Genomic DNA, 71,119 nt, shown 5'->3' with positions numbered 1-71,119 from the left:
AGAATGAATAAACATATTCTAGGTGTCCTTCCTAATTAGGAAACCCTTCAGATGTTTTCGCAATACTATTGTGATGCTGGACACCTGCGGGCTAACACTTGCATGCCGACCTACCTATAACGCAGTCTCTAACCTTGGCAAAGCTGGCTGAGGAATTCTGGGAGTTGGAGATCTCCAGGCTTAATAAAGTTGCCAAGGTTGGAGACTTCTGCTATATAAAGTCTCAGAATTTGGAAGGACGAGATCAAGACTCCCCTGAGCATGTGTGTAGTGCAGGAATTGATAAAAACCCATAAAAACTTCGTATTTCCCCACCCCAATCGCATCTTGAGTTATAATTTGGGGCTACAAACTGTTGCTACTGCTATGGCTTTTGGGGATTCAGAAGAGCACATGGAGTCCCTCCGCTGATCATCTTTCAGCTACAGAATCCTTGTTAAAACACTTCCTGCCTTCCCTCTCAGTTTAGTCATTCAAGATGCCTCACCAATACCCAGCTTTGACTCAGGAGCAGAAGAAGGAGCTGTCAGATAATGCTCTCCGCATTGTGGCAACTGGCAAAGGCATCCTAGCAGCTGATGAGTCTACTGGTAAGAGACAAAGGGGAACAATTGGGAGGCCATTGGGCTGGGGTTGGGGAGGAAGTGGGGAAAAATAGGGGGAGGGCAAGAGCAGGGCTTTGGAAAGTCTGCAGGACTCAAGTGCAGCATTTGATCTAAATGTCTCTTTCGTCTTTTACCTCTTAGGCAGCATTGCCAAACGCCTGCAGTCCGTTGGCACCGAAAACACAGAAGAAAACCGCCGCTTCTACAGGCAACTGCTCTTCACCGCAGATGACCGTGTCAACCCTTGCATTGGTGGCGTGATCCTCTTCCACGAGACCATGTACCAAAAAGCTGATGATGGGCGCATCTTCACAAAGGTCATTAAGGACAAAGGTGCCCTGGTTGGCATCAAGGTAAGTGTTTTAATCAGGGGTTTGCAAAACCTAAAATTGGAACGGAATGGCCTGAACAGATATAATAATTTAATAATAATAATTAATAATAATAATTTATTAGATTTGTATGCCGCCCCTCTCCGAAGACTCGGGAACATGATGTGAGGAACAGAACATTTGATTTCACCCATATCTAATTTTCTTGTAGTAAATCGCATAAGTAAAATGATGGATGCTAATATTCATTGTCACTAATTTTTTGGATGGAGCTGTTTAGAGTCATGATCCAAGATATATGAGGCCACTGGATTTGGGAAAATGGGTTTAGAAACATAGAAGATTGATGGCAGAAAAAAGACCTCATGTTCCATCTATTCTGCCCTTAAACTATTTCCTGTATTTTATCTTAGGATGGATATATGTTTATCCCAGGCATGTTTAAATTCAGTTACTGTGGATTTACCAGCTACATCTGCTGGGAGTTTGTTCCAAGCATCTACTACTCTTTCAGTAAAATAATATTTTCCCACGTTGCTTCTGATCTTTCCCCCAACTAACCTCAGATTGTGCCCCCTTGTTCTTGTGTTCACTTTCCTATTAAATAGATAGTTTAGGTAGTCTCTCTCAAAACATGTCCTGATACTGCCTTTGAAGAAGGATTCTGTATAGGAAGGCAGAATACACTGTGTCTTCTGCAATCTTTTATGTTCAACTATACCGAACGTTATTCCCCTTTTCCCCAGTTTAATGATGGGCAGGAGATTTTCTTGCCTAGACATACTGAACACTGGAATCTTTTTAATGTATTAAATGGGGAACCAACAAGGAAGGAGGGATAGAGTGGCTGCAGAGTTTCGCTATTAAATCAGGAGATTAACAACTGTTAACAGATATCCAGAGTGGTACCTTTATAATATTGTCACTTGGACCAGCTGTTGTTCCCTATTTCTACATTTGGTTAATTTGATAGATTAAAATTCCACGGTTATTATATGCTTTCTGAAAGTTAAGTGAACATCTCGTTAAGCAAACCAATGGTCCTCTTGGCATTGTTTTGCTGAAAACCAGAGGTAGGTAAAATGGGCCACATGACTGCAGGATGCTGCAAACAGCTGAAAATATAGCCATAAATATGGCCAAATGTTGCTAAGCACCTTAAGTGTGGTCATATAACTGCAAGGAGAGATACTGTCAGAACTTCAAATTCAGGTAGCAAGCCCTAAGGTAAATTTGAATCGTCATTAAGTCACAAGTTGAGGATTACATATATGAAAAGTTGGACCTGAAGGATGAACCAGTGAGGCTGTGAAAAATAAAGGCCAAAGTAGTTAGAGTGGTGGCAGGAGTACTCTGGACTCTGATTCCTAAACTGGGAGAGCTGCTCCAACAGATTCCAGGAACAACAACATAGTTCTCCATCCAGAAGAGTGAAGTGCTACGACCGGCTAAGTTTCTGTGAAGAACCTTCAAACTCCCAGGGCTCTGGTAGAGGATCCAAGATTGCTCGCTATGCCATTGACCAGACCCACTCATAGGAGTAAGAAGGGAATTTTGATATTTCTGCCCTAATCGCTCTTGGAAACTACCGTAGGGGTCTGTCAGCATTCCACACTGGTCAAATAAGCAATGATGGAAATACCATATTGTAACCAGAGTACATGTGGCAGGGATGGCTTGTTCAGACAATACAAGTCAACAGGACATTAAAGGTATTATTTACAGGATATAGACAGTAATTATAATACAGATGTAATATATTATCTCCTTCACATCTTATTCTCTTTTTACCTTTACATCAGTATAATATATTCTTCACAATATCTTGCACACAGCTCCTAGTATAATCTATACATAATATTGCACACAGCTCAGAGATTAATACTTAACCAACATATATAAATAACATTGCAGCATTACAGCAGACCCAATGCAACAACAGAATGTAATCATAAAATATAACCGTCAGAATGTAACAGAGCAGCACATCTATCTCCCCCACATTACCAAATTGCAGCCTAGCCCATAACCGCCGCCTGGCTCTCAAAGCAATACCACCATTTCCTTCTAACATTCTATGCTGGCTTATCTATAATACAGTGGTACCTTGGTTCTCGACCACAATTCGTTCCAGAAGTGTGGTTGAGAACTGATTTGGTCGAGTACCGGATTAATTTATCCCATAGGAAATAATGGAAATGGATTTAATTGGTTCCCAGCCCCTGTTGACTCACTGGGAACCAATTAAATCTATTTTCTTTATTTCCTATGGGATAAATGTTACCGCTGGGGATGGCTACAATCTCGGCAGCTTCAGGGGGCTGAGGAGCTCTATAAGCGCTCCAAGCTGCAGGAATGGTGGGAGAGGCTGCAATCCCGGCAGCTTCGGGGGGCTCCTTTCCTCAGTGCTTCGTCTTATTACCTGTAAGCAGCTGCACCAACTTTCTTCTTCCCGGCGGCGGCAACGGTGGCAGCTTCCCTTCGAGTAGCAACAGCGCCGGGAATGTCACGTAATGAAGGGAAGCTGCTGGAGCGGCGGCAACTGCTGAGATGACTCCAGCAGCTTCCCTTCATCACGTTACGTTCCCGGCGCTGTTGCTACTCGAAGGGAAGCCACCGCCGTTGCCGGGAAGGAGAAAGTTGGTGCAGCTGCCTACAGGTAATAAGACGAAGCACTGAGGAAAGGAGCCCCCCGAAGCTGCCGGGATTGCAGCCACCCCCACCCTTCCTGCAGCTTGGAGCGCTTATAGAGCTCCTCAGCCCCCTGAAGCTGCTGGGATTGCAGCCGCCCCCGGCGGTAACATTTCGGATAATGAACAAAATTTTCTGTTGCTGTTCGGTATCCAAATTTTTGTTCGGAAACCGGAGGAAATTTTTGCTGAAAATTTTGTTTGGTATCCGAAATGTACGACAACCAAGGCATTCGAGAACCGAGGTACCACTGTATATTGGAAACCCAACCAAAACAGTAGGTGGTACTGATAGGGTTTATTGATGAGAATGGAGTGACCGGTCATCCGTTTGACAGATATTTTTCCTTTCTTCCCTCCATGTAGGTTGACAAAGGTGTTGTGCCTCTTGCAGGAACTAATGGAGAGACCACCACCCAGGGTGAGTAAATATGTGTGAACAGATTGTACGAGGTAGCCGACACAAGGGACTAAACCTGGATTCACTTAGCAATTGAAGGCTCAACTTGAGGCATTCAGAGAAGTTCATTCTTACAATCTCTTTAACTTTGTAGGTCTGGATGGCTTGTCTGAACGCTGTGCCCAGTACAAGAAGGATGGTGCTGACTTTGCCAAGTGGCGCTGTGTCTTGAAGATCACTCCCACCACCCCTTCCCACCTGGCCATCATTGAGAATGCCAATGTGCTTGCTCGCTATGCCAGCATCTGCCAGCAGGTGGGTGCAAAGCAGCATTAGGAGAAGAATCCTGGCTGTCACGTTGGGTAGCGGCCACTTTTTTGCTTCAACGGCAATCAATGCATCCACTTTGGAAAGGGAAGAATAATGGAGCAAATGCAATTCATGGAACAGAGCCCAAGTTTTTATCTCTTTTTAAAAATTCTTGGCTGGCTGGGTTGGTAGACAGGCTGGGTTTCAGTTAGCTCGATACAGCTCTGGAGCAGAGCTACTTAAAGTAATGTCATTTTTTAGCTACTAAGTATGTCTCAAGAGGGTGGTGATGAAATTGCTGTTTTGTGGTTTTCTAAAATGGCTCTGGGCAATTTTGCAAGGACATTCAATGTCCTTATTTTGCCAGTGGCTGGAGTTAGATACATGATTGTAAATTTTCCCTGGGGTCTTCAGTAAAGATCCCCAAACATATTATGCTTCACTACTTAAAATCTCAACAGACAGAATGAACAGATTGGAAAGGAATAAGAGTTTGGGTGGTTGTTTTTTCTCTACAGAAAATAGATGGTTGTCACGGCAGGGTTTAAATTTATAAACCCCCACATTTCAGGTTTTTCCCCAAAACTGCCATCTATCGGCAATTTGAAGAAGGGAACCCAAGGGGAATAACCATATTAATTTTACCTATTTTATTTATATCCTACCTCTTGCTTGTGTAAGAAGTTCGAGGGAGTTTAAAAAATTAAAATTAATTTGAAAAACTGTGATTAAAAGCTAGATAGTCTACGACTTATGACCATAGTAGTCTCCCTCCGTGGTGGTACGGTATGACAGTGGAAAAGGGATTAGTCATGTAACTCAAAGCTCCTCAGCCTTTCTGGAGGGCGGGGATGGTTCTGTGCGAGTGATGGGCCCATTGTCCACTGTGCAGGCAAATGGAACATGTGCATTCATTTGTCCATTGCTCACTCAATGGATGTGCACACCTGCCCGCCACTTCTGTGGCTCAGTTTGAGCAGCTCAAGGACCAGTAGTGGGCTTTGGCCCAGAAGTTGGGGACTCCTGATGTCACTGACTGGATTTTATAGCCTTTTTTGTGATGATTTAAAAAGCTAGTGATTTTCCAAATAACTTTGAGAGGGGCGGGCGAACACGTTTCTGGAGAGCAATGTAGCTGCGGTCTCTCCAACAGAGAGGACACAAAGGAACAGCATGAAGTCCTTAATGGCCAATAGATTTGTGGGAAGAAGGGGGAAGCCCTGCAGATAGTGAAGCGCTCGGCCATTTACGCCAGCACCTTAAAAAGTGCTTAGGAAACGACTGGCAGCTGGTGTAGTGCTGCCCGCTATTTCAAAATTGAACGCAGTTTGTGATTTAAAAAAATGGTTGCATCGGATTCTGAAATGGGATTTTTTAAATTATTATTTTGTGCATTGACAATTGGGGGGTTTAGTTACTGACGGCTTTCCTTTCCCTGAACCACAGAATGGAATTGTTCCTATTGTGGAACCAGAAATCCTTCCCGATGGTGACCATGATCTCAAACGCTGCCAGTATGTGACAGAGAAGGTGAGGAGGGGGAGAGGGTGGGGCAGTCAACTTACCTCCATGGGTCACAGTGGGTTATGGGCAGAAAATCCTTTTGCATGCCATGTTAACGCCATACAGCTGGGAATTCTTTTGACAAAGGAAATCTTACAAATATCTTCCCTTGATTTACTTTACGGGCAGGTTCTGGCTGCTGTGTACAAGGCTTTAAGTGACCATCATATCTACCTGGAGGGGACCCTGCTGAAACCAAACATGGTGACCCCCGGCCACGCCTGCGCCACCAAATACGCAGCTGAGGAAATTGCTTTTGCCACTGTGACGGCCCTACGCCGTACCGTCCCTCCAGCAGTGCCTGGTAAGAAAAAAAAATCAAACTTCCACCCCCACCCCCCCACCCCAATTTTCTGTGTGTTTCTAATCCCAAAGTGGGTTGTGTAGACATATGAAGGTTACTTGTCTGCCTTGTTATTTCTCTGCTGCATTCTATAGTAACAAAAGTTGTTCATGTTAGTTTCTTTATTCTGGGGTTCTTCAGTTGTGTTGGGACTGTGGGGCTGGAACTCTGAGAATTGCAGATCCTCCCCATTCAGAAAACTGATCTGGGACATTATTGATGATATTTTATACCACACAAAGAGTGGAAGTGGTTCGTTTGCTACTGGAGTCCTGTAGTAATATATTCCCACTTTGCAACTTGGGGACTGGAACCATTTTCTTAAAGGTACAGAGCACAATTTCTGAAGATAGATAGTGCGCGAATCTTCAAGGTGTCCAGCAAACCTGGAAAATAGGGAAATTAGGGAATCATCAGGGAAATCGGTGGTTCAGGAAATATCAGGGAATTATCGGGGAATTTGTGAAAAAAACAGAATAAATCAAGGGGGGAAAAACCAAACTATTAAAATGTTTAAAAATCAGGGGGAAATCATGTAGCCCCCCCCCCCCACCAGATTGCGCTGCCTGGCAGAGTCAAACAGAAATGAGCATTAGTGTGGCAACAACTTGCTTCCTCAGCTACCAATATTTCTCCATGGCTTAGCTGTTTGGTATGATGTCATCTACAACCGCGCCTTAACTAGATTGCAAGTTACAGGGAAATGTCAGGGAATTTCAAAATGCTTTCCCCCTGGACATCCTGATCTTTAAATTTCTCCTGGATTTCTCAGTGGTGACAATGTAGCAACAGGAGAGCAGACAATTTCCCCCATAAAAGCAATCCCACTTCTTACAGATACTTTTCATAGACCTTAAATCCATGTTTGTTTCTGCCTGGCTTACTCACATTCTCCTTGTGGTCACAGGAATCACCTTCCTGTCTGGAGGCCAGAGTGAAGAAGAGGCTTCCATCAATCTGAATGCCATCAATAAGTGCCCTCTGCACAAGCCTTGGGCCTTGACCTTCTCTTATGGCCGTGCCCTGCAAGCTTCTGCTCTCAAGGCCTGGAGTGGCAAGAAAGAAAACATGAAGAATGCTCAGGAGGAATACATCAAGCGTGCTTTGGTAAGTTTCATCTAGCAGAGCTTAGCAAAGGGTTGTCTTGACTGCTGAAAAATACCCGGGTAATCCATGAGTGAGAGCTTTAAAATTATTCAATCCCCCCAAAAGTTAAACAATACAGAGTTTTAGATATACTGTTTAATTAGATGGGTCAAGGAGATTAAGTGAAAAAGCAGAATATTGGAACAACTTTAGTGGGAATGATTTGTGATGTGACCATATCATAATAGTCCTGGTGACGCAGTGGTTATAATGTAGCATTGCAGGTAAATTCTGCTCACAGCCTCTGAGTTCGATCCTGATGGGCTCAAGGTTGACTCGGCCTTCCAAATTTGATAAAACGAGGACTCAGATTGTTGGGGAACAATATGGCAATAATCCCAGTGTTGTAAACAGCCCAGAGCGTGCTGCAAAGCATTATTTATTTATTCAGGTTTTTATGCCGCCCTTCTCCTTAGACTCAGGGCGGCTTACAACATGTTAGCAATAGCACTTTTTTTTAACAGAGCCAGCATATTGCCCCCACAATCCTAGTCCTCATTTTACCCACCTCGGAAGGATGGACGGTTGAGTCAACCTTGAGCCGGTGATGAGATTTGAACTAGATCTACAGTCAGCTTCAGTGGCCTGCAGTACAGCACTCTACCTGCTGCGCCACCCCGGCTCATTATGGGGCAGTATATAATGTGCTATGGCTATATTATTCTAGTGGCGGTAAAGAGCAGCCATTCGTGGCCCTACTAGAATGCTCCAGGGGGGTGCGCATGCGTGTGCATCCACCCTTCAACTTGCTGCACATGTGCCTAGTCGTGGCCGGAGGCAGTCCCAGCCGGGAGCCACCAGCAGGAAGAAATCCTGCTGGAAGGGGAGCAGCTCATCGGGGAAATGATGCTCCCCAGTCACCCGCGTTGCCTGCTTGTCGGAGTCTCCGCGACGAGCTGCTCTCCTTCCTGCTGGTGGCTCTGGGACTGACTGCCGCCACACCTCGCAGGATCCAGCCCCACGGCCACCGACTAGCTGCATTGGCAGCAACAGCAGAAGTACCCAACGCCCGCCGACAAGCGCTGCGCTCTCTGGGCCCACCTAGCAGGGGGCGCTGTTGCTTCTGGCTGGGACGGCAAGATTCAGCTGTTGCACGTGTGCAGAAGCCAAATCTCATGTGCACGGCTGGTGGTGATGGAACTGCGTGTGCAGCTCCATTTCCGCCAGTGGAACACCCCATTCCACTTCCTGCCTACCCCTGTCTGGTGGTCACACTTACCCAAGAAAGAGAGTGAAAATGGAAGGAGTGGTCTTGTATTTGCCAGCAATTCTATGTTTCTAATTCTGCCACAAAAGAGGTTTGTGGGAAAGTTTAGATTCCTTGCAATTATCTCCTCTCAGCAAGAGAAAGGACTTTTACTGTTGGCTGCCCATGAGCTCAGAAAGACAGGGAAAGTGAAGCGATGTGCTATTTTCTACCTTTTGACCCGGGACGAGTCCTGCTTGTCTTTCAATGACTTCTCCTCCCTTACAGGCCAACAACCTTGCCTGCCAAGGCAAATACGTTTCCACCGGCCAGACGGGAGGAGCTGCCAGCGAGTCTCTCTTCATTTCCAACCATGCTTATTAAAAATCAGAGGCTTGATTACATTGTCGGCTCTCTTGTTGCAATATTGTGCCTGGGCTACTGTGATGTCTGCTGACTGTTTTTTAACCTGTTCCCCCCCCCCTCCCCTCGCCCGTCCCTTTTGCCAGCTTCTCTTGTAAGAGAAAGGTGTAAATCTTTTGTCTTGAAGTGAAAAACCTAGAAGTTCTGGTGTATTCCTTCCTCTCACACCATCCCCATCTTTGTATGTGAATCCCAGCTTCTTCTGGTGAACGACACTCCCGGTCTGCGGCCAAAACATCAATGTCTCCGGAGCCAGGGATGTCTGACTTGCAGACCTCTTGAAATAAAAATCTTATTTAAACATTGGAAGTGCCTCTCTCTCTTTTTTCCTTGCCCTTCTGCAGAATTTCAGCAAAGTATCTGCTTTCTCCACTCACCCCAATGAGGAGGATGCCTTTTTCTTCCAATGAACAAAAAATATCTCCCATCATTAGGTGAAAAGACGACTTAGAAACATTTGATTCATGACAATTTGAAATTGCAACAGCACTGAATAAAGCAGTGGTGGCGAACCTTTGTTTCCTTGGGTGCCAAAAGAGCATGGACGCACTCTTATCGCGCATGCCCGAGTGCCCACACTCGTAATTCAATGCCTAGGGAGGGCAAAGACAGCTTCTCCTGCCTCCTCTGGAGGCTGTAAATTGCCTGTTTCCCAACTTCTGGTGGGCCCAGTAGGCTCGTGTTTCGCCCTCCCCAGGCTCCAAAGGCTTCCTTGGAGCTAGGGGAGGGTAAAAATGCCCCCCCCCCGAGGTGCTCTGGAAGCAAAAAATGCCCTCCAGGGCCTCCGTGAGCTAAAAATCAGATGGCAAGCAGACACATGCACACTGGAGCTGAACGAGGGCAACAGCTCGCGTGCCAGCAGATATGGCTCCGCGTGCAACCTGTGGCACCCGTGCCATAAGTTCGCCATCACTGGAATAAAGCAAATTGCAATCTGTCCTCGCCTTACGACCATCATAGTATCCCACAGTGTCACGTGACCAAAATTTGAGTGGCTTGACAACTGGCATGTATTTACCAGGCTGCAGTAATCTTGGGTCACATGTTTGCTATTTTGTGATCTTCCCAGCTGTCTTCAAACACTCAAAGACAATACAGTATTCCTAAGAGTTCCAGGTTCCTAAGAGGCCAGTAAGGGGCATACATAAGTGCACTGGTGTGCCTTTCGTCCCCTGTCCAATTGTCTTTCCTTTCTCTCACTTATCATATATATTTTCTTTCATATATCCTCTCCTCTAAGTTCACTTTACCCTTATATATATTACTACATGTCTATTTTTCTTCCTATGTATTTGTGTATTGGACAAATGAAAAAATAAATAAAATAGAGGAATCTGGATTCGCTCAACAACTGCACAATTTAGTTAACAAGATGCAATGATTCACATAGCAACCATGACAAAAAAAAGAAGATAAAATTGGGTGCAACTTATGTAAGTGGCCCAAATCATAGTTACAAGTTGAGCACTAATTGCAGGCTCTGGTTCTCTATTTCTTCATTCAATTGTTTGCAGTAATGATTTCTCTGTCCCTCGACCCCTTGAATTTAATCTCAGCTTCTGAAGAGAAGAGAAGAATTTTATAATAATAATAATTTATTAGATTTGTATGCTGTCCCTCTCCGAAGACTCGGGGTGGCTCGAATAGAATAGAATAGAATAGAATAGAATTCTTTATTGGCCAAGTGTGATTGGACACCCAAGGAATTTGTCTTGGGCGCATATGCTCTCAGTGTACATAAAGGAAAAAGATACATTTGTCAAGAATCATGAGGTACAACACTTAATGATTATCATAAGGGTCAAATAAGCAACGAGGAAACAATATTAATAAAAATCTTAAGAATACAAGCAACAGGTTATAGTCATACAGTCATAAGTGGGAGGAAATGGGTGATAGGGAATGATGAGAAAAAACTAGTAGTGATAGTAGTGCAGACTTAGTAAACAGTTTGACAATGTTGAGTGAATTATTTAGCAGAGTGATGGCATTCAGGAAAAAACTGTTCTTGTGTCTAGTTGTCTTGGTGTGCAGTGCTCTTTAGCAGCGTTTTGAGGTTAGGAGTTAAAACAATTTATGCCAAGGATGCGAGGGGTCAGTAAATATTTCCACAGCCTCTTGTTTAGGCTCCAAGGCCCAACTCATTCCAAATAGCCTACCATTCTCTATAATTTCATTACTCCAATGGACTCTTAGGCCCATGTGGATTGGCCCTGTCTCAGTGAGTGATGGGTAGTGCTGTAGACACAGGCTCACATGGGAATGGCAGATCCTTCAGTTTCAGTGATTAGTTATTTTGGCCATCTGCTAATAGGTCAGCTTCAATCTTAATAAATCAGGGCATCCTGGATTTAGATTAGATTAGATTAGATTTATTGGATTTATATGCCGCCCCTCTCCGAAAACTCGGGGCGGCTCACAACAATAATAAAAAACAGTACACAATAACAAATCCAATGCCCCCCAATCTAATTACAATTTAAAATTAGTAATTTCATAAAACAATCCCAATATATATAAAAAACAGGCACACAGTCGATCAACAAAACAGCATGGGCAAGGGGGAGGTGTTTTAGTTCCCCCATGCCTGACGGCAGAGGTGGGTCTTAAGGACTTTACGAAAGGCAGAGAGGGTGGGGGCAATCCTAATCTCAGGGGGGAGCTGGTTCCAGAGGGTCGGGCCCCCCACAGAGAAGGCTCTTCCCCTGGGTCCCGCCAGACGACATTGTTTAGTCGACGGGACCCGGAGAAGGCCGACTCTGTGGGACCTAACCGGTCGCTGGGATTCGTGCGGCAGGAGGCGGTCCTGAAGATATTCTGGACCTCATGGAACCATAGGGCTGGCAGGGAGGTCTTTTAATCCAACCCCCTACCCTGAACAAGAGTCCTTAGACAAATGGTTGTCCAATTGTTTCCTGAAAACCTCCAGCGATGGAGAGCCCATAACTCCTCCTGGGAGGAAGCAAGCTGTTCATTGATTAATTGTTCTCACTGTCAGGAAATACCTCATTTCTCAACCAGCAAGGTGGTAATTTATAGTCCTAACTTTAAAATTAGGGGAAAACTAATTCTACATCTGCCTTTAGTGTAAATCAGTTGTTAGTTCATCCCTAACCCCTTATGACCCAACATCTAGGTGGGTTTGATTTTCTTTTCCCTGTTGTGTGAAAGTTTCCAAGATATGTTTTGATATTCTAAAATTCTAACACTCATAAAGGAGTTCTGAAGAGCCGGTTCAAATAACAGTTCGAGGAGAACATTTACTTTGTAGATTAAAGTAGGAGGAACTGATATTCCTTTAAACTTGAAATTTCTTCTGCTCTAGACCAAAACCAATAGAGAAGAATTTTGAATTATTCAAATTTCATTTGTGCTATTTTTTTTTCTTTACAAATGGCAAGGTTGCAGCAAAATCTGCTCTGTGAATTCATGCTGTTGCTCGTGGTGTGCAGTAATTTCGCCTTGTCTCCTTTCATTTTGCGTGGGGTGCAAGAATCCTGACCTCTGTCCCATCATTTCCTGCTTAAGCATTCTGGCAAAAAAAAGAAAAAAGATGGGGCAGATAAGAGACCAGAATTTTGTTTTTCAAAACTGGTGACAGACATAGCATGACATCAAAGAGCTTAATGGTTGTTTTTTTTTAATTGAGAAAGATACCATATCTACATTTCATTAACTGACTAGTTTGAAGATGCTCTGGCTCCAAAATAGCTTATTTAGATTTTTTTGACCTCTTGGAAATGTCCACTATTTATTATTTATTTATTTATTTATTTATTGGACTTTTATGCCGACCCTCTGCGAGAACTCGGGGCGGCTTACAATAAAACAATGTATAACATCTTAAATCCAATTAATTAAATATAATATCTAAAGAATCAAAAACCATAAAAATCAGTAATTCCCATTTGATCAACTTTCTCTCAATACGTTCATCGGCCAGGGGGCAAGAATCTAATGGCCCCAAGCCTGGCAGCATAAATGAGTCTTAAGACTCTTGCGAAAGGAGGGGGGGCAGTACAAATCTCCAGGGGGGAGCTGATTCCAGATGGCCGAGGCCCCCACAGAGAAGGCTCTTCCCCTAGGCCCTGCCTATATGATAGTAGTTATATAAGTATCACAAAATCTCTGGGAAGCCTGCTGATGATCATTATGCTCTAGAAATAACTTTAAAACAATCCTCTTGTATTAACCTGGGAAATGCATACCGGTAATAGCAAGAATTCCATAATGACAGAGTACAGAATAAAAAAGCTGGAAGGGACCTTAATACAGTGGTACCTCTACTTAAGAACTTAATTCGACCAGGTTCTTAAGTAGAAGCAATTTTTTTTCCATAGGAATCAATGTAAAAGCAAATAATGCGTGCAAACCCACTAGGAAAGAAATAAAAGCTCGGAATTTGGGTGGGAGGAGGAGGAGGCAGAGGAAGAGGAGGAGAGTCGCTGCTGAAGGACCCCAGAAAAGCCCGAGATGGCTGGGATTAAAGGAGGAATGGCAGGAAACTGGCTGGGCCTTCATGCCGCTCTCAAATTTCCTGGGAAATTTTTCTGGGCTTGGGTTCTTAAGTAGAAAATGGTTAAGAAGAGACAAAAAAAAATCTTGAACACCCAGTTCTTATCTAGAAAAGTTCTTAAGTAGAGGCGTTCTTAAGTAGAGGTACCACCACTGGAATTATTTTTCCTGCCCTACCAAAAGGAATGACTAGATTTGGAGGTGAAGATGGAGGCACCAAAAGCAGTAAGGATTGTACAACCACCAGCTTGGAACTAGTACATACCCACCCCCAACCTCTTACTTTCAATTGTGTCCCAACTCTCAGACTGGACAGTCCCTGCAGTTTTCTTAACAAGGTTTTTCAGAAGTGGTTTGTCATTGCCTACTTTCTAGGGCTGAGACTGAGTGGCCCACCGTTATCTAGCTCAGTGATTTTCAACCTTTTTTGAGCTGCGGCACATTTTTTACATTTACAAAATCCTGGGGCACACCACCAACCAAAATGATACTCTAAGACATTCTCCTCCCTTTTCCCATCCCTCTCCCCCGCCCATGGTAATGGACAGACAGATGGAATTGTCCTTGGGAGGCAAAACCCACAGCCACTCCGTCTTGTCAGTGTTGAGTTTGAGCTTGTTGACACCCATCCAGACCCCAAATGGCACATCACATCCACTGCTTCACTGACTGGACATGGGGTGGAGATGTATAACTGGGTATCATCAGCATACGGATGATACGTCACCCCATGCCCGTGGATGATCTCACCCAGCGGTTTCATGTAGATATTAAATAGCAGGGGGGAGAGGACCGACCCTGAGGCACCCCTCAAGGGATAGACCTACATAAAAGGTGCCAGGTTTTGACCTTCCTCATCAGCATTGTCAATTTTGAACAAGATCCGTACCTATCATGGTGTCTGCCAGGACTCATTGTTTAAGTGGCGTCTTATCTCCAAACCTAAGTATGACTGTGGTGCTCCTCGACAAAATATGCAACATATTGTGTCCAAATGTCCATCAAGAGCTTACACGGGCCCAATGTCTAATTTCTTTGAATATATAATGTCCTTGAATGGCTTGGTGGCCTGGATATTAACATTTGAACTACTGTAAGTCCATATAGTTGCTATATACCAGTGATGGCGAGCCTATGGCATGGGTGCCTTAACTCAGGTCCAACATGCATGTGTGTGCTGGCCAGCTGATTTTTGGCTTGCACAGAGGCTCTGGGAGGGCGTTTTTACTTTTTCCTGGCTCCAAGGAAGCCTCTAGAGCAGCAGTTCTCAACCTGGGGGTCGGGACCCTTTTGGGGGTCGAATGACCGTTTCACAGGGGTCACATAAGACCACGGGAAAAGACAAATTTTCCATGATGTTAGCAACTAACGCTTGTAGCCTTGGAACATTTATCCACGATTGACCTCTCCAGATTCCTAAGAGGTCAGTAAGGGGCGTGCATAAGTACACCAGCGTGCCTTCCGTCCCCTCTCCAATTGTCTCTCCTATATCTCCTATATCTTTTCTTCCATTCCTATATTTTTTCCTCTATCCTTCATTGACATATTTTATTCTTATATCTTCTATTCTTTCTGTGATATATTCTACTACGAGTACCGTATATTCTCTATAACTTTCATTGTGTATTGGACAATAAATAAACAAATAAATAAAATAAAATATTTTTACAATATGTGTTTACAGTGGGGATGTCCCTCTGACCTTCCTGCCAATCAGCTTAAAGCTCTCTTGGGAGAATTGGCGCTAGACTTATGGTTGGGGTTCACCACAACATGAGGAACTGTATTAAGGGGTCACGGCATTAGAAAGGTTGAGAACCACTGCTCTATAGCCTGGGGAAGGCAAAACACGAGCCTACTGGGCCCACCAGAAGTTGGGAAACAGGCCGTTTCCGGCCTCCAGAGGGCCTCCAGGGTATGGGGGAAGCTGTTTTCATCCTCCCCAGGCATTGAATTATTGGTAGGCACTTGCACATGCACGATAGTGCGCCCTCACACTCTTTCGGCACCCGAGGAAAAAAAGGTTCGCCGTCACTGCTATATACTAAATAAAATATAAAATTAGACAGTGTTAATATTTATTATTTAATGATTAGAATCGGAAATTAAGATGTCTTAATTGTTCCTGTTTACCAGTTGTGACTGATCTATAGGAAAATCTAAATTTCTCACCTTTCTGAGACTATAGATGAAATTTAAAAGCCTCTGATCACCTTTTAGATTGGCAGATTGGATATAGGGATATGATAATTACACTAGAGAGGATTTGGCCTATCTTCAGCTACATCAAAGGGTTTCTTTTCTCTGGCAGTTGAGAAACAATTAGTTATGTGAATATGACTGATAACAATGAGCTGTCACTGTTATCAAGTTTTTAAGGAATTAACCTTTGAGAATTGCTGCTTTACTCTTCAGGTTTTTGGTTTTTAAAAAAAATCAAAAGTAATACAGTGTTCCCTCACTTTTCGCGGGGCATGCGTTCCGAGACCGCCCGCGAAAGTCGAATTTCCGCGAAGTAGAGATGCGGAAGTAAATACACTATTTTTGGCTATGAACAGTATCCCAAGCCTTCCCTTAACACTTTAAACCCCTAAATTGCGATTTCCCGTTCCCTTAGCAACCATTTAGATTATTACTCACCATGTTTATTTATTAAAATTTATTAAAAAAATATTTATTAAAGGCGGACAAAAGTTTGGCGATGACATATGATGTCATCGGGCAGAAAAAACCGTGGTATAGGGCAGTGTTCCCTCTAATTTTTTGGGGGGGTGGGCGGAAAAGTATAGTGTCTGAGCGGCAGTCCCTTCGGGACTGGGCGGCACAGAAATATTAAATAAATAAATAAATGAATAAACAAACAAAGAAACAAACAAATAAATAAAAAACCCACCCTGTTTTGCCTCAGAGAATTTCAAAATAAAATACTGTACTGTGTGTCTAGAACAGTGAGCTCATAATAGGGCAACTCTATCAATATCAAAATGCCACTTAAATAGTTGAGCTAGTTTTAAACTAGATTTTGATTTTCTTTCTCTCTTCCTTACTCCCATTCTTTTTCTTTTTCTTTTCCTTCCTCTCTTTTTTCTCTCTGTTTCTCTCTCTTCCTCTCTCTCTCCTTCCCTCTCACTCTTTCCCTCTCGGCTTCTGGGCAGGTTTGAAAAACTCTGAGTTGATGATGATTTTTAAGTGAGCGATTGCTCACTGCTCAGCTTAGAGGGAACTATGGTATAGGGGGGGAAACCGCGAAGTACTTTTTAATTAATATTTTTGAAAAACCGTGGTATAGACTTTCCGCGACGTTTGAACCCGCGAAAATTGAGGGAACACTGTATTGTCAAACTAGCCCAATTTGGTGGGGGAAGGGGGAATCCATGTATTTTTAACGAAGTAGCCAAAAGTATAGATCATACTGATCTATCAAATTGCAATCTTTCTAGTCCCACCTCAACCAAACTGAAACAAAACAGATGCATTCATAAAACTGTTCTTACTCACACTTGAAACTCTGCACTTAGAACTTGGACTCAGTTCCCAAGCGGCTGCATTTTGATTATGTGACTAATGGGATGCGGCAATGACTGTGCTTTAAAAAAAAAAAAAAAAACTTCCCAAAGCATAGAAAGATTATTTTTAATGACAGCAGAGTAGGATGCTGTTTTCTTTTCAGCTCAGAAATTACCACCGGGAAAAAACAGATACTGGCAAATTTCAGTTAGAAAAAAACACACCTGTGCACCGTAAATTAGTTTCTGTTCAAAAAAAGAAATGGGAACATTTAATTCAGTAATGCAACGTACTATAGCTGACTTACAATTTCTCATTTTCTGTATTTTACATGCAAATTTATGTTTTGCATTTTTCTCCTCTATAAGGCCAGTTATTTATTTAGAATAGAATAGAATAGAATAGAATAGAATTTTTATTTGCCAAGTGTGATTGGACACACAAGGAATTTGTCTTGGTGCATATGCTCTCAACGTACATAAAATAAAATATACATTTGTCAAGAATCATGTGGCACAACACTCAATGATTGTCACAGGGGTCAAATAAGCAATGAAGAAGCAATATTAATAAAAATCTTAGGATATACGCAACAAGTTATTTGTTTGTTTGTTTGTTTGTTTGTTCGTTCGTTCATTCATTCATTCATTCATTCATTTATTTAAGCATGTATTAGAAGACAATAGGACAGTAGGACAGGGACGGTGGGTATAATGGTGTGCTTATGCGTGGCCTTTACAGACCTCTTAGAAAAGGGGAGAGGTCCACTGTAGACAATCTAAGATTGAAGTTTTTGGGGTTTGGGGTAGAAACCACAGAGTCAGGTAGTGCATTCCAGGCGTTGATCTCTTTATTGCTGAAGTCCTATTTTCTGCCCTCTAGTTTGGAGTGGTTTTGATTTAGTTTGTATCTATGATGTGCTTGTGTGTTGTTGTTTTTGACCCACACTGATAAAAATAAAAACAGGAAATAGAAATTATTACAAATCCAGCATACCAAATGCAGCAATGTGCATATTTGTCAATTTTTTAAAGGGCTCATTCCTCTAAGCCAGTGTTTTTCAACCAGTGTGCCATGGCACACTAGTGTGCCGCGAGACATGGTCAGGTGTGCCGCGAAGCTCAGAGAGAAAGAAAGCAAGAGAGAGAAAGAGCGAGAGAGAGAGAGAGAACAAGACAGAGAGAAAGAAAGCAAGAGAGAGAGAAAGAGAACAAGAGAAAGAAAGCAAGAGAGCGAGAGCAAGAGAGAGAAAGAAAGCAAGAGAGAGAGAAAGACATAGAGAGAGGTAGGGAGGGAGAGAGAAAGAGAGCAAAAAAGAGAGGAGGGAATGAAGAGAAAGAAAGAGGGATGAAGAGAGAGAAAGAAAGAGGAAGGAAGGGAGAGAAAGAGGGAGAGAGAAATAGAGCGAAAGGAAGATATTTTTTTTTGTCCAAACTTTTTTTAGCCCCCCCCCCCCGCCCCCGCCCCCCGCTCAATGTGCCCCAGGGTTTCGTAAATGTAAAAAATGTGCCGCGGCTCAAAAAAGATTGAAAATCACTGCTCTAAGCCAGTGTTTCCCAACCTTGGTATTTTGAAGACATCTGGACTTCCACTTCCAGAATTCCCCAGCCAGCAAATGCTTCTTCAAATCTTCAAGTTGCCAGCATTAGGAAACACTGCTCTAAGTGGACATAGGCCTTTTCAGTCTGCAATTTCCATTGCAGTACCACCAGTGCTCAATTTACAATCACAATTGAGACCCAAACTCATCTGGTTACGCGAAACATTTGTTAAGCCAATCACTGAAGCTGTTAAATTAGTAACAGGGTTGTGAAGTGAATCTGGCTTCCTCATTGAGTTTGCATGTCACAAGGTTGCGAAAGGGGATAACATGAATCCAGGACATTACAACCCATCATAAATATGACTCAGTTCCCAAGCATCTGGATTTCGATCATGTGACCATGGGAATACTGCAATATTTGTTAAGTGTGAAGAACTTTTGGGGGCCCTTGTAACTTTGAATGATTGCTAAATGAACTATTGTAAGTAGAGGACTACCTGTACTAATGGAAGTGGTGGTGGTGGTGGTTTTCTTTCATTAATGTTATTAATAACTACAATAGGAATTTCTTTATTAAGGCTACTATATATTAAGATAGAAACATAGAAACATAGAAGATTCATGGCAGAAAAAGACCTCATGGTCCATCTAGTCTGCCCTTATACTATTTCCTGTATTTTATCTTAGGATGGATATATGTTTATCACAGGCATGTTTAAATTCAGTTACTGTGGATTTACCAACCACATCTGCTGGAAGTTTGTTCCAAGCATCTACTACTCTTTCAGTACAATAATATTTTCTCATGTTGCTTTTGATCTTTCCCCCAACTAACTTCAGATTGTGTCCCCTTGTTCTTGTGTTCACTTTCCTTTTAAAAACACTTCCATTCTGAACCTTATTTAACCCTTTAACATATTTAAATGTTTCCATCATGTCCCCCCTTTTCCTTCTGTCCTCCAGACTATACAGATTGAGTTCATTAAGTCTTTCCTGATATGTTTTGTGCTTAAGACCTTCCACCATTCTTGTAGCCCGTTTTTGGACCCGTTCAATTTTGTCAATATCTTTTTGTAGGTGAGGTCTCCAGAACTGAACACAGTATTCCAAATGTAGTCTCACCAGAGCTCTATATAGCCGGATCACAATCTCTCTCTTCCTGCTTATTATACCTCTAGCTATGCAGCCAAGCATCCTACTTGCTTTTCCTATCACCCAACCACACTGTTCACCCATTTTGAGTGTCAGAAATCACTACCCCTAAATCCTTCTCTTCTGAAGTTTGTGCTAACACAGAACTGCCAATACAATACTCAGATTGATGATTCCTTTTCCCCAAGTGCATTATTTTACATTTGGAAACATTAAACTGCAGTTTCCATTGCTTTGACCATTCATCTAGTAAAGCTAAATCATTTACTATATTACAGACGCCTCCAGGAATATCAACCCTATTGCACACTTTAGAGTCATCGGCAAATAGGCAAACCTTCCCTACCAAACCTTCCCCTATGTCACTCACAAAGATATTAAAAAGAATAGGACCCAGAACAGACCCTTGTGGCACACCGCTTACAACCAGGCTCTGCTCAGAATACTCGCCATTAACAACAACTCTCTGATGTCTACGCTTCAGACAGCAGCAAATCCACTGAACTATCGAGGGATTAAGTCCAATCTTCACTAACTTATCTATCAGCTCTTTATGTGGAACCGTATCAAAGGCTTTGCTGAAGTCCAGATAAGCAATATCCACGGCACCACCTTGATCCAACACCTTTGTGACATAGTCAAAGAAATCAATGAGATTAGTCTGACATGATTTGCCTTCAATAAAGCCATGCTGATTTGGGTCCAATAAGTTATTGTTTTTTAGGTGCTGACCTATCCTCTTTTTGAGTAGAGTCTCCATCATTTTAATTACAACTGATGTCAAGCTAACTGGCCTGTAGTTACCAGCTTCTTCTCTACTGCCCTTCTTGTGGACAGGCACAACACTGGTCATTCTCCAATCCTCAGGAACATCTCCTGTTAACAGGGATTGGTTAAACAAATCAGTCAGGGGGGTAGCAAGGACAAATCTGAGTTCTTTAAGAACTCTGGGGTGGATGCCATCTGGACCCATTGCCTTATTTATCTTTAATCGTTCAAGTTCTTCTAAGAAATCGGCTTCTAAGATCACTGGAGCTGAATCTGTAAAGCTGGAAGCAATGCTATATCCATCTATAGTATTATATTGTAAGGTTTCTTTTGAGAAAACTAAACAGAAGTAGCTATTGAAATGGTCAGCAACCTCCTTATTCCCATCAATGTATGTTATTCCCGGTATTAAGCTTCGTGATGCTGCAGTTTTTCTTCTTCCTATCACTAATATATCTGAAGGTTTTATCCCCCTTCTTTACAGATTTGGCAATTTCTTCCTCTTTTGAAGCTTTAGCAGCATATATTATCTGTTTCGCCTCCTTCAGTCTCATTTTATTTACCTCTCTATCAGCTATACTTCCAGACTCTTTATACCTCTTATAGGCAGTTTTTTTTTCATTGACTATAGCCCTTACATCATTGCTAAACCATAGCGGTTTCTTCTTCCTTTTACCTTTAGCTATTTGCCTTAAATACAGTCCAGTGGCTTTTAAGGTGGCCTTTTTTTAATACAGTCCACTGGGTGCTCGCTCCTGCCATTTTATCCCTCCCTTTAATTCATTATTTAAATATTCCCCCATTGCATTAAAATTTGTTTATCTGAAATCCAATACTTTGGTTGCAGGATAGCATTGCTCACAGTGTTTACATCACATGTCTTTGAAGTAACACAGCAAGCTGCTCATGAGGAATGTAGAGTCTGGTTCAAAATTGCCAAGACAAGGATCCTATTAAGAATATTATGGGATGCTATGGAATATTACATGTTACATTCCAAAGTTACTGTGCATGTATGTACATTTGAGATGTGTCAAATGATATTAACCAATGAAAGAACCCAAATCCAACATGTTTGAACTATATAGAACAGTGATGACAAACCTTTTTGGTTCACATGCCAAAAGGGTGTATGTGCGTGTGCTAGCACATGCACACGTGCCCAAACCAATTCTCCCCCCTCACATATGCACCCTCCCTGCACTGTCCCTGCCCATGTGCACAATCCACCCCATCCCAGCGCATGTGCACAGGCCTTGCTGAAGCCTGGGATGGTAAAAAACGGCCAAACAGGCAAACCAGAAGTTAGGAAAAGCGGATATATAAGTCTAAGTACTGTTAATAAGAGCTTCCAGACAATGTTTTCATTCTTTATTATCATGGCTTCAAAATATAAAAATACAGGTCAATTTTAAAATTCTGGCAAAATAAGAGACCAAAGGCTGTGGTTGTTCTGATTTCTGGAATGATGGGAAAATGCAGAGAGAGTGGTAGGGAAGCTGAATTCTCCCCATAGGAAAGTCCCAGACCCACAGCTTCAGGGTTGACTCAGCAAGATGGGTCTACAGGGATGTCAAACCCAAGGCCCAAGGCCCATGGACCGGATCCATCTTGGGGGGGGGGGGGGGTTTAGAACTGGCTGGCAGGACCGGCCTGGAAATAGCAAAAGACTGGACCTCGGTACCTCTGGTAGAGAAAATAAGGAGTGGGGGTGGCCGCAGCCCTCTGTAACCCTTTTTCACCCTGGACATCTCTTGCAGCACTCTGGCAGCCAAGAGATGTCCAGTAGGCTGTCCAGGCAGAAAGCAGGGCACTGGGAGGGAGTCGTGCCCCATTTTGATTGCCAGAGGGCTTTCAAAACTAAAAACAAAACAAAAGGAAATTTTTTTTCCCTTTTGCATTTGAGTATGCAACAAGGGATAGGAAAGGAGAAAGGGAAAGACAAAGAAAAAGAAGAAAAGAAAGCAAGGAAGGAAAAGTAAGGAAAGGAGGGAAGGAAGAAAAATTAAAATGGAGGAAAGGAAAAAGAAGAAAAGGAAGGATATAATGAGTGAGTGAGGATCTCAGGTTAGTTGCTGCCTTAGCACTTGGCAACCACAAGTGCCCCTCTCCACAAGTCCAATATCACACCCACCATTACCACATGCACCCCAGACCAGTGTTCCCTCTAATTTTTTTGGGGGGTGGGCAGAAAGGTATAGTGTCTGAGCGGCAGTCCCTTTGGGACTGGGCGGCACAGAAATAATAAATAAATAAATAAATAAATAAATAAATAAATAAATAAATACTGTGTGTCTATAACAGTGAGTTCATAATAGGGCAACTCTATCAATATCAAAATGCCACTTAAATAGTTGAGCTAGTTTCAAACTAGATTTTGATTTTCTTTCTCTCTTCCTTCCTCTCTTTTTTCTATCTGTTTCTCTCTCTTCCTCTCTTTCTCCTTCCCTCTCACTCTTTCCCTCTCGGCTTCTGGGCAGGTTTGGAAAACTCTGAGTTGATGATGATTTTTAAGTGAGCGATTGCTCACTGCTCAGCTTAGAGGGAACTATGCCCCAGACCCTCCGAGCACAATCCTGATACAGTCCTCAATGAAATTGAGTCCGATGCCCCTGGTCTAGCATTATTTCAACTATTAAACCAGTTCAGTTTAAACAAATAGATAAACTTAAATAAAGTTTAAATAGAAATAGCTAGTTTGGTCCAGTTCTTAAAAATGCTAATCTAGAAACCAATAAATGGTGAGCCCTAGTTCCTCCTTAGGAATGAAAAACCACTTACCAGTAGATGGACTAATCACATTTTTTCAGCCTCACAGTGTTGTTTTCGGGAGAAGGAAGATTAGGTATGTTTACTGACTGATTTATAAAAATAATAAATGTGGGATTAAAAAATTCTAATAATAAATACAATGTAGTTGTACTGTCTTTTTCCATTCTTCTAACAAAGGTCTTGATCATTTTCAAATTCAAGTTTTGAGACATATATGCACAGCAAAGAACTTGCTGTGGCACACTATCATCCTATCCAGGCTATGCCAATCCTCTCCAATCTTGTTAAAAATGTATAGTTTTGTTTTTCTTCAATATGAGCATCGGTGCTCCCATATACAGCCTGCAAAACTCCAGATGAACTCCAGAAAAGCAACAACAAATTAATTTTTATATAGGGTGACCTCTGGGTGGCAGCCAAGGACTGTTTTTTAAAAAAATATACTGTGTACAGTACAGTATTTCCTTCTTGCTGCTCCCTAGTGGAACTCTGGAGCATTGCAGACAAAAAATGATTGCCCTCTTGTGACCATTCAATATTCTTGACTAAGTAATGAATAGATTAGAATCAAAGAAATTTCCATACTACTGCCAAGAAACTATGTCAATCTATGATTTATCAAAAGAAGTCAAACTCAACTGGAAGACTTTACTTCCCCCTGAGAGGTATAAGCAGTTTTAGTATTTTAGTAAAGAGAAGGACCAGGGGAGACATGATACCAGTTTTCCACTATTTGAGCAGTCAAGCTATTTTCCAAAGCACCCGACGTCAGACAAGGAGTAATGGATGAAAAGTTTGAAGGAGAGATTCAATCTAAAAATAAGGATACGTTTTCTGAGTGATAGCAATCAACTAATGAAATAGCTTGCCTTCAGAAGTTGTGAGCGCTTCACCATTGGAAGCTTTCAAGAGGAGAATGGACAGCCATCTGTCAGAAATGGTCTCTTACTTGGATGGAGGGTTGGATTAGATGACCTACAAGATCCCTTCCAACTCTTGTGTATGATGTTATCTCACCGGATGATATGAGGAAGTTGGAGGGGGAAGGATAAGGAACGGAAAGCACATAACAGAAGAAGCACCCGGACGCTTTTTTGTGTTACACATACAGTTTTTTTTAAAGTGTAATTAAAAACTCCTCACGATGCTCTTTCATTTCTTCCGTTTCCTCATTTCCGGCACTGTGTCGCCTTCTTTGGAAGGAAGACATCTTATTTTCCCACGCTACCTTACAGTATTAAGCCACCGGCTATAAATAAACATCTAAGCGTATGTGAACACACGTGCAGTTCCTCCTGGGGCGGAGATTTCCCCCCAACAGACATACACTCTTTAAAGAGCCGAGGTCGCTCCGCCTCCCCCACTTGCGTCTAAGAAGGAAGCGGAAGTGACGTCCTGTATTTTAGTACTTAGTGGAGAGCCGGAAAGAGGGAGGGTTAAAGGCTCGGGCCCGGGAGCCGGAGGGAGCCGCAGAGCAGCTGCTACTGTCTCCGCCGTCGCTGCCCGGACCCTCCAGGTACGTGATGGAGTTTTTATTAATATAAAAAAAGTTGCGCGCATGCGCGAGAAGCCCCCCTTCTCCCTTTCTCCCCTCGTGACGGGGCCGTTGGTTGCTATAGAGACAGGAGTTCGGTGCGGGGGGGGGAAGGAGCGTGGAGAGCCGGCCGCCGTCGCCGCCGCCGAGGAAAGGTGGGAGTGCGGCCGTTCCGCGCCCGCGAAGAGATGCGAAGCTGCGGAGCGCCGCAGCTGGCGGTCCAACGGGGCTGCCATGCCGAAGAGGGGCAAGGTCTTCTCCCGCGGGTGCGAGGGAAGGGCAGAGTTTGTCCCGGCGGCTTGCCTGTCCGAAACACGGACTCGGGTGAGGAGCGCGGGCGGCTTGCCCTGCTTGTGGCCTGGGACTCGGAGGAAGAGGGAGGTCCGTTTTCACTGCGCACGATGGTCGCGGGGGAGGGGAGTTTCTCCCATGGGTGTCGCCTGGGGAAGTTAGAGAGGAGGGGATGGGTATTTTGGGGGTGGGGGTTGCAAAGAAGGGGAGGGGTAGCAGATTAACAAAGTCGGAAGGGACCTTGTAGGTCTAGTCCAACACCCTCTCCCTGCCAAGCAGAAGATCCTACATTTGCCTCTACCTAGGATCGAACTCACACCCTCCTGATTTGCAAGGCAAGAGCTCCACCTCTAAGTCACAGTAGCTGGGTCTTTCCTTATGCTGCTTCCTCCACCCCCCATCCCCCATTTTATATTGTACACTTTATGTTGCTTATACAGTGGTACCTCTACTTAAGAACTTTTCTAGATAAGAACCAGGTGTTCAAGATTTTTTTGCCTCTTCTCAAGAACCATTTTCTACTTAAGAACCCGAGACTGGAAACATTTCCCCAGAAATTTGAGAGTGGCAGGAAGGCCTGGCCAGTTTCCTGTCATTCCCCCTTTAATCCCAGCCATCTCCGGCTTAGATAGATAGATAGTAAATGGGCTGCCAGAGGAGCCTTTCGGTGGCACTTAAGGAGGCTTTGGCAGTCCAGAGTGAACGGAGCGTTTTGTTTTATCTGGGTGATTGGAGAGGGAATAAACCACTTTGCTGTGGTGACTCCCTCACACTGCCTCCCATACATCTGGCAAGAGATTACCTCCCTGAGCATTATTTGCTTTTACATTGATTCCTATGGGAAAATTTGCTTCTACTTAAGAACTTTTGTACTTAAGGACCTGGTCACAGAACAAATTAAGTTCTTAAGTAGAGGTACCACTGTATACTGTTTTTATTGTTGTACGCCACCCAGAGTCCATTCTGGAGATGGGCGGCTTATAAAATCCAGGAAAATTGAATTGAAATTGAATTGAATTGAATTATTTGTTCTTTTAAAATTCGGGTGAAGCAGCAGCCTGGCCCCAGTGGGGTGGTGAGTTGAAGTGCCTTCTGACACCTGGGTTGGTTGATCAATCGATTGACCTACCAGCTTCACTGGTGGTGGTGAGAAAGTCTTGGGTATGTCATACCCCAAAATTCTCTTTTCTTGCCTTCCTTTTGATAAGACACCTTATAAATGTTCATGTGACATTTCTCCACCAAGAATGAATGGGCTTTGCAGTGAGGTTCGCCTCCTCCTCCTCTCTTAATTTCTGCTGCTGTCTTTTAATCAAATTGCTGTTTTTTGTTTTGTGGCAGGGTTAGGAATGGATGGCAGTTGCATGTTTGTCTTGAGAGCACCAGGTTGAGGAAGGCGGTGAACTGAAAGAGAGCTTGGATACAGCAGTATTGCACAAAGGGCAAAATGAAGAGGTGGTGCAGTTTGCAGGAACCTGTTTGAATATTCTATGAGCTGCTTTTCCATTTAGTACAGTGATTTGCATCCCAGATACTGCTTACCTTGACTCTAAATGGCGTATTTCCATCTCTTTCCCAATAGTGTAGAAGATTTTTCAGTAGTCCCTCCAGAAGATTTGAAAAAAATATTGTTCTTTCATTTTATTAGTTGTTTATATGGGCTACCTGAATCGTTTGGTTGAAGTGTGAGAGAGTCTGCCTAGCTATGCTTCAACACAATTTCATTCTTCCTCCCTTGGTGTTTCTTTCTATCTTGTTTTTTTTTTTGTTAGTTTCCAGTCATGAGATCATGAGGTAAAAAGATACCCAAAATTGAGATTATTCTTATAGTTTAATAAAAGTTTGTTTTTTGGGGTGGGGAATTTTTGTAGCTTCCCTTTGCTTTCATCAATATTACAGTCTTTATTAAGAATATACAGGTAGTCCTTGGCTTACAACCTTTTGTTTACTGACTGGAAGTTACACAAGCACTGAAAAAAGTGATTTATGACCATTTTTCACACTTAGAAGCATTGCAGCATCCCCATGGTCACATGATCAACCTTCAGATGCTAGGCAACTGACTCACATTTATGAGGGTTGCAGTATCCAGGGATCATGTGATCACCTTTTGCAACCTTCTGACAAGTAAAGTCAATTGGGAAGCCAGATTCACTTAACAATTGTATCACTAATTTAAGAACTGTAGTAATTCACTTAATATGGGAAGAAAGATCATAAAATGGACAAAACCTAACTGTCTCACTTAGCAGCAGAAAGTTTGGGCTCAGTTGTGGTCATAAATTGATGACTACTTATATTTTTAACATTGGTTGTGGTTTGCTCTGGTCTGGAATCCTTTTGAAGAATCTGTGTGCTCATAGAAAATCTGTGTGCAAACATACGTACCCATGTGTTTGTGGACACATGTAACAGTCAACATTTCGTATTTTTTGCAGGGTGGGAGAGATGGCAGAAATCAGTGACCTTGACCGCCAGATTGAACAACTGCGGCGCTGTGAACTCATCAAGGAGAGTGAGGTCAAAGCCCTCTGTGCAAAAGCCAGGCAAGTGTTTGTACACTTTGGAACAGTAACTGCATTTATATGACAGCATGCAGCTGATGATGTGAAAGGCAATTCCATATGACCCGTCTCCCTTTTCCTTCCAACAGAGAGATCTTGGTGGAAGAAAGTAATGTCCAGAGAGTAGATTCCCCAGTGACAGTGAGTAAGGGTTTGTGGGTAGAGGATGCTTCATTATACCTTAGATTGGTGTGATGACATCAGCAGTCAGGCAAACTTTAATTTTTTTTCATCCTTGATGCATTTTACCTAGGTTTGCGGGGATATCCATGGGCAGTTTTATGACCTTAAGGAGCTGTTCAGGGTAAGTGCTGAAACCCACTCGTTCCATGCTGCCTTCTGCTGTTTTTTGCTTTCGTTCTGTACATTCCTTAATTTTATGTGTAACCTTTTCTTGTGCTCTGTGTCTTCATGCATCAGGTGGGTGGTGATGTACCTGAGACCAACTATCTTTTCATGGGAGACTTCGTTGACCGAGGCTTCTACAGTGTGGAAACATTCTTGCTACTGCTTGCACTCAAAGTAAGGAAAGCACTGATAAGTCATCATTGATCCCCCCCCCCCCGTCTTTCCTATTTAAAAGTCAGCATGTGCTGTCAGTGATGCCAGTTTGACTAATACTTTTTGAAATCTGAAGGCTAAGCTAAATAAATCCCCCTTTTTTTACAGGTCCGTTACCCGGACAGAATCACCCTTATCCGTGGCAATCACGAAAGCAGGCAGATCACCCAGGTATATGGGTTTTATGATGAGTGCTTGAGAAAATATGGCTCTGTCACTGTGTGGCGCTATTGCACTGAGATTTTTGACTACCTCAGCCTCTCTGCCATTATTGATGGCAAGGTGAGTATGCAAGTATAATTCTTAACTCATTATGAATTATGGATCCGAAGGAGATTGGATTCTGATTTGAAGGACTGTCTGAAAAATTGGGCGGGAGGGGGGGGGCACGGTCAGACGACAACAGATAGATAGATAGAGAGAGAGAGAGAGAGAGAAAGAAAGAGAAAGAAAGAAAGAAAGAATTCTTTAATGGCCAAGTGTGATTGGACACAGAAGAAATTTGTTTGGTGCATATGCTCTCAATGTACATAAAGGAAAAGATATGGATCATTTGTCAAGAATCATTTATTGAATTTATATGCTGATTAAAACGTATTATTTTACTTTCCAAAACATGTATTTATGGGATAATCACTGGTGGCATGGGCCCAATTCAAAATAAATGTTTTCTCTTAATTCAAATCCAGCACTTGATTGTTTTTAATCAAATGCATAACTGAATATCAGAGACTATAAAGGGGTGGGAGGCACATAGTGATTATGTCTTTAGCACAGTGGTTCTCAACCTTTCTAATGTTGTGACCCCTTAATACAGTTCTTCATGTTGTGGTAACCCACAACCATAAGTCTAGCCCCAATCGTCCCAACAGAGCTTTAAGCTGATTGGCAGGAAGGTCAGAGAGACACCCCCACTATAAATGCCTGATTGGTTGGATTGTTAAAATACGTTCTAAGGTGCCAGAATAGAAGGTTTAGTTCCTAACACCTTAGGCGACCCCTGTGAAACGGTCGTTCGACCCCCAAAGTGGTCCAGACCCCCAGGTTGAAAGGATGTTTTAAGATAAGGTGATCACAGAAAAACACTGTTTAAAGATGGAGGGAGTTTCATGATGTATATTGTTTAAGTGTTGTCTTTTCTATTCAGATTTTCTGTGTCCATGGTGGCTTATCCCCATCTATCCAGACGTTGGATCAGATCCGAACAATAGATCGCAAACAAGAGGTTCCTCATGACGGCCCCATGTGTGATCTTCTATGGTCTGACCCTGAAGGTACAACTATGAGTCTCCCTTTTTCTGTGTGCCTGAGTATTATCTTGACAGTAGATAGTAGTAGCTGACGTTGCCTACAGGTTTGGTGGAATCTGATAGGAATAGGACATGCCAAAAGTAGTGTTGAAGAGTATTGTGCCTGTAATTCTTGACTCAAAATTACACTAGGAGCAAAAGAGCTAGTTGGTGTTACTGCAGACCCTGATGAGGCTGAAATACCTGTTCTTTACAAGAAGTTGAAGAGAGACCGCAGTAGATTATATTCCAAGCACATTGCAATGAAGGTAAATCATGCCCAAATCCTGTCCAACTCTAGGGTCCAGTGGTTGTCACCGTTTCTTGGTCAAGGAAACCACTGTTGCTTTAAGACAGTTTCTGTGGTCATGGGGCCAGCATGACTATATGCCGAGATGCACAAAACTCCGTTAGCTTCCCACCAAAAGGGAAGCATTTGAAGGCTTTCAAACTGCTAGGTTTGCAGGAGTTGGGGCAGGAATGGGAGTTCACCCCATCACGTGTGCTCAGGGCCCAAACCCGGGCTGTCAGCTTTCCAGCTGACAAGCTCAGCATCTATAACTGCTGAGCCATTGTGCCCTTACATTGCGGAAGACATGTATAATAAACCTTGCATGGATTTGCAGTCATCAGCAAATCAGATAAATGGTAAAACTCTTTTTAAAGTCTTCCACTAAAGATAGATTATTTTCATATTCCATTTCTTTCCTACTCATAGAATTACTGTTTCAGAAGATTTTTAAAAGGAAAAAGATACTATCTTTTATGGTGGAATTTACGGGTGATGGTGTGAGGGGTTCTACAGTGTCTCTTTCTTAGCTGTTTGGCTTTCTTCAAGCCCAGATGTTTCCTTTTCCTAGCATTTGCCTGCCATTTGGTTTCCCTTGTGTTGACATTCTCCTCTTTTGCTATTCTAGACACCACAGGCTGGGGGGTCAGTCCTCGAGGTGCTGGCTATTTATTTGGCAGCGACGTGGTGGCACAGTTCAACGCAGCAAATGATATTGACATGATTTGCCGGGCACATCAGCTGGTCATGGAGGGATACAAATGGCATTTCAACGAGACAGTTCTTACAGTGTGGTCAGCCCCCAACTATTGCTACCGGTGAGAAACTGCAAGGATATGCCTGGGAATAGGAAGAACTGTGGGATGGGGAGATGGAAATCAGCCGAGGGTATTGTCCAGGGATGTGTGGAATTGATGATCCCTGAAGCACACAAATTTGACCCCTTTTCTCTCTTCCAACCACAGCTGTGGGAATGTTGCAGCCATCTTGGAACTGGATGAACACCTTCAAAAGGAATTTATCATCTTTGAGGCAGCCCCTCAAGAAACCCGCGGCATCCCATCTAAGAAGCCTGTTGCGGACTACTTCCTGTGAATGCTGCTCCTCCCAATTCCCCCTTGTGCACCTTCTGTTTCCTACTCTGGATGGAGTGGTCAGCTTCTCTTTCAGCCTTGGCAGGGGTTCAGCTCTCTTCTTTCTTTCTCTCCCTTATCCTGGCCCTTGTCCAATAAATCCTCAGTTCTGGACCCCTTAGACTGAATTAGCCATCTTTTCCCAACATTGCTGATTCATGGGCAATCCCTAAGATTGCCATATATTTTTCCTCCCTGAGAAAAACAACAACAACAATGCTTTTTAGGATTTCTGCCTGTGGAAAACCCTGGAACTTTGTCAGCTCTTTCCATGAAAAGAAATATCAGCCCAGGAACAAGTTGTAGTTCTTTTAAAGATCTCCAGTTTTGTAGAAGTCACTGAGTGATTTCTTGAGCAACTCTTGGTGGGGCTTTTCTACTCATGAAGCAGCATTGTCCAAGCTGGTGCCCTCCAAATGTATTTGCCTAAGGCTCCTATCATCCTAGCCAACTTCCGCCATTCAGAATTAGGTGGTGGGAATTGTAGGATAATCAAGTCTGGAGGACACTAATTTAGAGAAGGCTGTTCTAGAAGAACTGGAAATTATTGCTTAGAGAATATATATGTTACAAAGAACTGGATTCAGAAGGAGAAGCCAGATTGATCAAAGAAGATCTGATCTTGTTAGGGGAGCTAATTATCTGGACTAATTCCACCCAATCCCGCTGTGTTGCTTAGATGATGCTTTTTTTCTTTTTTCTCTTGTCAGCTCATTTTGGAACTCTATGGTTTTGGTGCCACGCTGAAAGATTTAAGCAAAGAACAGGAAGTGCTTCAAATTTTTCCTTTTTTTAGGTTGCTGGAAGACCTACAGTGTTGAGGGTTTTTGGCACTTCAGTCTGTAATTTGCTTCAGTTATATGGAATTGATTGAGCTAACACGAAGTCTGTGTGCCATCGTTCCCGATTCCCACTCTGCTCCGTAAAAAACTATATGGCCAGTGGAAGACAAGACTGTCCCCAGCGTACTATACCAAAAAATCCTGATCTTGCAAAAAAAAATAATATTTTTTTTGTAGTCATGGGGGTGGTTGGGTGTTCCAAATGCCCTCTGGAATACATTCAGCTTTGGATTTATTACATCTTTTGTTGGCAGATCTGGTTCTGTTACTTCTTTTCCTCCCTGACTATGGAGATTGGGACCACATCATGCTAATGAATATGACCAATGGGACGTGTTTTCTCTTTTCTCTCTCTCTCTCTCTCATCTTCTGCCCCTGTGGGGATGAGGTAGCTACACCTTTAATTCCCCAGGCTGACATCTTCCCCTTCCCTTTATTCCTGTGAAGGAATGTGCAGTCCAGGTATCTATTTAGAGTTAGAAGGGGGAAATCCTGCCGTCTCCCATGATCTGTCTCTTGCTCTAATTTTGTTTCAATTTTGTTTTAACTATTTACAACTTTTTAGATAAAAAAATATAATAAAAGTTTAAGAAAAATTGAGTATTTTGTATATTGTTTATTTGTATTGCCACATCATTTGTGAAAGAGTGCTACAGAAATATTTGCAAAATATGTCTTTTCTTATTGATAGTCAATTTTCTAATTAATTTGGTAGTGGCATAGAAAGGGAGATTATTTTAATACATTACTGTAGTTTCAGATCAAAATAAGAGAATTTGCATCATCTCATCAAGTCAAATGAGCTCTGCCAGTTATGGGATTTGGTTTTTAACATCCAATAAAAATACATTAAAGAAACCCGAACAAGTTACTAGTTTCCACACCATATGTACCATTTCAATATCAACGCTAAGGTGATATGTTATGCAGACATGTAAAAAACATGTACGTATGTTAGTCTGTAAGGTGTTTCATAAGGAATAGCTGAAACATAGCTATCACTTAGGATGCTGAATATAAATTTTCTACCAGGGAAATAATTGGAAAAGAAAGTTTGAATGTGAGCATCTTGGCTTCCTTATATTCATGTGGGGGTGGGAGTGGGAGTGTTGTGTCAGTTGCAGCCTTTGGGGATTTAACTATAAACTTTGTTGATATAATAAAACTCTACTCCCTTAAATGAAAGAGGAAAACATGAAATTTTGCAAGTAGAAGCAAATCTAATGAAGGTATCCAGGTTGTGCAGGGGTTAAAGCATTGACGGCTGTGAACCAGGATAGCCAGAAGGAGATCCGTAGACACGAGGTGAAGGCGGGTATGGTGCAAAACTGAATTTGAAAGGAGAGTACGAGGAAGCTTCTGGTGGCTCTGCACTTGCAAGGAAAGGAACCATATCCAGGTTGGCCCAGCTCACTGGGAGCATTGCTCTGAAATCCGTTTGCTCAGATGGAGGCTTGATAGGGAGAGAAGATGGAGGAGCTGCTATTTCTTCGCTTGAGCTGTGAAAAAGCATAGCATAAATCAGCACCTAAGAATTCGTAGGTCATTGACTGATCTTGCCTAGCCTCCTATTGGGGTTCACATAATTTCCCATGTATAGTTCTGAGGATTTTCCATTCTGATTTCCCTACATAAGGTACTGTATTTCTAAACTTCCTTAATCCTTTCTTATTCCACTGAAAATCCCAAAGGTGCTTTTTGGAGAGGCAACTGGACTTAAATCTGTTTTTTTCTTGCAAAAGAAAAGAATGCAAATGTCCTGCTGCCTTCAAGGAGTATAAATCCTTCCATTCCCCACCATCCAGTCAGAACTGAAGAAGCTTCTCAGATGAGAAGTGAAATTCCTTCCAAGAAAACCAGAATGTCCAGTTGCACCTTTGGGAGAACCATGACCTGGGTGACTGAGAATCTCCATAGACATTTACTGAAAACATTCCTTTTTCTTTTCTTCTTTTCTTGTAACACCTTATTTGATTTAAATTAAGAGTGTCCAACCTTGGCAAATTTAAGACTTGTGGATTTCAACTCCCAGAATTCCCCAGCCAGACTTCTGGAAGTTGGAAAAATCCACAATTTTTAAAAGTTGCCATGGTTGGATATTGCTGGTACAAACAACAACAGCATGGATTTTGACTTTCTTACGGGATTGAGTTGAAAGGATGATTGCAAATCTGCCTGATATTATTCTTTTAAAATATTTTTGCATTGCCCTGAAAGCAATGATGGAATGCAGGATGATATTAACCAATCGGTTATTGCCTCTGGCAACACAGCTGATATTAAAAGATAAGCTTGAGGAAAATCTTTTACATGATTGGAACAGTTGGCCAATAAAGATGCTGGCTTGGCTCATTTTGATCATACCCAGTTATACATCTCCACCCCATGTCAAGTCAACAAAGCAGAGGAAGTGATGTGCCGGTGCCTGGAGGCTGTTGGGGCCTGGATGGGTGTCAACAAACTCAAACTCAACCCAGACAAGACGGAGTGGCTGTGGGTCTTGCCTCCCAAGGACAATTCTGTCTGTCCACTACCCTGGGGGGGGGATTATTGACCTCCTCAGAGAGGGTTCATAACTTGAGCATCCTCCTTGATCCACAGCTGACATTGGAACATCATCTTTCGGCTGTGGTGAGGAGGACGTTTGCCCAGGTTCGCTTAGTGCACCAGTTGCGGCCCAATTTGAACAGGGAGTCATTGCTCACAGTCGCTGATGCCTTCATCACCTCGAGGTTCGATTACTGCAACACTCTCTACATAGAGCTACCTTTGAAAAGTGTTCGGAAACTTCAGATCGTGCAGAACGCAGGCGCGAGAGCCATCGTGAGGGTTCCAAGATTCGCCCACGTTTCTACAACACTCCGTGGCTTGCATTGGCTGCCGATCAGTTTCCAGCCACAATTCAAAGTGTTGGTTATGACCTTTAAAGCCCTACATGGCATTGGACCAGAGTACCTCCGGAACCTCCGGCTACCGCACAAATCCCAGCGACCGATAAGGTCCCACAGAGTTGGCCTTCTCCGGGTCCCGTCGACTAAACAATGTCGTTTGGCGGGACCCAGGGGAAGAGCCTTCTCTGTGGCGGCCCCGGCCCTCTGGAATCAACTCCCCCTGGAGATTAGAACTGCCCCCACCCTCCCTGTCTTTCGTAAACTACTCAAGACTCACTTATACCGCCAGGCATGGGGGAGTTGAGACACCTTTCCCCCAGGCTCTTTTATATTTTGTTTTATGTTTGGTATGAATGTGTTGTTTGGTTTAATATAGGGTTTTATATGTTGTTTAATATTAGATTTGTTCTACTATAATATTGTTTTTATTATTGTTGTGAGCCGCCCCGAATCTTTGGAGAGGGGCGGCATACAAATCTAATAAATTATTATTATTAATTATTATTATTATATGATCAGTGAAGCAAACTGTTAATGTACTGAAACATTTGTAGAAGGCCTCCATCTCTCATCACACCAAAATATTATTTTACATATAATCAGTAATGGGCAGCCAAACTTTTTACTGCCACACTGTGCATGTAGCTTATTTTGTGGGTGTGGCTTAATGATCCTGTGACTGTAGGAGTGGCTTGCCAGCTATGTGAACAGTGGGAGTGACTTGAACCATCATCATCATCTTCAAATCCCAGAATTCCCCTGAAAGCCATATTTTAGTTATGCATTGTTTTAAATACTGCAAGACCCCTGGCGTTTTTCTGGAGTTGGGCAGGTTTAAAACCAAATAAATAAATATTCTGTTACCTGCCATAGGGTGATCCTGGCCCCCTTAAACCATGGAAAGCAGCTGGATGTTGTACATAAGCCTCAGCCCCATTGAGATTAATTCCTGCAGGGGGGTAGAAGGAGCAGGAAGGCTGTGGAAGGGCAGGGGGTGGCTGTTGTTCCAGAGGCCCCTCTTCTGTCAGGGTGGAGTCGCAAGGGCCTTTCTTGCTCTCTATGGGAAGGAATGGGCAGAGACCGACCGGAAGAAAAGACAAAATTATCAGTTAAACAACTACATACTGGGAACATACTGTATTTGGCAGAGACACAGAGAGCCTTATGAAAGAGGTGACACAAAAGAAGTGAAATGACTGTAGACTTAATTGAGGGGGGAAAATCTTAACATAGAAACATAGAAGACTGACAGCAGAAAAAGACCTCCTGATCCATCTGGTCTGCCCTTATACTATTTTTTGTATTTTATCTTAGGATGGATATATGTTTATCCCAGGCATGTTTAAATTCAGTTACTGGGGATTTGCCAACCACGTCTGCTGGAAGTTTGTTCCAAGCATCTACTACTCTTTCAGTAAAATAATATTTTCTCACGTTGCTTTTGATCTTTCCCCCAACTAATTTCAGATTGTGTTCCCTTGTTCTTGTGTTCCCTTTCCTATTAAAAACACTTCCCTCCTGGACCTTATTTAACCCTTTGACATATTTAAATGCTTCGATCATGTCCCCCTTTTTCCTTCTGTCCTCCAGACTATACAGATTGAGTTCATTAAGTCTTTCCTGATACGTTTTATGCTTAAGACCTTCCACCATTCTTGTAGCCCGTCTTTGGATCCGTTCAATTTTGTCCATATCTTTTTGTAGGTGAGGTCTCCAGAACAATTTGTCCAGCCTATTGGAAATCAAATGAGGGGATTCTATAATTAACTGATTCTTGGAGTTGTTTCTAATTTGAGCAGGCTGTAAGCTCTGTAAACAAACAAACCAAACTAATCTGTATAAGTGAGGTTCTTCTGGGATGCTCATTTCAGTTCAAATTAATAAGAGTACTTTCAAGGAAAAAGGAGGGGATAATTGCAAATGAAGGAGAAGAATATGGGGAAAGGGGCTTTGGGAAGAATTAGGGAGGAGTATTAGAAAAGCAAGCAAGAAGGGATTATTCTCAAATGTGTGCATTGGGTAAATGACGGGTATCTAGGAAAAAGATGGAAATGTAGACATTTGGTCAATTGTAGACATTTGGTCAATTGGTGAGACCACATTTGGAGTACTGTGTTCAGTTCTGGAGACCTCACCTAAAAAAAGATATTGACAAAATTGAACGGGTCCAAAGACGGGCTGTAAGAATGGTGGAAGGTCTTAAGCATAAAACGTATCAGGAAAGACTTAATGAACTCAGTCTGTATAGTCTGGAGGACAGAAGGAAAAGGGGGGACATGATCGAAACATTTAAATATGTTAAAGGGTTAAATAAGGTTCAGGAGGGAAGTTTATTTATTTATTTATTTATTTATTTATTTATTTATTATTTAGATTTGTATACGCCCCTCTCTGCAGACTCGGGGCGGCTCACAACAAAGTGAAACAATTTACAACAAATCTAAATTACAGTTTAAAAATATTTTTAAAACCCCATTTTCTAAAGAAACATACATACAGACATACCATTCATAAATTGTATATGCCCGGGGGAGATGTCTCAGTTTCCCCATGCCTGACGACAAAGGTGGGTCTTAAGGAGCTTACGAAAGGCAAGCAGAGTAGGGGCAGTTCTAATCTCCGGGGGGAGTTGGTTCCAGAGGGTCGGAGCCGCCACAGAGAAGGCTCTTCCCCTGGGGCCCGCCAACCGACATTGTTTAGTTGACGGGACCCGGAGAAGGCCCACTCTGTGGGACCTAATCGGTCACTGGGATTCGTGCGGCAGCAGGCGGTCTCGGAGATATTCTGGTCCAGTGCCATAAAGGGCTTTAAAGGTCATAACCAACACTTTGAATTGTGACCGGAAATTGATCGGCAACCAAAGTGTTTTTAATAGGAAAGTGAACACAAGAACAAGGGGACACAATCTGAAGTTAGTTGGGGGAAAGATCAAAAGTAACATGAGAAAATATTATTTTACTGAAAGAGTAGTAGATCCTTGGAACAAACTTCCAGCAGACGTGGTTGGTAAATCCATAGTAACTGAATTTAAACATGCCTTGGATAAACATATATCCATCCTAAGATAAAATACAGGAAATAGTATAAGGGCGGACTAGATGGACCATGAGGCCTTTTTCTGCCGTCAGTCTTCTATGTTTCTATGTTTTTAATTATGTAGAACGGGTGGGGAACTATGGCACTTTTATGATTTGTGGACTTTAACTGCCAGAATTCCTGATCCAGCCATGCCAGGAATTCTGGGAGTTGAAGTTTACAAGTCATAGTTCTCCACCCCTGATCTAGAATCATGGTTATAAGTGATACAGGAGAACCTGCAAGTGAAGGAGATCAGAGTGATGAAAACATCAGGCATTACAAAGCAAGCTTCACCCATGTTCTATATGCATTGCAACATTGCATATACAGTACTATGCCCAAAGGGATAACGCTCATCATTTTGACATAGTGTGATCCTAAAGATGCCATTGGGATTCTCTCATTTAATGTTGATTAATCACATAATTTCAGCTAGTCCTGAATGAAGAATCACATATGAATTACATGTAATCCACCTAAAAACAGGTGCGGCTGAAATTGCATCATAACTACAGTTTTGACTTTTTGGCCCACAGTTTGCAAACACAGAAGAGAGAGAAGATCAAAACATTTAAATATGTCAAAGGGTTAAATAAGGTTCAGGAGGGAAGTGTTTTTAATAGGAAAGTGAACACAAGGACAAGGGGACACAATCTGAAGTTAGTTGGGGGAAAGATCAAAAGCAACATGAGAAAATATTATTTCACTGAAAGAGTAGTAGATCCTTGGAACAAACTTCCAGCAGACGTGGTTGGTAAATCCCCAGTAACTGAATTTAAACATGCCTGGGATAAACATATATCCATTGTAAGATAAAATACAGGAAATAGTATAAGGGCAGACTAGATGGACCATGAGGTCTTTTTCTGCCGTCAGTCTTCTATGTTTCTATGTTTCTAAGTTAGGAGTAGCATTTAAGAAGTTAGACAGAATAAGATACCCATGTTGTTCTCACCGCTTTCGCCCTGGTTTGCTTCGCATTCATTGACCTTCAGCTTCCTTTTGATTCGGGCTTCACGCTCCCTGTATTTTGTAATGGACCATAATAAGATCTGATAAAACAGCAGTCAGGGCTTAAAACACCTTTCAGGATTATGCAGTTGCAAGTTGTTGGTCTAGCAAAGTCCATCCCACCAGCTTTCTAGAGTCTTAGCATTTTGATTCTGACAATTCAGCTTGTTGGAATGAAATCTCTGATCCAGATAATCTGGAGGCCCCAACCCATACAGCTGTCCGTAAAGGGATTACAATACCATTCAGCCTCAGCCATATTTTGCAGTGGGGAAACATCAGGAGACCCACACCAATGTTTCTGGGCGTTTGGTTTCTTCCTGCTCACCTTTTGCTGTTCATGCCATTTTCTCGGAAGCCCTTTGCAAAAGGATTGCTTTCTATCTTCATCTGGGTGATCTGGATGGATGATGAGGAATGACAGAAATAACAAATGTATTTATTTTTAATTTTTTTAATTTTTATTTATTCGATTTCCCCCCCCCCAATAAATTTTATTAATTTTCATAAAATAGACAAAACTGACAAACATACATTTAACATAAAAATGGGGCTGCAACTTCCCCGCTTATTCTAGAAGTAAAATTTCAATACAGAAAAAAGAATACATTATAAACACTTTAAATCTACTTATTACTTTAAATGAAAAGAAGAAATTTGTTTAACCTTGTATAGTAAGTCTTCTTCCAACATAAAATTTAAATCATATCTATACTTCTACAATTCTCCTATTCTTTTTACTTTTACTTTTTCTTCTTATTTATCCATATATACACTTTGTTCCAGATCTCATAAAATTCCGTTTCCTCTTGGTCTTTTAACCGTCTTGTCATCTATTCGATTTTTTAATGCCGCCCTTCTCCTTAGACTCAGGGCGGCTTACCGCATGTTAGCAATAGCACTTTTTAACAGAGACAGCCTATTGCCCCCACAATCCGGGTCCTCATTTTACCCACCTCGGAAGGATGGAAGGCTGAGTCAACCTTGAGCCGGTGATGAGATTTGAACCGCTGACCTACAGATCTAAAGTCAGCTTCAGTGGCCTGCAGTACAGCACTCTACCTGCTGCGCCACCCCGGCTCTTATATATACTTTAGAGTTAAAGTAATAAAAGTTGTCATACATATTTCTATTAATAAATACATTCTGCTTTATATATTTCTGGGTTATTTCTAAAAAAAGTGTAAAATTATATTGAAGTTACTTCCAGAATTTTTGGTGTAGTAGGATTTTAAGTTTTATTCTTGTTTGCAAAATGTATAGATGTATACATTCCTGGAGGCCAGATATAGCATAATAAGAGAAGATGACAATGATGAAAAAGAGAAGATGACAAAAATGGGAGGCATCCCAGCTAAGCTGAAAACAAGAGGGACAAGAGAGAATAATGTATGTTTAGAATAGCAGACATTGTAGAAAACTATAACGTTGTCAATGGCTTTTGCCCACAGTAGATTTAGGTACCAATTAGAGGTTTGGGGAAGATTTCCTAAAGAGGTCTAGAGCCAGTTTGATGTGGTGCTTAAGATGCTGGCCGAGAAACCAGGAGACTGTGAGTTCTAGTCCTGCATTAGACATCAAAGCTGGTAGGATAACTTTGGGTCAATCACCAGGATACCATGAATTCTAGCCCTGTGTTAGGCATGAAAGCTGTCTGGGTGACTTTGGACCAGTTGCTCTCTTTCAGCCCAACCCACTTCACAGGGCTGCTGTGATGGGGGAAAATAAGAGGCAGAAGATATGTTAGATATGCTTATCACCTTGAGTATAAAAACAATAAAGCTGAGGGTACAAATAAAGATATAAAGTTCTTAATCATTTCTCCATCCTTTTGACAATATCTATTTTTTCCTGGCTCTCTAGGTAGCTGCAGCCAGCAAAGGAATTCTTCAGCTGCAGGTAAAACATATATTGTTCTTTTTAAAATATGGAGATGGCTTATTTGAAGCTTTCCTTTTGAGCACTTCACTTTTTAGCTACATTGATGATTGATACTGAGGTAAGTATTCACATTACAGAGACATTTTCTGTGTGTTTCTTTTCTTTTCTGTGTTTTGGGGAAATTAAGTTTCTGAAGTGGCTTTGTATATTAAGGTGAGATCAGAAGCAGTGTTCCCTCTAATTTTTTTTTGGGGTGGGCGGAAAAGTATAGTGTCTGAGCGGCAGTCCCTTCGGGACTGGGCGGCACAGAAATAATAAACAAACAAACAAACAAACAAACAAACAAATAAAAAACCCACCCTGTTTTGCCTCAGAGAATTTCAAAATAAAATACTGTACTGTGTGTCTATAACAGTGAGCTCATAATAGGGCAACTCTATCAATATCAAAATGCCACTTAAATAGTTGAGCTAGTTTCAAACTAGATTTTGATTTTCTTTCTCTCTTCCTTACTCCCATTCTTTTTCTTTCTCTTTTCCTTCCTCTCTTTTTTCTATCTGTTTCTCTCTCTTCCTCTCTTCCTCTCTCTCTCCTTCCCTCTCACTCTTTCCCTCTCAGCTTCTGGGCAGGTTTGGAAAACTCTGAGTTGATGATGATTTTTAAGTGAGCGATTGCTCACTGCTCAGCTTAGAGGGAACTATGATCAGAAGTGGTATTCAGCAGGAAGCTATGATCAGTCCTGGTGAACTAGTTGGAGACATTTTTAGTAGTTCAGAGAACCGGTAGGTACCACCTCTGACTGGCCTCATCCCCATTTATTCTCTGCCTCCCTACAGTATCCTTTCCCTGGAGTGGGGAGGGAATTGAGATTTTACAGCATCCTTCCCCTGCTAGACCACCAAATCGTGCCCACCAAGCCATGTCCACAAAACCAGTAGCAAATTTTTTTGAACCCTACTACAGGGTGAGATGGTTATTTCTGTCCCTCCAAGCAACCAATTCTCAGCATCTTTTACAAATTTATTTTTCTATTAATACCATTCGGTAATGGATAATAGCTCCCATAGTCCTTAGCCAGTATGGCCATTGGCTGAGATCTGCTGGAGTTATAGTTCAACACACAGTTTCCTAATTGACAAACTTAAGATGTGTGTCCCATGGGTGTTTTTTCAAGAGGAAACTGGACTTTTTAGTTAACAAGTTGTCTCTGGAAAAAGCACCACTGGACAACCATGACTAGGATGACTAAGAATCTCCATAGACTTAAGATGTGTGGACTTCAACTCTCAGAATTCCTCAGCCAGCCTGAGAAACATTGGCTCAATATTTGTGGGTGACACTAGTGGAGGAATTTCTGTTTAGATTCGATTAGTAGTAGTATTAAAGATCACGTACCCAGTTAAGTTTAGCCTTTCTAGACCCACTAAAATGAACAAAATAAGGCTTATAAACTCTTCATAGTGTGAAAGACTATAATGATGTAACTTCAGCTCCCAGAATTCTCCAGTCACCATAGCTGACTGGAGAATTTGTTTGTTTGTTTGTCAAACAAGTATAGAATTATAGTTTGTATTAACATAATATAAGTAGAAAGTAGTGATAGAAAGGATAAAAAGAGAGTAGGACAGGGACGGTAGGCACAATAGTGCGCTTATGCACACCCCTTACAGACCTCTTAGAAAACGGGAGAGGTCCACTGTAGATAATGTAAGGTTAAAGGTTTGTGGGTTTGGGGAAGAAACAACAGAGTCAGGTAGTGCATTCCAGCCATTGACCACTCTATTGCTGAAATCGTCTTTTCTGCAGTCTAGTTTGGAGCGATTTACATTTTTTACTTTGTATCTATTAGGTGCTCTTGTGTTGTTGCTAAAGGTAAAGTAGTCACTAACAGGGAGGACATTGTGATATATGATTTTATGGACAACAGTTAAATCAGTTCGGAGGCGACGTAGTTGTAAATTGCCTAAACATAGTATTTGAAGTCTAGAGGAGTAAGGTCATTTGTTGTGAGAGGAGTGAAGGACTCTTCTTGTGAAGTATTTCTGGACTCTTTCAATTGTATTAATATATGTTACGCAGTGTGGGTTCCATACAGGTGAGCTGTATTCAAGAATTGGTCTGACGAATGTTTTGTATGCTCTGGTGAGCAGTTCAGTGTTTCTAGAGAAGAAGCTACATAAGCTTAGATTTACAACTCTTAATGCTTTTTGGCAATGCTGTTACAGTGGGCTCTAGCACCTAGGTCATTGGATATGAGTACAACAAGGTATTTGACTGAGTGAGGGACATCTACGAGTTTAGTTCTTCCAAGCATGCATTTAGTATTCTGATTCTTTTTACCAATGTGTAAGACAGAGCATTTGTTGGTTGAGATTTGAAATTGCCAGTTTTTAGATCATTCAGCTACATGATCAAGGTCATTTTGAAAGGTAGTAGCATTGTCGGTGGTATTAAATGGTTTAACATAATCAGCAAAGAGAACACAGTTGCTTGTAATATTGTCACAGATTGTTTATGTAGAGTATAAAGAGAGTAGGTCCTAAAACACTGCTTTGAGGGACACCACTGTTAACTGGAACAGGATTAGATATGGCACTACCTATTTTGACCATCTGTTGTCTGTTAGACAGGAATGCTGTTATCCAATCATGCCGTGGTCCAGAGATGCCATTGGATTTTAGTTTTAGAATAAGGTTTGTCATGAACTACTGAATCAAAAGCTTTACAAAAGTCTATGTAGATTGCATCTATTGATTTACCCTGATCAACTTGAGTAGTCCATATGTTTTTGCAGTGTAAGAGTTGCAGATTTCAGGATAATTTTTTTCTGAAACCAAATTTTGTTGGAAAGTAGGTTATTATTTTCAAGGTGTTGATGTCCACAAGTCTTAAAGTTGCCCAGTTTGGGGACCTCTGATGTAAAGCATCATTTCTCAACTCAGCAAGATGTATGAACTTTAACTCCAAGAATTCCCTAGCCAAGTATGCTATACAAGTTGAAATCCATATATCTTAAAGTTGGTGACAATGAGAAACACTGGTGAAAAGTATTGAAAAGAGATACTCTGAAAAGTTATTGGGAGTGGGGATTAGATTTTGCTAGAGACATGTTTATATTAAATAATACATTGTTGTGAATAATAGAAGGAGCCAAAGTGCTGCAATCTGAAATTGTTAGAGAAATAAATTTTGAAGGCAGGAAAGAGGCATATTTAAGGCTATAAGACTGCCAGGACAGATTTAATTCTGAAATTGGCTTGGATGAGTGTTCTGTCGGCGTGTCTCAACCACCCGTAATTACAGGGTAATTAGTCCAGAAAGACACACACCACACGATAGAAGGAAAACCCAAAAGTCTTTATCAGCAGAAAACAGAAACAGCTCCCTTTTTAAATGTCAAAGGGTTTTTCCTGGTACACACAAGGCACAGGTTAAATGCAATTCAAATTCTCACCCAATAACTTGGAAACTGAGTCGAATTCTAAAATCCAGAAAGTCAACACACAATCTTGAACAGCAAAAACCATGATCTTGACGAAACTATGAATCAGATAAACTGCCATGAGGCTAAAACAGCAGGCGGCTCCTTTATCTGTAGCACTAATTACAGCAGCCCCACCCAACCACAGGTGGCCTCATTTATCTCCTGTAATAATCCTTCAGTTGTTGTCCCCTATGCATCACTCTACGCCTGCGTGGATGTGTCATAAATTCTTGTTCAGAATCCAAGGATGATACAGATGATTGGTCTCCTGTGCTGTCTGCCAAACTCCCCTCTTCCCTGTCACTCACGGGATTGGATACTGTAACCTAGAGGTTATTTCTCTGCCTTACAAGGCAAAGGTTGCAGGTTCAAGTCCCCATCCATCCATCCATCCATCCATCAATCATTATTTGATGGATAGATACCTGTGGTGGGAGGATGGGTGGGAGGATGGGTGGGCGGGTGGGTGGATGGACGGACGGACGGACAGATAGACAGACAGACAGACAGACAGTATGGGTAGGTATGTAGGTAGATATGTAGGATGGGTTGGTATGTAGTAGGATGGGTAGGTATGTAAGTTGAGACTCTAGAAAAAGTGCAGAGAAGAGCGACAAAGATGATTAGGGGACTGGAGGCTAAAACATATGAAGAACAGTTGCAAGAATTGGGCATGGGTAGTTTAATGAAAAGAAGGACCTGGGGGACGACGGGACATGATAGCAATGTTCCAATATCTCAGGGGTTGCCACAAAGAAGAAGGAGTCAACCTATTCTCCAAAGCACCTGGGGTAGAACAAGAAGCAATGAGTAGAAACTAAACAAGGAGAGAAGCAACTTAGAACTAAGGAGAAATTTCCTGAAAGTTAGAACAAAGGGGTGTGCATAAGTGCACCAGAGTGCCTTCCATCCCCTATCCTAATGTTTCTCTTTTACTAGTATCATGAATATAAATATTATTATATCTTTGTATACCACCAATACGTACTTGACAAAACAAACAAATAAATAAATAAAATAAAAGCAATTAATTAGTGGAACAGCTTGCCCCCAAAAGTTGTGAATGCTCCAACACTGAAAGTTTTTAAGATGATGCTGGATAATCATCTGTTCAGAGATGGGCTCCTACGGGTACGGTCAGGAACGCAGTACCGGTAGTAAAATTTGGAGCTCCACCCCAGAGCACCCAATTTGCATGATAAATGTTAAAACAAAATGCATAAGCCACGCCCACAGTGGGGTAGTAAAAATTTTGGTAGCCTATCACTGCTTCTGTCTGAAGTAATGCAGAGTCTCCTGCCTAAACAGGGGGTTGGACTAAAAGACCTCCAAGGTCCCTTCCAACTCTGTTGTTGTTAGAATGTTCTACCTGTCAATGACTACTTCAGCTTCAATCGCAACAACACAAGAGCACGCAACAGATTCAAACTTAATATTAACCGCTCCAAACTTGACTGTAAAAAATATGACTTCAGCAACCGAGTTGTCGAAGCGTGTCCTTACCTGACTCAGTAGTGTCAACCCCTAACCCCAAACAATTTTCCCTTAGACTATCCACAATTGACCTCTCCAGGTTCCTTAGAGGTCAGTAAGGGGCGTGCATAAGTGCACCAGTGTGCCTTCTGTCCCCTGTCCAATTGTCTCTCCTTCTCTCATTTATCTTTTCTTCCTTTCAAATATGTTCATCTTTATATCTTTTCTTCTATTATTTCCTTTACTTATATTATTACATATCTTTCTCTTCAATGTGTATTATGTATTGGACAAAATAAATAAATAAACAAACAAACAAACAAACAAATAAATAAAATAGATGGATAGATAGAAGACAATGAGGGACAAGAAGTCTGGAGATATCATGGACTCTACAAATGAGAATGAGTCTACAGTATTAAAAACAAACAAACCATTTAAAAAAAAACAACCCTGTTCTTATTCTCTCACCTGTGGGTTCTGGTAGGCTGTGACAGTCAGGAACTGTGTCTCGGGAAAGGTGAAGGAGCCACAGCCACCTCCTGCTCCACGGCGCCCTCCAGCACCCACCACATGCATCCTGGGCTGGTAACAGTGCATGGAATGAACGATCAACTAACAACAGAAGAACCAATAGTGAGTATTATTTTACATGTCCATCTAATGTTCCTCCACTTTCCAACTCCATTTTAGTTCTCTGCAAAACCGAACTGTCCATGCATGCTGTCATTTTGGGCAAAGCATAAAATTGCATGATTCATTATCCTTATACACGAGTTCATTTTGTATTTAAAAGGAAGATTAAGAATCTAGGCATTTAAACCTGCAAAAAAATATAAACCCAAGTCATTTCTGTAGGGGGATCTTGGTGAGCTAATTCAGTGCTTCCCAACCTTGGCAACTTGAAGAGATCAGGACTTCAACTCCCAGAATTCCCCAGCCAGCATTTGCTGGCTGGGGAATTCTGGGAGTTGAAGTCTTGATCTCTTCAAGTTGCCAAGTTAGGAAACACTGAGCTAATTTATTTTTTTGCTGTACATCCATGAACAATTTTTTAATAATAATCTAACACATTATCAACAAAATCAAAGTTTAAATATTGTGGTTGCTATAGTTTTTCTTTTTTAAAAAGAATTTCAGAATGTAATATTCTGGGGAAGATTTTGCTTCATTTTTGGCATTAGATTCACAAAATCCTGGAGCTCGAATGGTTTCCTCCCCCCCCCCCCATTTTTTTCTATAACCCCTTAAAAGATCTTCCAACATGTGTCCCATTTCTAAATCGTTTTATTGGGCTATTAGTGTATTGTATCAATTATTGTCTCCTGGATGTACTGTATATCTCCTCTTCCCCATCTGTCTTTTTCCCCTTCCCAGTTCCCAATCATACATGTCCATGAGGATCCAGGGTATTGTTGGTGAGCTTGAGCCGATGGAAAGATACAGGTTGGCGCATCCAGTGAGCACCTGATGCAGGTGAGTCGGGATGGATGTAAACCCGGTCCGGAAGTGGTAATTCTGCCTTGCCACTGGCTTCCCACTTTTTGCCATGCCACTTGTAGCGGGAGCCTCCTACAGGGATGACATCCACCAGAAGTAGGTACTTAGCTTCAGGGTCCAGGCCTATGACTGAAACTTTTAGCTGTGGAAACATTCGCCTGGAAAGTGATTAAAACATGGATTAGAAAATTCAGTCTAATTGAGGAATGGGATGTGACACAGAAGAAGAAAACATAGAAACATAGAAGACTGACGGCAGAAAAAGACCTCATGGTCCATCTAGTCTGCCCTTATACTATTTCCTGTATTTTATCTTACATTGGATATATGTTTATCCCAGGCATGTTTAAATTCAGTTCCTGTGGATTTACCAACCACCTCTGCTGGAAGTTTGTTCCAAGCATCTACTACTCTTTCAGTAAAATAATATTTTCTCATGTTGCTTTTGATCTTTCCCCCAACTAACTTCAGATTGTGTCCCCTTGTTTTTGTGTTCACTTTTCTATTAAAAACACTTCCCTCCTGAACCTTATTTAACCCTTTGACATATTTAAATGTTTCGATCATGTCCCCCCTTTTCTTTCTGTCCTCCAGACTATACAGATTGAGTTCATTAAGTCTTTCCTGATACGTTTTATGCTTAAGACCTCCCACCATTCTTGTAGCCCGTCTTTGGACCTGTTCAATTTTGTCAATATCTTTTTGTAGGTGAGGTCTCCAGAACTGAACACAGTATTCCAAATGTGGTTTCACCAGCGCTCTATATAATTCATCTTAACTCAAGGCTAGTGGTAGCTAATTCTAGTCACGCACCCACCATGCTATCGCTGATTTCTAGAAAGTTCTAATAATACAGGATGAATGGGCAGGGTCCAAATCATATTATTTGGCTCCATTTATTAATACAAGCATAGAAACATAGAAGATTGATGGCAGAAAAAGACCTCCTGGTCCATCTAGTCTGCCCTTATACTATTTCCTGTATTTTATCTTAGGATGGATATATGTTTATCCCAGGCATGTTTAAATTCAGTTACTGTGGATTTGTTCCAAACATCTACTACTCTTTCAGTCAAATAATATTTTCTCACGTGGCTTCTGATCTTTCCCCCAACTAACTTCAGATTGTATCCCCTTGTTCTTGTGTTCACTTTCCTATTAAAAACACTTCCCTCCTGAACCTTATTTAACCCTTTAACATATTTAAATGCTTTAATCATGTCCCCCCCTTCCCCAACCGCCTTCTGCTGCACAAATCCCAGCGACCAGTCAGGTCCCACAGAGTGGGTCTTCTCCGGGTCCCATCAACCAAACAATGTCGCTTGGCGGGACCCAGAGGAAGAGCCTTCTCTGTGGCGGCCCCGGCCCTCTGGAACCAACTCCCCCCAGAGATTAGAATTGCCCCCACCCTCCTTGCCTTTCGAAACCTGCTTAAAACCCACCTCTGCCGCCAGGCATGGGGGAACTGAGATACACTTCCCCCTAGGCCTTTACAATTTTATGCATGGTATGTCTGTATGTATGATTGGTTTTTATATAATGGGTTTTTAACTGTTTTTAGTATTGGATTTTGTTACTGTATACTGTTTTATTGTTGTTGTTAGCCGCCCCGAGTCTGTGGAGAGGGGCGGCATACAAATCCAATAAATAAATAAATAAATGAATAAATGAATAAATAAATACATAAATACATAAATACATAAATACATAAATACATAAATACATAAATACATACATAAACAACCAACCAACCAACCAACCAACCAACCAACCAACCAACCAACCAACCAACCAACCAACCAGCAGTCCCTCATTTAGCCCTTAAAATATCAGCACTGATTTACTTGACGTATCCTTGACTCATAACCAAACTGGGTTCTTTTATCCTCTGCACATGTACAAAGCCTTCTGTGCATGCACAGAGGTAAAAGAACTAAAAGGCGGCATTCAGGCAGTTGGGTGAAGCCTCTGGGACCAGTTCTCCTATGATTGAAAGGCACAAGTGAACAGGGAGCATTTGACCCCTGCTCTATACCATTTCAGATAGGTGGCTGTCCAGTCTTTTCTTAAAAACCTCCAGTGATGAAGTCCCTACAATGTGTGATGGCAAGCTGTTCCACTGGTTAATTGTCCTTATGAGGAAGTTTCTCCTTAATTCTAAGTTACAGTGACTTAAAATGGTTCAACTACTGAAGACCCAAGGTTAGAAAACATTTTTACACTAGAAATTAAAGATAAAAGTGGATTTTCACAGTATTCATTTTAGGTACCTTGTTATTCTCTGGTACCCAGAAGCTACATCTGTTTCTCAAAATCTTGCTTTTATTATAATAACTCAGGAAAAAAATAAATAGGGACAGAGGAACATTTTTTGACCTAAGTGCTAATGCCCACTGCAACAATATCGCTTCTGCTCAGGCAATCTCACACTACTCACAAGAGCCTACAAAACTTTTGCCAGACCCATCCTAGACTACTGCTCATCTGTCTGGAACCCATACCACATCTCAGACATCAATACCCTTGAAAATGTCCAAAGATATTTCACCAGAAGAGCCCTTCACTCCTCCACTCGAAGCAGAATATCCTACGAAAATAGACTAACAATCCTGGGCCTAGAAAGCCTAGAACTACGGCACCTAAAACATGACTTGAGTATTGCCCACAAGATCATATGCTGCAACGTCCTACCGGTCAATGACTACTTCAGCTTCAACCGCAACAACACAAGAGCACGCAACAGATTCAAACTTAATACGAACCGCTCCAAACTTGACTGTAAAAAATATGATTTCAGCAATCGAGTTATCGAAGCATGGAACTCATTACCGGACTCAATTGTGTCAACCCCTAACCCCCAACATTTCTCCCTTACACTCTCCACGATTGATCTCTCCAGGTTCCTAAGAGGCCAGTAAGGGGCGTACATAAGTGCACTGGTGTGCCTTTCGTCCCCTGTCCAATTGTCTTTCCTTTCTCTCACTTATCATATATATTTTCTTTCTTTCATATATCCTGTCCTCTAAGTTCACTTTACCCTTATATATATTACTACATGTCTATTTTTCTTCCTATGTATTTGTGTATTGGACAAATAAATAAATACTGTAAATAAACAAACAAACAAACAAATAAATTTATGTTTTTTAATGCATTAAGAGCCTTCCTAGATTAAATTAACAATATAACCAAGTAAATTATTTTCTATCGGTATCCTAAGTAGAGTTTACAAAATGAGCAAAATGCAGATATACTGCCTTTGAACATGGAGGCTTCGTGGAAGCTGACCAAAGAGAGATTTAACCTGGAAACAAGGAAGAACTTTCTAACGTTGGGAGCAATCAACCAGTGGAATGGCTTGCCGGTGGAGGTTGTGAACGCTCCAACACTTGAGATTTTCACATAGAGATTGGACTGACATTTTTCTGGGGTGGTGTAGGGTTCCAGCTCGAGCAGGGGGTTGGACTAGATGACCTACAAGGTCCCTTCCAACTCTAGTAAATAAATACATTAAAAAAAACATTAGAAATGGAGAATTAGAAGGGACCATTCAAGCCTCTTAAGACTAGCCAGCCCTCGGTTCAGTATCAGATTGCTTATCTTTGGTGCATTTGTCAAAATCCCATTTGCAAAGTATTTAAACTATTATTCATCTATATGTGTTATAGCCATAGATCCTTACACTTGTGAATTATATAAACAAAGCCTCCCCCACTGTTGTGTCCAGAGGACAGTTAGGCCTTGTACCCGCCCCATATTCCTTGGGTGGGAAAATACTACAAGGTGATTGGTTGGCTGAGCCTGGCAGCCCGGGGTATATATAGCTGCCAGGCACGGCCATGTTTGTTGTCTTGTTTCGTTCCTTAAACCGTTACCTTCTGCTCTGAATAAAAAGAACCATTACTTACACTAAGTCTGCAGTCCTTCATTCCTGCAAGGATCCAACACCCACCCCATTATTCCAATCTTATTCCCTGCCAGCTTCTAGCGAGAAGGGGGAATAACATTGTGCAAAGCTAAGAACATAAGAAGAGCCATGCTGAATCAGGCCAAAGCCCATCGAGTCCAGCATTCTGTGTCACACAGTGGCCCACAGCTAGCGTGTTAAAAATGATTCAGGTTGCAGTCATAATCATTTAGTTAAAAAATCAAGACCCACTGGACTTCAGACGGCATAGAGAAAGATAAGATTACAGTGTCAGGTCTATTGGGGAGATGTTTTGATTTTAGGACAGAAGAAAAGCCATCGGAAGCTCTGATTTGCATGTTCCGAGGCTGATCCCTGCCACTTCAAAAGAGAGAGAGAGAAAGTGTTTGGGTGTGTGAGGGAGATGATGGACCGGTATCTCACCTGCCTGCTTTGGTGATGATCATCTCGGTGCCAATGTCGCTGAACCGCTTCCAGAGCTCGCTGTTCTCCAGGCTCATCCGTACTCCAGGGGGTAGCTGTGCAGTTGCTGGGGGGCCTGTTGGGAGTGTCTGAGATGACCCATAAGGGAGGCCGGGGGGTGGGGGCAGGAGGCGCCCAGCGGGGTCCAAACCTGAGAAGAAACCTTCCAATTTGGGAGCAGCTTCCAGCTCTGGTGACAAAGGAGAAAAGAGACTCGAGAGGAGAGTTAAGAGATTTGAGGGGGCATCATCGGCTGCTGAGCCATGTGGAGTAAGGAGAAGGAGGGGGTTGGAGGGGTACCATCAAGGAATTTGTCACTCTCCTGCTGGTTTCCGCCCGTTTTCTTCTCTCCCCCCCTCTCCACCTCTTCCCTGACCAGTTGGTCTTGGGTGCTAAATATCCAGCTGATGGGGGTGGGTGGATAGGAGCCAAGAATTTATGGGAATTCTCCATCTTTCTAATCTCCCCAGCCCTGACCTTCCACTGGCCTGTCTAAATCACAAGCTGCTTTCCTTTCTAATGCTTGTTTACTACCTACTGCATCCCGTATTGGTTGCCACGATGTAAAAAATGATGTAGGGACTCTAGAAAGGGTGCAGAGAAGAGCAACAAAGACGATTAGGGGATTGGAGGCTAAAATATGAAGAACAGTTGCAGGATCTGGGCATGTCTAGTTTAATGAGAAGGATTAGGGGAGAGAATAAAATAGAATAGAATATAGAGTAGAGTAGAGTAGAGTAGAGTAGACTAGAGAATTAGAATAGAGAAATAGAACAGAACAGAACAGAACAGAACAGGAATTCTTTATTGGCCCGGTGTGATTGGACACACAAGAAATTTGTCTTTGGTGCAGATGCTCTCAGTGTACATAAAGAAAAATAAAATACCTTCTTCAAGAATCATAAGATACAACACAGTGATAGTCATAGGTTACTAACAAGCAATCAAATAGTACTAGGAAACAAAACAATATAAATTGTAAAGATACAAGCAAAAGATACAAGCATACAGTCATAAGAGGGAAGAGATAGGTACTAGGAAGAATGAGAAGAATAATAGCAATAGTAAATAATTTGATGGTGTTGAATGATAGCAGTGTTCTAATATCACACAGAGGCAGTCTAGCTATTCTCCAAAGCACCTGAAGGCAGAAAAAGAAGCAATAGATGGAAACTAATCAAGGAGAGAAGCAACTTACAACTAAGAAGAAATTTCCTGACAGAACAATTAATCTAAGGAACAAGTTACTTCCAGAAATTGTGAATGCTCCAACACTGGAATTTTTAAAGAAGAGATTGAACAACCATTTGTCTGAAGTGGTGTAAGGTTTCCTGCATAGGACTAGAAGACCTCCAAGGTCCCTTCCAACTCTGTTATTCTATCCTGTTCATCTGAGGATCATTCTCATCCTCTTGGGTGCCTGGTGGACTTCCCTTACTTTTGTTTTTTTTAATATACGTCCCACTTTACCCACAGATGTAATAGCCTGACCTCCTAATTCTCATTATCTGGTTTCAGCTCACAATTGATTTTATTTATTTATGAAATTTATTCGTATCTAACAACTCGGTAGCTTTAAACATAAACGTTTTTGGTCCACTATTTCCACACTAATACAGTTGCATCATGAAATCAGCTTGTTAACCCTCTTAGCTTAAACATCCTGGCTACCACTGTCTTTCTTGAATTCAGAGCCCCCAAAACATTGCAGATTCTACAGTACTTCGGTTTCTTATACAAGAAGAAAGTTTTTGCATGTCAGCTTTCTGCTTCTTAATCTTCTCTGAATCTCCTTCAGAAAGTCTTAATTCTCATCTGCTTCTTTAAATGCCTGTCACAGTCAGACCGTATCCACCGCAAGAGCTACTCCCAGGAAGTAGCTATTCTATCCCGCTCCCTTTCACATAAAAAATGCCCTGAGGTAGAGAGTCTGAATAATAGCGCCTGGCTCTGCAACAGGATGCCATGGAACCTAATGTTCTTAAGTTCACCATCCTCACCAGGATTTGGGGTTTTACCAGTTTTTCCTCCCCCCCCCCCCACTTTGCCACCTCCTCTCCCAATTTCTCACCTGAGTATCTGAAGGCTTCATATTGGGGTGCCTGACTCTGGGGGTAAGCCGCTCCAGGAGGGGGGGGGTGGTCGCAGAGCGTAGGAGCTCCCATACGGGGAAAATATCTCTGACGGGTGGTACATGAGTGATGGACAGAAACCTGGAGGCCAGGACTGGCTTCTCTGGGCAGAGAGTGGGGGTCACTGGCTCCTCTGGGCAGGGAGTGGGGGTCTTGTGGATGGGGACAGGTGAGGCTGGAAGCCAGGGCTCCTGCCTTGAGGGTGGGGGGTAGAGGAGAAGGCCTAGAGGCTGGAAGGTTGGCTTGGGGAGCAAAGTCGAAGGTGATTTGGAGGGAGAAAGAAGGGAGGGAGGGTCCGGAGGCAGAAAAGTAGGAGCCGTTTAAGGAGCTGGGAGCCAGGTTCCCCTTGGCTTGGTCTCTTGCAGCAAGTCTGGGATGTGTCCACCTCCAAATCCTCTCTTTCCCTGAAGTGCCCCTGGTTGGGGGCTTGTATTTATGATTCCACCAGGGCTCTTTGAAGTGAGACCCCAAATGGCACATTCACACCTCAAGGGGGGAGGGGTTTGGGGCTGGTAGCAGGGGAGCTTCAAGAAAGTAGCAGCAGACATGTAGCCTCAGCCATGGGATGTCCCATCTCTACACACCTTCCAGCTATTTCTGCCAAGACCCCTCTACTTCCCAGAAGGTCTGTTTTCTCCTTCTGCCTCCGCTTCTGTTCAAGCCCCCTGCCTTCCTTTACTAGGCTGGGCTCCCCTCCCCAGTCTCTCCCTGCCCCTAATTCACAGCTAGAGCTGCCCAGCCAAACCTTCTCCCACCTACGTCCTCTTCCCAACTCCATCTCAGACTTCATTAAGAGTGTTGGCCCGAATCTCTTTCTGCCTTCCACCTCTTGAATCCTCCTAATTGCCTAATTAACACCTTGACTCCAAAGTTTCCTGATTGATCCTGGCCTATGGGATTCTGGGTTTACAAGTGAGTGGAGGGAGGGGGAGTTGCCAGAGTCATTTATCATCCAGATGTTTTCACAGCTGGGCAGGACAGCTGCAAAAGACTTACCAGATGCTGGGAGAGGCAAGCGAGAGCTTCCTAACCATAGATAGGGTGAAAGAACCATACTTCAGATTCTTGAAGGCCCATCTGATGATAACTTTTTTGAAATGTAGTTCTAATGGGTCATCGGAATTGCTACCCAGAGTTATTTTAAAGAAAACCACAAAAAGTTATCTTCTGCCAAAGTATGGTGAGAATAAACTTCCATAATCTAAACCCAGATTGAAGCATGCTGGCTTAATTTTTTATGTTGCAGGGAAACAACAGAACCTTCCAGTATCTTAAGATCATTATTACTATATGTGCTTTTCCTGGTATGTATAAAGAAAGAAGAGAGTAGAAAGAAGAGAGATAATTAAAGGAGCATTCAGAGACATATGAAATATAAGAGGTGAAGACAGTGATAATAAGCTGAAAGTTATGTCGGTACCCAGGTAGCTTTGACTGATCTCAGAAATGAAGCAGGATTCAACTTGGATGCAGTTAAGGTACATTGGGAAGTTGAACAAAAAGAAAAGACAAGTTGCAAACCACCTATTGCCGCAAAAGTACAGTGATATTTATTTGTTTAGGAAATTCATTGGCCACTCTTCTTGTATCTGACGATTCTGGACAGCTGTTTCCAGAAGTTTGATTGAAAAGAAAACTTATACACAAAAATGGGTTTCAGGTGTGAGATAGAAAGTTTTGCACATCGTCTGATCAGAAGGTTAGTTTGTGGGACCACAAAATTTTTGCCAAATTGTCCCGTTTTAAAATATGGTGATTGAACACTGCAGAGTCAGTGGCAATTGATCAGAGACAGAGAAATCTTGGGAAGAAATATCTCCGGGACCGCCTTCTGCCACACGAATCCCAGCGACCGGTTCGGTCCCACAGAGTTGGCCTTCTCCGGGTCCTGTCAACTAAACAATGCCGTCTGGCGGGACCCAGGGGAAGAGCCTTCTCTGTGGCGGCTCCGACCCTCTGGAACCAGCTCCCCCCTGAGATTAGGATTGCCCCCACCCTCCTTGCCTTTCGCAAACTCCTTAAAACCCACCTCTGCCGTCAGGCATGGGGGAACTGAAACATCTCCCCCTTGCCCATGTTGTTTTGGTGTTAGATTGATTGTGTGCTTGTTTTTTTAATATTCTGGGGTTGTTTTTTTATGAATTTTTTAGCTTAAATTGTAATTGGATTGGTGGGTATTGGATTTGTTATTATGTATTGTTTTTACCTTGTTGTGAGCCGCCCCAAGTTTGTGGAGAGGGGCGGCATATAAATCCAATCAATCAATCAATCAAGAAATTTTTCCCAATTTCTCCAGTTTTTTGTGGGGAGGAGATATATTTAACTCTTACATTAGATCTGCGCCCATTTATCGGGGTCCTCACATTTTTTAAACCGGGGGTGGGGGCTAATTCATGGTCCCTCATACTGTTGGGTGTGTGGGTGCGTGTGTGTGGACCGGTGGGTGGGCGTGGCTAGGTGGTCATTTGACTTGGTGGACATGGCCAATTTAACAGTCCATTAAACAATAAACCCAAATTAAACTTTAATTTGCTTTGCTTTTGTTTGCGTGTTGGTTGACTTTTCTTTTTACCAGAGATGAGGAATTAAGAGACTGGCCTGCCTTCTCAGAAAGAGCTGCCCCACCTCTCTCTCTCCCTCCCGCTCCCCAACCCCAATTTGGCTATTGAAATTAAGGCTGGCTTCATCTCAGCCAGAGAAGAGCAACACTTGTATGTTGCATCCCGGTAGAAATTTCCAGGATGCGTGTGCAGCTGGCCGCCCCTGACGCGCCCCTGCATGAGTTCTATAGTTTTAGATATTATATTCGACTTCTTCTATTGTTTGTTTGTTTGTTTATTTAGTTATTTATTTAGTTATTTAGTTATTTAGTTATTTAGTTATTTAGTTATTTAGTTATTTAGTTATTTGCCAAACAAGTATAGTATTGTAGTACATATTAACATAACATAACATAAGTAGAACGTAGTAATAGAAAGGATAATAAGACAATAGGACAGGGACATTAGGCACATAAGTGCACTTATGCACGCCCCTTACAGACCTCTCAGAAAAGGGGAGAGGTCAATTGTTGATAATGTAAGGTTGAAGATTTTGGGGTTGGGGGAGGCAACAACAGAGTCAGGTAATGAGTTCCAGGCAGTGACCACTCTATTGCTGAAATCGTATTTTCTGCAGCCAGGTTTGGAGCGATTTACATTCTGTTTGTACCTATTACGTGCTCTTGTGTTGTTGTTGTTAAAGGTGAAGTAGTCACTGACAGGGAGGACATTATGATGTATGATTTTATGAACAACTGTTAAATCAGTTCGGAGACCACGTAGCTGTAAATTTTCTAGATTTCGTATTTGAAGTCTGGAGGAGTTCTGTATCAATTTGTATTTGTATTTATATTATTGTTGGGATTGGGTGCCATAGAAGTCGAATAAACAAACAAAGAAACAAATTTGGCTTCTGTGCATGTGCTGCAAGTGAAATTTTGTGTGAGGACGGTTCCTCGAGCAAGATTTTGGCAATTTTCGCCGATTTTTTGCTTCTGCCCATGTAGAAGGTAAGACAAGTGGCCCTTCACTGACTGGTAACTAAAGCATATAAGGAATGGTTGTTGGAATTGGGTATGTCTAATTTCATGAAAAGAAGGGGCGATATCAGTGGTGGACTCCTATGGGTATGGTCAGGTACGCAGTACCGGTAGCAAAAGTTTGGTCAGGTAAACAGTACCAATAGCAAAATTTTGATTCCCCCCCCCCCCACTTCTGGGCTCTGGGTATGTTTTTTCCACAGTAAATGAGGTTGAATGTGTATAATTTTAGAAGAGCTGTGTGTACGTGTGTGTACATATACTTTATATATATGATAGCAAGGTTCCAATATTTGAAGGGTTGCCACAAATAACAGGAAGTGAAGCTATTTTAGCTATTTTTGAAATCACCTGAGAGTAGGAAAAGAAGGAGTGGATGGAAACTAATCAAGCAGAGATTAACTCATATAGTGACTGCTGCTAGAATTGTATATGCACAAAATTGGAAATTAAATAGAATACCATTAGAAAAAGAAGTGTTAAAGAAGATTATGGATTGTGCTGAAAAGAATAGACTTACAATGAAAATTAAAAACAAAGGATTTGGAATTCTATAAAATCTAGGGAAAATTTTATGTGTGGATGGAAAATAAAAATAGATAAATAAGTATTTTGAAATGAATATAAAAGAATTAGAGGCAGGATGGTAGAAACCTGATTGACAAGAAGAGAAAGGGTGGCAGCACTAGATAATTAGGTAAGTAGTATAAGATTTATGAATATGAATGATAGAACTGGAGAAGAGATATGTAACTTTTTCTATAGTTTTTTGATGATTTGTCTTTTTTATTAATATTTAATTAAAGTTAGTTCTTATTTTTAATTAGCTGAGCTGTTAGTTATTATTATTATTATTATTATTATTATTATTATTATTATTATTATTTAGATTTGTATGCTACCCCTGTCCGGAGATTCGGAGCGGCTCACAACACAAAACACGGTACAAATCCAACAATAAAAAGCAACTTAAAACCCTTAGTATAAAAACAATCATACATCTCAAACCTCGCGTTAAACAGAAATGGAAATGGAAATATGATTGATGAAATGTAAATAGAATCTTAGGATGTTTTATTAATTTTTTATATAAGAAGACTATGTATGTGTGTGTATATGTGTGTGTGTGCACGCGCATTGATGTTTTGTGGGCATTATATGTGCATTATATATGTATTCACTTAGAAATGTTAGATAATGATATATGAGTTTCCGTTTATGTATATTTTAAGGTGGAGGGAAAAAAATAAAAGACACTTTATATCAAGGAGAGAAGCAACCTAGAACTAAGGAGAAATTTCCACAATTAATCAGTGGAACACCTTGCCTCCAGAAGTTGTGAATGCTCCAACGCTGGAGGTTTTTAAGAAGATGTTGGATACACATTTGTCTGAAGTGGTGTAGAGTTTCCTGCCCAAACAGCAGGTAGGGGGCAGTACAGCACTCTACCTGCTGCGCCACCCCGGCCTACTGGTGTTTGATGCCATTCCTGATTTTCTCGCAAAAGAGTGAAAATGTGTTGCATTGGCTATGATTTCTAGGTTCCTGACAGGGGAGGAAGATCTAAAATAGAAATTTTACAGATGATATTGAAATATTTCCATGTTACACCAACACTCCGCAACCTGCATTGGTTGCCGATCAGTTTCCGGTCACAATTCAAAGTGTTGGTTATGACCTATAAAGCCCTTCATGGCACCGGGTCAGAATATCTCAGAGACCGCCTTCTGCCGCACGAATCCCAGCGACCAGTTAGGTCCCACAGAGTGAGTCTTCTCCAGGTCCCGTCAACCAAACAATGTCGCTTGGCGGGACCTAGAGGAAGAGCCTTCTCTGTGGTGGTCCCGACCCTCTGGAACCAACTCCCCCCAGAGATTAGAATTGCCCCCACCCTCCTTGCCTTTCGTAAGCTGCTTAAAACTCACCTCTGCCGCGAGGCATGGGGGAACTAAGATACACTTTCCCCCTAGGCCTTCACAATTTTATGTATGGTATGTTTGTAGGTATGGTTGGTTTTTATATAATGGGCTTTTAACTGTTTTTTAGTATTGGATCTTGTTGTACCGTTTTACTAGTGTTGTTAGCCGCCCCGAGTCTACGGAGAGGGGCGGCATACAAATCCAATAAATAATAATAATAATAATAATAATAATAACAACTGCCCTTTTCTAAAGTTCATCCCTTACCTGAATTTCTACTCTTTAGTTTTCTAGTGCACATAATGTTTACTCAACTTTCCCAAGAACTGAATGGTGAAGAGTCATTCATGAGTCAGTTTGTTACAGAGAAAAACAGGCACGGTCACCACCCCAACTTACTTTAGCTAGATTAAAAAACACACAAATCCAGTGATTTTATTTGCTCTTCTTGGGAGGAAGTACAATTTAGAAACATTAACTGGAATTTCTAGGTTCTGGGGGAAGTAGGCATTAAAATTGCTTAATAGGTGATGTTTGTCCCAGAAGCAAAATTTTTCTAAGAGGTGAATATAGGAATGAAGGGCACATGACAGGCAAAATTAATTTCATCCATTTTATAATTTCCCCCCCCTTGCTCTGATTTTAAGAAGAGTTGGTTGCTATGCAACCAAATGAAAATTGCATTTTTCTCTCTCTCTAAAAACAATGTGGGTTAAGTAAAAATAGTATGCTCCAGATAAAAACAAGGCAATGCAGCACAATGGTAATACCTCCTTAGAGTGTTTTTGCTGTGGGATTTGAGTGCCCTCATATGGTGCATTAAAGAAGTGTGGGAAATCTGGAATACAATTTGGAGCAGCCATGTCTACCAATCCTTTCAATAGAACATGTGAAGTGGGAGGGGATCTTGGAGGTCTTCTAGTCCAACCCTCTGCTTGAACAGGAGGCACTATATGATCCTGCATAAATGGCTGTTCTCCTCTTAAAAACACCCAGTGATGGTGCACCCACAATTTCTAAAGGCAAGCTGTTCCACTGGTTAATTGTCCTCGTTGTTAGGAGGTTTCTCTTTAGTTCTAGGCTGCTTCTCCCCTTGATTAGTTTCCATCCATTGTTTAATGACCTGCCCTCTGGTGCTTTGGAAAAGAAGTTGATCCCCTCTTCTGTGTGACAACCCCTCAAATATTGGAACATCGTTATCGTGTCTCCCCTAATCCTTCTTTTCAATAGACTTTACATAAACAATTTCTGCAACTGTTCTTTACAAGTATTAGTCTCCAGTCTCCTGGTGGAACTCCCTCTCTCCTAGAAGCAGTAATGGGCAGCCAAAGTTTTTACTGCCACACTGTGGGTGTGGCTTATTTTGTGGGTGTGGCCTAATGGTCATGTGACTGGGTAGGAGTGGCTTGCCGGCCATGTGAACAGGTGGGAGTGGCTTGAACAATCATCACTTGACTTACAACCTCACCAGTGTCGCTTGCTGGGGTGATAATTTGCTTCGTGTTTCCCACGCTCTCCTTCCTGGGTAGCCCCCCCCCTGCCTCAGGCTAGGTAGCTAGGCAAACGGGTGCTGCCAGAAGCATAAACGCTGCCAGCACCGCTTCCACTCAAGCCTTCTGCTTGCACCTCAGATGGAAGGTGGCCGCCTGAGGCTGGAGGGGAGCCGGGCAGAAGAGAGGGAAGCTCATCCGAGGCCAGGAAGGAGGAAAGAGGAAAAAAGCAAGGAGCGCAGCAGCAGCAGCAGTAGCAGCAGGGGAAAAAATGAGACCAGAGCTGAGACTGGTAATCCAGGAAATGACAGCCGCCGATCAGCTGGAGCTGCGCATGCAGCTTCATTTCTGCTGGTGGAACTGTGTTCCACCCCGTCCTGTCTGCTGCCCACCCCTGCCTAGAAGGATGAAATATTTGGGGAAATATTAAAAAGATAGAATATTATGTTTCCCTCAAGAAGAAATGGAGGAACACGTGTTTAAAGACAGAAAGCAGCCCCCAAGATTTTCTTTAAAACAAAAAACTTTTTATTGAGTTTTTTCACATTAAACAGACAAAGCATAACTTCACTAATACAGCTTGTCGCTATTGGAAGTTTCTTTTTCATTCTACATTTTCCGATTATGATTTCATAAAGAATGCCAACTTTCTAGTCTTCAGAATCTCTAAGCAAAAAATTCCAGAAAATTCAGAGCGGCACACACTGGCTAGAAAAATGTCATTGACAAGAAAATGTCATTGATTAGAAACATATCATTGACTAAAAATGTAATTGATTTAAAAAGTCATTGACTAGAATATGTAATTGATTAGAAAAAATGTCATTGACTAGAAAAATGTTATTGATCAGACAAAATAATGTCATTGGCAGCTGTTTCACATGCCTACAGGTAGTCCTCTACTTATTTCTGCAACAGAACCTGTTCTGTCTGGGTCCCCCCAGACGCCAACACCAACCAAAAAGAGTATCCAGACACACTGGTAAAAAGCAAAGGCAGTTTATATACTGGAAAGCAAACACAGGTAACAAAAACTGTTCTTACAGACAGGAACACGATGAAGCTTCACAGAGGTTTCACGAAGGCCAGGCAATAAAACAGGATTCTTGCTGGCAAAAACAACACTGGAGATAATAAAACCCATGCCTCCCCCAAGTCTTTCAGCCTTCTTGACCACAAGCCAAGATAAGAGACGCCAAGAATCGAAGCAAGGTCACAGGACTCCCAGTTGATAACTCTCCACAAGACTGTAAGGGCGGGCCTGCCTTTTCAACCCTGCTGAGGAGAACCACATCCAAACCCAGCTGTTGCCAATTCAGGGATGGAAATACCTTTCTAATTGGCCCCGTCTTTGAGTTGCACGTCGCTGCCTCATGTCTATTATAGCCTGTGCGTCTTCATCCAATGAATCCAGGCTACTAGCTGGGGAGAGCCCCCCCCCGGGGGTCTCAGGCTGCTATCCCTCCTCCTCTTCCTGACGATCCTCTTCCCCGTCTGCCTGGTCCTCCCCCTCCTGGTCACTGTCCTCCTCCTCTGGGCATGGATCCGGCAGAGCTCCAGCCGGTCCCTGAGGAGCCTCAGGCTGAATCACACCACCTAACATTTTCATCATTAAGCAAGACATCTCTTAAATGCCCCATTTTACAAACTTTTTGCCATGGTTGTTACGTGAATCACTTGCTAAGTCAATCATGCAGTTGTTCATTGAATCCAAGTTCCGCATTGTGTTTGCTGGTCAGAAGATTGCAAAAGACAACCGTGACCCGGGACACTGCAACCATGATAAATATGACTCACTTGCCAGGTGCCTGAATTTTGATCCCATGGGGATGTTGCAACAGTTGTAAATGTGAAAGTCAAAATGGCAATGCAACACAGATAAAAATGGCTTCCGTTGCACCATCCCCAATGGCTGGTTCAATGACGTTGTCCAGCCCGGTTTCCCACTCCCATTACCTCTTCAGAATAAGCATTGGAAAAAGGGATCTCAGAGATCATCTAGTGCAGTGATGGTGAAGCTTTTTTCCATTGGATGCTGAAAAAGCATGGGCATGCAATATTGTGCATGCATGAGTGCCCACACCCATAATTCAATGCCTGGGGAGGGTGAAAAGAGTTTCCCCTGCCCCCTGGAGGCCCTCTGGAGGCTGGAAAAAGACAGTTTCCAAACTTCTGATGGGCCCAGTAGGCTGATATTTCGCCCTCCCCAGGCTCCAAAGGCTTCCCTGGAGTCAGGGGAGGGTAAAAACGCCCTCCCCCATCCCCTGGGGGCTCTCTGTAAACCAGAAACACCCTCCCAGAGCCTCTGTGCAAACCAAAAATCAGCTGGCTGGCACACACATGGCCTAGCTGAGCTAGGGCAACAGCTCGTGTGCCAGCAGATATGGCTCCCCGTGCCACCTGTGGCACCCATGCCATAGGTTTGCCATCACTGTTCTAGTGCAACCCTTGCTCTAACAAAATAGCTCATACCATTTCCGACAATTGTGCACAATCTCTTGTTTAAAACCTCCTGTGTCTTCTTCCTTCTCCTGCAGGCTGAGTTCCTGTTCTGGAAGGGCCTTGGGGCCCATTACTCCCCAGAGATGCCCCCCATAGCTTTGGGACCAAATCTTCCAGGAAAGGCTCTTGGGCCATGTCCGACCTCTGGTGCTTCTCCCTGCTGTCCTGCTCTCTGTCTCACTTCCTCGCCACCCTGCCTGGTACCGTTATTGCCTCTCTGAGAGCATGAAACGGCTGCCGGTGGCCCTGTTTGGGGGTAACCTTATTGCCGGCTTTGTGGCCCTCCTCACCCGCATCGCCAACGAGACTTCAGGCATGCCATCGCTGGAGATCTTCTGCTGCTGTGGTCTCCACCTGCTCCTCGCCGGGTCCCTGTGTTACCAGAAGGTGCCGTGTTTCAGCTCTCTGGAGGCCGGTCAGCACATCTTGCTCCGCATCTTACTCAATGTCATCTCCATCAGATGCACATAGAGCTCTTTCATGATGGTGTCCAGTGGCCACATGTGTGCCAGGGTTCCTTGACTATCTTCTCTGTGCTGTTGACCTTCTGTATCGAGAATACCTGGCTGACCGGCTACGACTGGTTTGGGCTGGTGGACAGCACACTGGGTTTGCTCATCACGTTGGTGCTGGCACATTGAATTTGTACAAAAGCACCCAGATCTACAATACCATCGGTTATGTCTTGGCCTTTTTAGGAAGTGTGGCATTGGCCTAGGGCTGGTCATTTTCTGAATGCTGGACTTCCTGGCTAAGCTGATGACTATGATGTTCCTCTTTGGCATGGTGGGTAGCTGGTCTGCTCGCCGATATGATGTCCCTCTTTCAGGACCCAGTGATGCCGCTGGATAATTCCACCTGGATTTTTGTGGTGTTCATCAGCATCCTGGCTTGGTTCTCCTTGTGCACCAGCTACGCCGTGAGGAAGGTGCACCTAGCATTGGTGTGTGCTGTCTTGCACTCCGAAGCGGTAGTCACCCTGATGGTCTAGTACTACATGCTACGGGAGGCCGTCACACCTTTTGACATTACAGGGGCTGGCATCATCTTCATCAGCATCACCATCCAGAATATCAGCTAACATCCCACCAACAAAGAGGAGGGACCCATCATTCATTCATTTATTTATTTATTTATTTATTTGTCAAACAAGTATAGTATTATAGTACATATTAACATAACATAACTAGAGCGTAGTAATAGAAAGGATAATAAGACAATAGGACAGGGACATTAGGCACAAAAGTGCACTTATGCACACCCCTTATATAGCCGAGAGAGACCAAGTATGCCAGGGCAGCTGTGAGTCGAAGTGGGCACCAACCACCATAAAGTACAGCACAGAGGGACTGTGTCGATGAAGGAGGCTGTGGGTCAAGCGGAGTTTGCTGTGGAATTGACAAGATTATGTTGAGAAAGGGGACGTGGGGCTTTGTGTAGAGAGGTGGGTCCCCGTCAGCATCCATCTGGTCCATTGGTTTCCCAAAAAACGATTTTAACGGAGAGGTTAGGGCCTCAGATCCTGACTCAGGACCAGGTTCTTTTCAAGCTGGCCATTTTAAGATGGGAAGACCTCAGCTCCCAGAATTCCACTCAAAAATGGCCAAGATTTGAGAACTGCTGGTCCAGATGGATGTAGGAATGAACAAGAATCCTGTACGTTGAGCTTCCTCCCCACCCAGTGCAAAATACAGTACAGTAAAAATAAAAAAGGGTTATTTGGAAACACAGAAACACACAGAACTTCTGAAAACGTATTTCCTCCCTGTTTTCAGGTTTTGCTTTTTAAAAATACATTTATTTATTGAGATTCTAATCCTGTAAAATACACATTAAAAAATAAAGACAACGGGGAACAAAAAAGGAAGAAGTAATCCAAGAGGAAAGGCGAAAAGAACACCATTAGTTGGGGGAAAGATCAAGAGCAACATGAGAAAATATTATTTGACTGAAAGAGTAGTAGATCCTTGGAACAAACTTCCAGCAGACGTGGTAGATAAATCCACAGTAACTGAATTTAAACATGCCTGGGATAAACATATATCCATCCTAAGATAAAATACAGAAAATAGTATAAGGGCAGACTCGATGGGCCATGAGGTCTTTTTCTGCCGTCAGACTTCTATGCTTCTACGTTTCATTGGCTTCCCACTTTTTTTCAGCACTGTAAAATACAAAATATTTTTTTTACAAAAATTTCACCATGCTGTTTTTCATCCTTATTAGGATTATAACCCTGTGAATAAGACAAATGTAAATAAATATAACGAGGATAGGGAAAAAGGAGGAAATTGGTTTTTATTTTTTCCAGGGGAATAAAAGTATTTCCCCTCTCCATCCTTCGGCCCATTTCGGAAAAGTTCGTCATGCGGCCGCACCCCCTTCCCGCCTTTCTCATTCATGAATAGTCAATAAGCTGCCTCCAAAATCTTCGGGAAAGGAGCCTTTTTCCGTAAGGACTGTACTATTATCAAACGTGGAGAGGGGAAGAGACAACAAAATAATTAAGAAAATTGTATATCGATCTAGCTTGAGAACCAGTTCTAATAAGGCGGCTCGGGCAATAGAAGAAGCTTTCTGGAATCGTTATTCCTTCCTAAAACAGCCTCTTATCTTTGCAAACAACAACAACCACGCACAACAGCTTCCATTGCATTGCGGCCGCCGAACAGATTTTGTTTGAAAAACGGCGAGTACAGTCATTCCAGCCTGCACGCCAAATAATCTCTTATCCGAGCTTTTCAGTAACCTAATTACTTTCCTAGTTTATGCACATTTAGGATCTCTGATCAACAGGCGTTTACAAAAAAATAAAAATCAAACAGCACGAGTGAGCGGAAAGTTGCGCAAAACGAAAACGATCCAGGTGGATCCCCCCCCCCCCAACCCACAAATTGTAACGATTTAAATAAATAACATTTCTATCCTTTATTAACTGTGCGTCCCCCCCTCCCCAATTTGGTTCGACCCTTCCTCCCACTTAGGCGCCCGCCTCTTGTTTTCATTCAGTCCCTAGCCACGTGCCCTCAGGTTCGGAGAGGCCGCAGCTCCGCCCCTTTCTGGCTCTTCGCCCTTGCCGTAGTAGTCTGGTAACCTAGTTTAGTGGGGGCGAGGTTATATAAAGGTAGCGACGGAGGCGTTTCGGCCAGTCACCTGGAGGACGCCGAGGGTGAGGACGGCAGCAGGAAAGAAAAGAAACAGGGGGGGAAGGGTCTTCAGTTATTTAAGGGGGTTCTCCGACCCCGCCACTTTCTCAAGTGACCCCACCCGCTTTTTTTGGGGACAATTAGCAACTTTTTCCAAGTTCAGCGCTTTTTTGGAAAAAAATAAAAAAATATGGGGCGTGGATAGAAAGGGGGTCTTCGGTGGCTTAGTTCTCCAATGCCCACTCCTTTCTCAAGCGCCCCCCTCTTTCTGAGGGCTTTGCAAGGTTTTACAAAGGAAATATTTTTGGGGGTGTGAGTGTGTTTCTGGACTTTGTGCTTCCAGGAGGTATTGGGGGTGTTATTTATTTAGGGTGTTTTTTTTAAATGACTTCTCCCAAGCAGCCACCTTTTTTTCTGGGAGTTTTTGCAGGGTTTTTGGGGGTTTTTTTGCAAATGCTTCTTTGCGAAAACAAAACTGCATTTGGGAGGTGGGTCTTGAGTTATAAAAGTTTTTTTTTTTTAAGTTTGCAGTTTTTCCAAGTGTACATGGTTTCACCCCCACCCACCCCAAATCTGTCAATGGCCTTTTGGAAGTGGTTTCATTCTGGACTAATACTTTACAAGGAGCTTTTAAGTGTTTTATTTATCAAATTTATATGCTGCTTGTCTCACTATCCAGAATGACTGGGTGGTCAAGTTGGGAGCCCTGGGAATCTTCAGAGAGTTTGCTAGTTGGAACTTCAGATTGGTTTACTGAATGTTTATCCCACCTTTATTACTTTATAAATCACTCAAAGCAAGGATTATTCCTAATCCTTTTTTCCCCACAACAATCCTGCGAGGTGGGCTGGGCTTAAAGGAACTGGTCCACAGTTACCCACTAACTACAAACTTGGTTTCTTATTGAATCCACTTCATTTTGTATCCCTTTGTATTATTTTATTTACATTTTTCTTACATCGTAAGCACCCAGAGATTCTGCAACAGTGAGATGGGTAGCATATAAATTTAGTAAGTAAATAATACCCAGTCAGTCCTTTCTTCCCAAAATTCTGCTGAGTCAGATTTTCAAGTTCTTTCTCTTTTTTCAAAAGCCCCTCCTGGGGGGGGGGGGGCAGGTGAGAATGTCAAACACTTTATCCCAAATTTTATAATTGGTGGAATGTTAAAAAATAGTTTTAATAATACATGAATAAATTTTAAAATGTACTTATTACGTAAATTAAATATACAATAGTATGTTAAGAAATTTAAAGGATAAGGTTTTTAGATTGAATAAGTGATTTCAATTATTTTATATTGTTAAAACAGATATAAAGATTTTTATTAGTTTAATTAATTGATTTTAATTAGTTTAATTACCTGATTAAAAGGATATTTTAGTAATACATTGACAAAAATTTATAGATATTAAAATTGATTTTAATTATATGAACTATAATATAAAAATGGAAATATAGATGTAGATTTTATAGGAAAGCAGAGTATCATAAACTGTATTTCTGTACTGATCTGATCATAGGTAGATCTTTTTTTCTGTATTAGTTAGACTTCTATGATTAGCGGATCAATGGTAGCTCCTTTAAATGTTAAATGTTGTTTGTATTGTCTGTCTTAAAGCAAAACAATAAAAATATGATTTAAAAAAAGAGAATGTCAAACACATCTTTATGCCAATGATGTGGATAAATCCTGTTGCTTTTCTTTCCTCCCCAGGTAGCAAAATGAATATCATTTGTTAAACCAGAGGTGTGTTAAACATGCAGATTGGCAGGCCAGAGTCTAACTCAAAACGAATGGTGACACAGGTATGAAAATGTGAAACATTTTTTAATTTGGGCAGTGAAAGAAAAGGGTCTCCTGTTAATCCCTTTGGCACTAAATCTTAGAAGAGATGACTAATATCTTATCAGAAGTTTTATTTAGCTATTTTTTATTTATAAATCACCTTTATTACTTCTATAAATAAGACTGCAAATACTGGTGTATCCAATACACTTTCCTCCCATTTTTGCCACAAGTAGTCTGAGGTGGGTTGAGATGAGAGATGGATGGGTTCAAGGTCACCCAGATGGCTTTCATGCCTATGTCTGTACTAGAACTCTCCATCGCCTGGCGATTGATCAAAAATTATCCAGCTGGTTTTCATATCTAAGACAGGCCTAGAACACACCTGGTGATTGGCCCAAAGACACCTAACTGGGTTTAATGCCTAAGGTGGACTGGAACTGCTGGACTTCTGGTGATTGATCCAAAGTCACTCTGCTAGCTGGCTTTGATGCCTGAAGCAGGACCAGAATTCCTTAAGTCAACCTAAATAAACACGTTCTTTTTCTCCCCGCTCCCAAATATTAATTTCCCCCTCTAGCCATCCTTCCAGCACCCAGCATTCACCCACTCTTTGCTTGCAGTTTCTAGAAACGGATGTTGGTAACTGAAGCAGGCATCAAATACCCAGAGAACACCAAAGGCGGTTGCCCCATTCTTGGAGGGCTGATGGATCATCACCCAGGAGTCATTGAAAGGACCACGTGGTGCCAGATGTGCGCAGGTGAGGATCCTGGCCGTGCCCCCATCTGTGCGGTGGGCTGATATGGCCGGGGACATCATTACTTTCTGTTTGAGAGTGGTACGGTGGCCTAGAGAAGCACCTTTCAACATTGACCACACGTGAGGGATGAGGCAAGGCTGGCCAAGACCACCATCACCACCACTTCCCTGACCCATCACTTATTGGTCTGGCTCCCTTTTCCCTGTTTTTAAACATCTCTGCGTTCCAGAGGCCTGATGCCCGCTCTGGCTTTGCCCCCCCTTCTGACTTTTGCAGGTGGTGCAAGAATCCAGCCATCCTCTAACGTCCTTGAAACAGTGTCTGAAAGGGAAGGAAGGCCGCGCGAGGGAACCCGATGGGCAAACAGGTGGATTTCTCCGCCTGCACAGTCATTACGCTCGATCCCAACCTCTCTATCGACCAAGTAGGCGTGCCATGCTCCTTTGCTGCCAACATGACCTTTGCTGAGATCGGGCCACCTTTCAACATTGACCACAGGTGAGGGATGAGGCAGGGCTGGCCAACACCACCATCACCACCACTTCCCTGACCCAACACTTATTGGTCTGGCTCTCTCTTTGACTCTTCTGCCTTCTCCCCCCTCCTCCCCCAGGCTGCAGGAGCTGGTGAGCTGAGGGAACAGTCAGTATCCTGCAGCCAAATACATCATCCAGCACAACAGACAGGATTGATCTCTGCTTCCACTCAAATCCAGTGACCTCCACTTGGGTACAAGGTCAGTCTGGCTGGGGAAGGGGAGAGTGTGTGTCTGTGAAATGGTCCCAGTGGGGCAGGAGTGTAGCTCTAACTTGTGGGGTGCGAACCAAGATGGCAGGCAAGGAAACGGTGAGACTGATCTGAAAAGGGGCCGGGTGGATTATCTTAGAAACATAGAAGACTGACGGCAGAAAAATACCTCATGGTCCATCTAGTCTGCCCTTATACTGTTTCCTGTATTTTATCTTACAGTGGATATATGTTTATCCCAGGCATGTTTAAATTCAGTTACTGTGGATTTACCAACCACGTCTGCTGGAAGTTTGTTCCAAGCATCTACTACTCTTTCAGTAAAATAATATTTTCTCATGTTGCTTTTGATGTTTCCCCGAACTAACTTCAGATTGTGTCCCCTTGTTTTTGTGTTCACTTTCCTATTAAAAACATTTCCCTCCTGAAACTTACTTAACCTTTTAACATATTTAAATGTTTTGATCATGTCCCCCCTTTTCCCACCAACTCTGGCTGGGCAGCATTGGGACTGTAGGAAATGCTACACAAATAGTGCTCAGCTTCCAACAGTCCGTTTAGTGACCATTCAAAGTTACAGCGGCCATGAAAAAAGGGGGATTGTGACAGTTTTTCACAGTTACGATGGTGGCAGCTGCTGTCCCGCAATCATGCAATTGAAATGCAGGCACTTTTGCAGCCTCCTGACAAGCAAAATCCACTTAATAACCAAAGCTTCTTCATCTCTGACTGGAGGGTGGGGAATGGAAGGGTTTATATCCCTGGAGACAGCTAGTTATTTGCATCCTTTTAGAATACAATAGAATTTGTTATTGACAAGTGTGATTGGATACACAAGAATTTGTCTTGGAGCATATGCACATCAAGAATTAGTGTATAAGGTATAATACTTAATGATAGTCCGGATACAAATAAGCACTCAAGTCATATTAGGAACCAGTCAATATAAATTGTAAGGATACAAACAACAAAGTTACAGTCATACAACCGTTTGTGGGAGGAGATGGGTGATGGGAGCGATGAAAAGATCAATAGTAGTGCAGACCTAGTCAATAGTTTGGCAGTGTAAAGGGAATTTTTCCTCCTAGCTGAGTGGTGGCCGGAACAGCTCTCTAACGGCCAGCTCTGTGCAAGGAGAATCCGTTCCTCTACCATCTTGTCAGTGCTGGAGAAGCTCCTTTGATAAGAAGTGAAATGTCCAAAGGAAAAAACAAAGTTCAGAAGCACCTTTGGGACGACTTGTAATTCTCTCTCTCTGCTCTTAGCATAGAAGACAGGAGGATGTGGATTGTGACTTTGGTATCCTCTTTTCTTCCTTCCTGTCCCTGATATATGGCGTATATAAGTGCTAAGGGGCGTATATAAGAAATCATATTCACCATCATCAGGCTGAAGTTCCAAGCTTCGTGCTGTTGTAAAATGGAATGTTTGCAACTGTCATTTCTTCCTAGTATATAGTGTGGGGGTGGAGATTTGGTTTGAATGTAGCAAATAGATTGGGTGATTATGTTTTAGTGATCTGATTGGTTGGTGTAATCATAATTATTAGAATGATTGACAGACATGCAAAATATTACACAGGGCAAA

General features: G+C 42.3%; 3 protein-coding genes, 1 long non-coding RNA gene and 1 pseudogene across 8 annotated transcripts in view; 3 read left to right on the top strand and 2 right to left on the bottom strand.

The window, feature by feature from the left end:
- Positions 1–9,306, top strand: part of ALDOA (aldolase, fructose-bisphosphate A) — a 16,513-nt gene extending 7,207 nt beyond the window's left edge. For all 4 annotated transcript variants that reach the window (XM_070728209.1, XM_070728207.1, XM_070728206.1 and 1 more), the window contains exons 2-9: positions 465–590; positions 747–958; positions 3,994–4,048; positions 4,182–4,342; positions 5,783–5,866; positions 6,029–6,203; positions 7,150–7,349; positions 8,863–9,306. In XM_070728209.1, coding sequence (XP_070584310.1) covers positions 479–590; positions 747–958; positions 3,994–4,048; positions 4,182–4,342; positions 5,783–5,866; positions 6,029–6,203; positions 7,150–7,349; positions 8,863–8,958 — 1,095 coding nt within the window. In that variant the 5' untranslated portion in view covers positions 465–478 and the 3' untranslated portion in view covers positions 8,959–9,306. The remainder of the gene's footprint in view (positions 1–464; positions 591–746; positions 959–3,993; positions 4,049–4,181; positions 4,343–5,782; positions 5,867–6,028; positions 6,204–7,149; positions 7,350–8,862) is intronic.
- A 1,350-nt stretch (positions 9,307–10,656) lies between these two features.
- LOC139154477 (uncharacterized) lies at positions 10,657–24,277 on the bottom strand. Its single transcript, XR_011556913.1, has 2 exons — positions 24,124–24,277; positions 10,657–12,529 (listed from the first exon to the last, which is right to left on the bottom strand). It is a non-coding gene; the product is annotated as an uncharacterized lncRNA (long non-coding RNA).
- A 177-nt stretch (positions 24,278–24,454) lies between these two features.
- Positions 24,455–32,357, top strand: PPP4C (protein phosphatase 4 catalytic subunit). 2 transcript variants are annotated; one of them, XM_070729112.1, is made up of 9 exons: positions 24,455–24,770; positions 27,518–27,625; positions 27,733–27,784; positions 27,897–27,947; positions 28,064–28,165; positions 28,313–28,486; positions 29,352–29,478; positions 30,411–30,600; positions 30,748–32,357. In XM_070729112.1, exons 2-9 carry the CDS (start codon positions 27,528–27,530, stop codon positions 30,875–30,877), a joined length of 924 nt encoding a protein of 307 aa, XP_070585213.1. In that variant the 5' UTR covers positions 24,455–24,770; positions 27,518–27,527; the 3' UTR covers positions 30,878–32,357. The 2 variants fall into 2 exon arrangements, with proteins under 2 accessions (XP_070585213.1, XP_070585214.1); XM_070729113.1 differs by lacking the exon at positions 24,455–24,770 and adding an exon at positions 24,897–25,112.
- Position 32,358: 1 nt separating this feature from the next.
- LOC139154475 (T-box transcription factor TBX6-like) lies at positions 32,359–53,744 on the bottom strand. The gene is given in 9 exon segments (XM_070729111.1): positions 32,359–33,256; positions 35,513–35,705; positions 38,682–38,749; positions 39,066–39,136; positions 46,047–46,190; positions 46,966–47,233; positions 51,427–51,655; positions 53,537–53,603; positions 53,605–53,744. Coding segments are annotated over 9 exon segments (1,347 nt in total). The 5' UTR covers positions 53,662–53,744; the 3' UTR covers positions 32,359–33,006.
- A 418-nt stretch (positions 53,745–54,162) lies between these two features.
- Positions 54,163–64,169, top strand: LOC139154133 (solute carrier family 35 member G3-like; annotated as a pseudogene).
- Positions 64,170–71,119: the final 6,950 nt, after the last annotated feature.

This window comes from Erythrolamprus reginae, chromosome Z (assembly GCF_031021105.1).
Source record: "Erythrolamprus reginae isolate rEryReg1 chromosome Z, rEryReg1.hap1, whole genome shotgun sequence".
Taxonomy (NCBI): Eukaryota; Metazoa; Chordata; class Lepidosauria; order Squamata; family Dipsadidae; genus Erythrolamprus; species Erythrolamprus reginae.
Note: the sequence above shows the minus strand (reverse complement) of the source record. Positions and strands in the feature narration are given on the sequence as shown.

What these genes read in the sequence shown, in the direction of transcription:
- PPP4C (XM_070729112.1), top strand. Translation starts at nt 27,528, where the DNA reads ATGGCAGAAATCAGTGACCTTGACCGCCAGATTGAACAACTGCGGCGC. An exon ending in GCCCTCTGTGCAAAAGCCAG is followed by an intron (nt 27,626 to 27,732) that starts GCAAGTGTTTGT and finishes TCCTTCCAACAG; the next exon opens with AGAGATCTTGGTGGAAGAAA. An exon ending in ACCTTAAGGAGCTGTTCAGG is followed by an intron (nt 27,948 to 28,063) that starts GTAAGTGCTGAA and finishes TTCATGCATCAG; the next exon opens with GTGGGTGGTGATGTACCTGA.